General features: G+C 40.2%; 2 protein-coding genes across 8 annotated transcripts; both read left to right on the top strand.

The window, feature by feature from the left end:
- The first annotated feature begins 10147 nt into the window (after positions 1–10147).
- unm_hu7912 (un-named hu7912) lies at positions 10148–22888 on the top strand. Its single transcript, XM_086313702.1, has 2 exons — positions 10148–10354; positions 18249–22888. The coding sequence occupies exon 2, from the start codon at positions 18301–18303 to the stop codon at positions 21508–21510; it is 3210 nt and encodes a 1069-aa protein (XP_086169828.1). The 5' UTR covers positions 10148–10354; positions 18249–18300; the 3' UTR covers positions 21511–22888.
- Positions 22889–26040: 3152 nt separating this feature from the next.
- gapvd1 (GTPase activating protein and VPS9 domains 1) lies at positions 26041–56234 on the top strand. Of its 7 annotated transcripts, XM_086313695.1 has the most exons (30): positions 26041–26185; positions 36075–36293; positions 36634–36901; positions 37012–37584; positions 37677–37760; positions 37871–38005; positions 39183–39375; positions 39923–40003; positions 40308–40331; positions 42812–42969; positions 43245–43371; positions 43655–43780; positions 43896–44069; positions 46498–46635; positions 47860–47994; positions 48621–48740; positions 49363–49440; positions 50215–50561; positions 50658–50745; positions 51509–51541; positions 52168–52236; positions 52338–52466; positions 52571–52697; positions 52807–52919; positions 53538–53697; positions 53841–54028; positions 54273–54486; positions 55030–55102; positions 55215–55412; positions 55839–56234. In XM_086313695.1, the coding sequence occupies exons 2-30, from the start codon at positions 36109–36111 to the stop codon at positions 55977–55979; spliced, it is 4479 nt and encodes a 1492-aa protein (XP_086169821.1). In that variant the 5' UTR covers positions 26041–26185; positions 36075–36108; the 3' UTR covers positions 55980–56234. The 7 variants fall into 7 exon arrangements, with proteins under 7 accessions (XP_086169821.1, XP_086169825.1, XP_086169822.1 ...); XM_086313699.1 differs by lacking the exon at positions 39923–40003; XM_086313696.1 differs by lacking the exon at positions 40308–40331.
- The last annotated feature ends 3721 nt before the right edge of the window (positions 56235–59955 follow it).

Below are 59955 nucleotides of genomic sequence, written 5' to 3'. Positions count from 1 at the left end.
CTTTTCCATTGAAAGTGTTAATTTATATTAAAAAAAACATCCTTTTTAAGTAAGTAAAAGCATCCTGAGTGCTACAGAACAGAGCCCTGGGATTTTGTATGTATTACTATTCAGTCATTCAGTCATTATGATTCATCATTGTATTAGCAATTATGTTAACATTGCTGAAAAACAAAGTTTTTCTTGATGCTCAAATTTTAATCGTACGACTTTAAGTCACATAGAAAAACGGAAATCAAAGCCCGCACACTACCAAACAAAACTAAACTGGCATCCCTTCTTTGTAGAACAGAGACCCATTCATGGTGTTTGAGTAAAAACACAACTATTATGTTCCCAAATTTTGGGGCTTTCACTTGGGCTTAAAATCTGAATGCACCAGCTGCAGCTGAGAGAGGCTCGATACTATTAAGCACCCCCTCTAATGTGAAGAGGGATGTGTTTCATTGCCTTGTCTTGTACAACTCAGTGAGTGCATCTACAGCTGAAAGAACTACATTAAAATTAGATTTTCCTTTCCCTCATCTGTCTGTGCAAATGTTTTGGCAGGTAGGTTTTATGCAATGAGAGAGAGGGAGAGCGTTCAATTTTAATCACCAGATTGATTCTTTATTTTCTTCCTTGAAAGTTTTCATTGCAGACAAAAGTGTCTGGAGTGCAAAATCCAATTTGCAGGCAGGATGTTTTATAGCTGCTCGCTCATGAAAGGTCACCGTGGTTTTTAAAGCTCTATCTGCTTTGCTTGCAGTTCTTATCTGGCTGCCCGGTGGCTGTTCCTTCCTGACAAATCTAGGTCTCGTTTGCAGGTAAAATGCTCATCTGATCAGGAAAGAAAATCTAATAAATTTTAAAAAATATATACATTTTTAATGCGTCATGAAATGTGTTGTGCATGGAATGAACTAAAGAAGTAAAGGAACAAATGACAGAGTCCTTTGATAAAACCCAGAAAAAAAGATGGAGGGGTGGGGGTGTGACAAGCCCAAAATAAATGTGACATCATTTAATTTACATTTATCACAGACTAGAGACATAGAGGGGTAAAATTTATGTAGCATGACCTTAGAATAATGAAAACAGTGAATCACTTTAAACTGAATTAACCAGTGGCTGCTGTATTATTGAACAACTCTTAATATAAGACTTTGCAATCCTTCACATTTCATTCTTTTCTCAAGCCTCCATAAAAGATAAAAGCATGAAATATGAATCACAAATATGAACTTTGTACTGTTTGGTACTAGAAAAAACACTAGTACCACAGCTTCATTCACAAAATGAAAAGTATATAACAGAGTAAGTTGCGTATCCACACCTTGTATCAAAAGTGTTGTCTAGCAATGGTGTGGTAAGTAATCAAACTACAAGAGAATTTATCAAATGTATATTTAATTTGAATAAGAATCTAGTGAACTTCTGAGATCATAACTATTACTTACCAATTGTAAGACATTAAGAGAGCAACAGCGAGTGACGCATGTTTTTTTCACCGGCTGTATTTCAGGCTGGGGGGGTGGGCTGACTTACTCATGGTCTGGAGAGCCAAATTATATCAATTATTCACTAAGGTAACAAGCAAATCACTGGCATACAGCATAATACGACAACCTGATGCTCTTACATAATCTTGTCTGTGAAGGTTCTCAGTCATCCAGGTCATCGTAGTCAAAGGAGCTTGCAAAGAAAAGCGTCTGGACTTCTTTAAGTTACTTGAAGACGTTTCACCTCTCATTCTCGGAGACGTTTCACCTCTCATCCGAGAAGCTTCTCGGATGAGAGGTGAAACGTCTTCAAGTAACTTAAAGAAGTCCAGACGCTTTTCTTTGCAAGCTCCTTTGACTTACATAATCTTATTTGTTATAACAGAAGATTTAGCATAGTGATGGATCATTTCATTCCCATCCACCAAAATAAATCCAAACCTCTTTGGGAGTTTTCAGTAAAATAGGCCATTCAGTGAAATCAAATGCTTTGTGGGTATCTAGTCAAAGTACAGCATATTCAGGCTTTGAAAGAGTACATAATTTGTTGCTTAAAGCTACTTTTATCTAAAAAAACTAGGTGGAATGTAGCCGGTTGTTACTGGACAGAGTTGATCATGGCCTGGAAAATCCTTTCTCAAGAAACAACAGAAACTTTGATGGTCGTTCTCTTTTCTCATGTAGTCCAGTTGTTGTGCAGTCATCCTAATGTAGCATTCATGACTTTGCTGCTCACAAATAAAGCATTCAAGGCTATTGCCAGCAGTACTCTCGTTCCTTTACAGACAAGGGAGAAGACAAAAGGGGAGGGAGGCCACACTTCTCTGAGGGAGGATATTTCTAGAGCTGACCCATTTAAACAGCCCAGAGAAGCTGCAAAGCACAGGTGCATCTGCATTGGTTAGAACCAGAATGTGTAATTACATACATTAAAAATGCTGTTTATTCACAAACTGAAGCAAGTGTCAAAGCTGATTTTGCACACGTCATTTGATAGGCTTACTAAGCAGGATTTGAATAGAAACAGTTTGAGACACCGGGCTCAAATAACAAGTAATAGATTCAGTACAAAATGCATACAGCAAATGTCCTCAGTCATTCTTTTATGAGGGAAAAAAGAAAAGAAAATGTGGTGTCAGTTTAGGATTTGAATGCGTTATTCAGCACTCAAATGGGAAACAGTGGCTGATGATTATACGTAATCTACAGCCTCGCACAATTAGTGCAACCCAGTACTACTTTGCATTGTACTGATGTGGGGTAGAGGGTGAATGACATCCATATTTAGAAGGTCCTCATTGATTCTTCCTAACAGAGGCACAAAAGATTTGTTGTCTGTCCTGTCTTGAATAGCTGGACCTTAATGACAGTTCTGCATCATAAAACCGCCTGCTGACCTTAATCACCATTTGGAAATCTCTTGAAACTCTGAGCTAACAGTTTGCATTCGGTTTCTGCAGGTTGCATGAAAATCTCTGAGTCAGGTTATCAGGCGCTTTTGCATGGAAACACGCTGTTTCTATGCAAGGCCTGAATGTGTTTTCCCTTAAAAAAAACACACACACACATGACTTGGATGATTTCTTAGCCAAAATGGCAGATGATGAAGGATGAGTGAGGAGTGTGCTATGAAGATTTAATTAAATCTCACCATGGGATGTCTTAGTGTGACTCCAGAGGCAAGGACAGAGGAGTTTGTGTTTGCTCAGTGCAACTGTGAATAACATCTACACTATTCTTACTTTGACCTACATGTACTGAGAGGAGGATCTGAGAATATGCCCACATGAGTGCAGGTCTTTCATCACGTCTTATTTTTACCAGGAGGCTGCCAGAGGGGTCTCCTTATGGCGAACCTTGTTTTAACTTTAAGCTGTCAATCTCTGCTGGAGATAATCTGGGATGTAAGAGGCATCCGCGTCGCATCTCTCTACCAAATGTACAGTCGACATAAAGCTGCGCTGCCAAATCCCGGCTGTGGTGCATTTGCAGATTGTTGCAGGGTTACAAGCACATTTTCACCTCAGTTTATCTTAAAATTATGACATAGATTTTGATCGTCTCTGTGGACAGCACTTTTCTTCATTCCCTTTGAAATGAATTCAGTCTCTTTTGCTCCTACTCAGTGTGCGTTACCATGGATACTGCTCCCAAATGGTTTGGCTTGTACATGAATTTGTTTATAAGTGTTACTTGGAGTGGATTGTTCTTTTTCTGTGCAGCCAGGGTAAACATAGTTTCCTAATTAAGCACAGGACAAGTGCACGTAATTCCATTGTTATTACTGTATTCTCTTCTGTGGGACTAAACTAATAATTTGATGTTTGCTTCAGGGAGTGATCAGGAAATTACTTAATTTTTGCAACTTCTGTAACGTGGAGCATGAGCTACCCGCCGACACCAAGTGCCTGCGGCAGTTCTTCTTCTCTCTGCGATCTTCTGCATATGATTTAATCTGATTCACTTTGAATCAAAACTCTGTGGATTGTACAGCATCCTACTGAGCCAAAGGAGCATCCAAACACCTCACATAGCTGCTTCTAAATCCTAATGGAGCATGCTGCCTGAGAGGCGAACACCCTGTATGGATTTGCACAACTGTAAATGATGTCTGGGGTAAGAAGGCTGAAGAGAGAGGACTGAGTGGTTTAATTTCTTGAGGACATAATCTGGGTTTTGGAATTAAGGGAAGACTGGAAGCATCTCCCAGTGAAGCTTCAGATTTATCACTGCCACACTTCACTCTCTGAATATAAGTCCACTGAATTAAAATCAGCTAGGGATGCCCCTACAGAAGTAAACAATAAATGTGAGGTTTAAAAATAAAATATCAAGTAAATAATGCATATATGAAAATATTGTAAGTAACTGAGGGATTATTCTTTTTATGTTCTTTTGTACATATATGGTTACAGACGCTTGTTGCCTTCATGCACTTTTATTTGGAGTTTCATTTATTTTCTTAAAAAAAGACAACACACGATAGACAAAAATCCACATTTTTTTTGCTGGTAGGGTTATTACTGATATATATTTTGTAATTTAGATATTGGGAAAATATCTTTAACATAAACTCTTTGGACCACAGTGTGAAAATCTGATAACATGACTGCCCTAATGATGATATTTCTGAAGGAACTGAAGTACTCACCACATTCAGTCACAAACAGACCCAACAGGTCTAATTCTGGCTCTGTAAAATATTCAGCACTGCAGTGGATGGTTAATATCCCTAGCGACCCTGGTGATTTCCCTGGGGTTTCTTCTTTTAACATGGCTGCCTTACCATGTCAGTCTAATGTGTTTTTCTTGTTTTGTCAGACATATAATTACAGGCCAGAAAAGAAGCTCAGTTCCTTTCTATTAGCCTGCCACGGTCGGAGCTGGAATTTGTAAGTGATGGGGTCTGACTGTGTGTGTGCACCTCCACATCTCTTATGTAATTTCCTCCAATGGGAACATGGAGATGAGAACTAAAAGTTTGCAGAGTCACTTAATCTTCCATAGAGTTAACTAGAGAGAGCTGCAGAGCTGAAGGGTGTTTACCGTATTGAAACAACCTTCAAGTATTGAAGCTTGTTTAAGCAGTCGAAGCAGAGTGAAGCAGTGATCTGCGGTGATGTAAGCCTGACGGATCCCTGTCAGAGAAGTCTCTAATCAACAGAAAGCCACTTATTTCCTCTCTGTTAGAGTCTACAAGGTGCCTAAGACACCTGCTATCACCAAGCTGACAGACACTTATGCATGGTAACCAACAGCTGACACAAACTGATGCCAGTGTACTCTGAGAGAGAGAGAGAGAGAGAGAGAGAGAGTGACTCACACATACTCGGATAGATCCCACTCTCAGGAATGCTGGATGCCACAATGTGAGATCCACTGTATTCTGAATCATATCTCGTACACGTGGTATCTCACAGATGGAGTCCCAGTTAGATGTGTGTTTTGTAACCAGTGAGCAGGCAGGAAAAGAGATAATAATAATAAGAAAAGTGGTCATACTCCAGTGTGCTCAAGCAGAAAGCTGCTTCTCCTGTAACAAAATGAGATCTGTCAGAGGTAAGTATTATTGCATTCTTCTGCCTGATCAGCACAGTTTGTCTGTAGTGATTTCTATCTGCTGTGAGAGTGCTTCAGTAAGCAGTTCTGCTGCGCCAGTCACATGCTTTGGGCTGGGGCTCAAAGCCAGCTGTCCCCATCATCAGTTCAGACAATGCAGAAGATGTGGCGACGTGAGACTTTGGGGCAGATGCGAGTAGCAGTGGGCGGGCTAAGAAAAGCGTGACTAATCCAATTCAATTCAATTTTATTTATACAGCGCCAAATCACAATAACAGTTGGCTCAAGACACTTTATATTGTTAGGTCAAACATTGAAACAACTCACTATGAACAAGCACTTTGAGGGGTCCCGAAAAGCTCTATATAAATGCAATCCATTATTATTATTATTATTACTTTGGCAACAGTGGGAAGGAAAAACTCCCTTTTAACAGGAAGAACACATAGGGGTGAGTGAAGAAGAAACACTCAGAGCATCATGGGAAGCCACCAGCAGACTAAGATTTATTCGAGTGTAACTAAGTGAGGATTCAGGGTAGGGCTGCTCAATTAATCGAATTTTAATCACGATTACGATCTGGGCTTTCAACGATCATTAAAAATGACTGAGCCGATTATTAGCCCCTCCCTCATGCTTTACTCTCGCGCTGCTCCGTGTTCGAAATCCAGCGCACCTCTCTGCATTTCGAACACGTGTCACAACAATTAAGAGCAGCGGTCCCCAACCCCCGGGCCTTGGACCGGTACTGGTCCGTGAGTCGTTTGGTACCGGGCCGCGAGAGTTGAGGCTCAGGTGTGAAATGTATGATTTTCAGGGTTATTTTGTTATCGTTTTGATTGTTAACTCGGTTCTCCTTGGTCTTTTCATGTGTGTTATGAATAAATCTTCTTTTTTTTTCAGTACTGGTACTAGTTTTATTTTGTTGTATTTATCCGCGATACCTTAAAGGCCGGTCCGTGAAAATATTGTCGGGCATAAACCGGTCCGTGGCGCCAAAAAAGTTTGGAGACCGCTGATTAAGAGGACCCAAGGGAAGCTCGGAAAGCTAAGCAGAAGTTATTTGGAGAGGAGAGTGACTGCCATTGGTTGAAAAGAGAGGTAAAAAAAAAAAACTTCAGTGGTGCTGCACACTATTTTATATTACTTTTTAAAGTCATTATTCAATACATTGTTATTGTTAACCCTTTAAAGCCGGTCAGAGCAGCATGCTCTGTTTTGTGTAACTATTTTTAAATCCCTGTAGAACCTGAACCGCGTAAGCTAGCGCAATAATTTTTTTTGCATATGAAACCAGAGGAGTTGTACTTACATCTTATGCCATCAGCTTGTCCTCGGTCACGGTTTCCTTCCACATAAAGCTTTGCAAAAATTGCATAAAAAGCGCTTGCAGGAACAAAAACATAATATTCCAGAAACATGCTTTGCTGATCCGATCAGCTGTTCGTAACACTTCCCACAGTGAAACAGACGTCAGCACGAACTATCCGGTTGTTCAGTGATGACGCGACGAATCCTACTTCCGGGTCTAAGGTAGTCTGCGTTTAATATGGCTTTTGTGTTGTTAACATGTTTAATGTTATGTATTTTCTTCTATTTGATCTCAAAAAGCTCCTAAAAAAGTCAGTGATCACTGTTGACCTCCCATTTATTTAAGCTCAGTTTTTAAAACCTTAGGATGTAACTACAGCCCAGCCCATGCAGCAGTATATGAATGACTAACCTCGTATTGTATGGATGGATTATCTCAGTTGTTCTCCTGGCTGAAGTTTGGTCCTTTTACAGCATCCTGCCATGCGATTACATTTGTTCCTGACCACCGAGAACACTCACGGTAACTTTTATCGAGTGGAAAAAAAGTTAGCTTGTTTATATTATGCTAACATAGCTGTGTCGCTAGCGGTCACGTAGCACATCATTATATACCAGCTAGCCCAACTTCAGTAACCCTACAAACGTCACTGCTGTTTAGTTTTCTGTCTTCATTTATGCTGGAAGTGATAACAGAGCTGTACGTTTTAATTTGTTTCCAAAACCCCGCAGTCAGGACATGCTATATTGTATTTAGATAGAAGCTAGCGAGCTAACTCCCTGCTAACTTCTAACTCCGTTAAATGTCATAAATTCCGTTTTCATGGATGCCTGGATGTTAAACTCAATTGTTACACCTGGTAGAGCAGAACGCTGATCGTTTTATTAAAGATGAAAGACTTTAGACAGTTTTTCAACTCTCAGTAATGCCATAGTGATCGTTTCATATATGGACCTGCACCAGAGTTTAGACCCAGACACGGCTAGTGACGTCAGACTGAACAACCGGATCGCATGTCCGCCATTTCCTGCCAGAAACCGGAAGTGACATCATTTTCACGGAAAATGTAGTTTTTTACTTGTAGGCCTTATACCAGTGTTTTTATAAGTCATGTTTGACTTTTCTGAATAATTTCTGGGATGCTTAGAACTCGAATTGCACTGCTGGAAATAGGTTATTTTGATGCACATGCTGTTTTCTTTGCAAATTTGCATCATAGGCTTGTTTTTTCGTTTTTCCTGCAGTGTATATAAAAATTGCTGTATCTCCAAAATAAAACTATGAAGACACTCAAAATAAATTTCCTGTTGTTGTAAACTATTTTTTGAAACTTTTTTGTATTTAAAGTTTTGAGGGATAAACCTCTTAAATTTCTCCAAGTAGAAATATATGTAAAAAAAACCCCCAAAAAGGTTTTCAATTTTTTTGTAGTTTATTGCACTTTTTTGCAATTAATGTAGTTACTATGGACTCAATGCATACATATTATTAAAATATGGGCTATAACAGTTGTATAGCAACTTGAAATGCTCCCACAAATGGCACTACAACATGTAAAAAAATAATATAAGCTCTGGCGGACTTGGTTCTATAGTAGGTCTTAAAGGGTTAAATAAATATCGTCAAATAATCGAGATCTCAATTTCAGTGAAAATAATCGTGATTATCATTTTTGCCATAATCGAGCAGCCCTAATTCAGGGTCACCTGATCCATGGTGTGTTTCATGGTGTGATCAGTCCTTCTTAATGATTAACACCTTGAAAACCAAGGACATGGTTATTGATTTCAGGAAGTCATCCCCTCATCCTGCGCTTACAGTGGTAAATGGTGCAGCCATCGAAATGGTGGATAGTTACAAGTATTTGGGAGTTGTTCTTGATAAGACCCTGTCCTTTGAGTCACATCTTGCTGCTACAGTGAAAAAGGCCCAACAAAGACTATACTTTTTAAGGAGGTTGAGAGGTTTTAATGTTTCATCTGAAATGATGACTCTCTTTTATAAAAGTTTTATTGAATCTGTTTTAACTTTCTGTATCATTGCTTGGTACGGTAGTATGTCCATGGATAATAAGACCAGACTTAACAATCTGGTTAAAGTGGCGAGCAAGATTTCAGGGAGGTCTCAGGTCCAGCTTGTGGACTTTTATAACAGGCAGGTGCTGAGGAAGGCAACCTCTGTCCTGTTGTGTTCAGATCATCCTCTCTTTAACGATTTTCAACTGCTTCCATCAGGTCGTCGTTATAAAATGACTGCAGTGAAGACGAAGCGACACAAATTGTCGTTTGTACCTAGTGCTATTATCTTAATTAACAACACTAAATTGTAAGTGTTGTTGCCATTGCACATTGCACTTTTTTCGATGGAAAATCTAGGTTGTTTTATCAGGCTTATATTATATTATAGTATTTTTTTTAATGAGTGTATGTGATGTGTTGGTTGTATGTTTGTTGTTTGTTTTGACATACTGCGAATCAATTTCCCGTCAGGGACAATAAAGTTACCATTGACCATTGACCAGCCCTCATTATACGATTTATCAAAAAGGAAAGTTTTAAGTCTAATATTAAAAGCAGAGCGGATGCCTGCAACAGCAAAGATCTAAAATCAATAGGGGACATTTGACTGAATCAAGGCATTGCCAAGAAACTTCAGATAATAAAGGAGAAACTAGGCTGCAATAATTTTTAATTAGAGGATTTGTGACTTTATAGAAATGCGGTTTTTCACATCCACAGGGTTGACATTTGCAGAATAAGGCCGGTCAAATGCTATTACCTGATGCCACCCTGTACCATACATTCTAACGGACTGAATACCTGAAAGCTGTCTGAAAATGTCACCTTGGGGTTTAAAAAATTACAGGGGACGTTTTTCCACTATTTTCCCTAAACAACAAGGCGATTAAGAAAGAAATAAAAAAGTCAGTTGTCCCAATTACAGGACTATTTTTTCTCTACCTCATGACCATCAATATGAGAGGAGCAACAGAAGTTACGTCAAGAACCACGGGAAATCCAAGTTGATCTTAAACTACGTCTGAAAACTGTACAAATGTAGCTGTCATCTCTGCTTTCCCTCCACGATGAGCATCAGTGACTGCAGAGCGCAGAAACCCCCGGAAATGCCCCTGCAAAGGCCTTTAAGGGACTCAGATACGCAGCGACACCGCGGTGCTGCTCCGAGGCTCGAACTGCCACATGCCCCCAGCTCCCTCAGCACCACCCCTCCCTTCCTCACAAAAACACGCACAACCACGCCCCCAGAGGCACGCGCACAAGCGCAGGCTCAGACACACCACCTCCTCCATCACTGGCAAACGCACATACACACAGAAGCATCGCGGGGTGAAGCGCACAACATGTGAAATGGGCATGAAGGACAGGTGTCGGGCTCCGGCAGGCGCACAGCAGGTGCAGCGGGGCTAACGCCGTACCCACACGGAGAGCAAGGCTGCCGCTTCGCCATGTCCACCGCATGCCATGTACTCACTGGCGAGACGGTAAGAAGGCCCGTCGTTTACTCTCGAAACATTTACCGCAACAAACTTGTTCGAACTCCCCCTCTTTAGCCTTCTCCGTGGGCTCCGTCCTGATTTGAACCCCGTGGCTGCTTCAGTATTTATGTTTTATTTCTTTTTAATGATGTCATTCCGGACTCAAAGGCGTTAGGTCAGCCACAAAGGATGGAGGGCCGTCCGTGCCGCACCAAAATAAAAAGATTTGCCCGAGTGTATCAGAGCAAATGTTTGGTAAGGCTTCGAGGCTCAATGCGTCTTGCTTTGGGTTTGGGCGCGGGAGGTTTCAGGAAAATCTGCAGCACGATTGTGATAGAAAAGGAAAGAATGCAGTCTTTAAAGTTGCTTTTTGTTACTCTTTAATATGGCAAACAAATGGATTTGATCTCAGATTAATTCTGGACTGCATACAGAACATTTAGCTTTATATAAGAAACGTAAAGCCTAATACCATGCAGTACAGCCTTTGGCTCTATGAATAGGCTGTTATGTAAAATTACTGTTACATCCTTTAAAATCAAGTAGCACAGGTCGATCTGCTCACACGCATGTTTGCATCGATTATCAGTTGATGTTTTTTTTCTCCTCAGGCTGAGATTTTGCTCTCAGTGTGCAACTGCAGGAGCATTTAATGGATTCTTTGCTGTGTGCCGTAGCCATGGAGACAGTATGTGGCATGTGGTTTTTCTACTTGTGCTAAAGTGGAGTCTCTCTATTAAGGAGAAAGCTTAGTCCGTGAAGACAGAGGAAGGAATTTGTGGATTCACTGAGTCAAGATGTCCTGTCCCATCCTGAAATTCCAAAACACAAATCTTCCCTCTTTCCTCCTGGATCAGTGCGATTTGGAAGCAATATTCTGGTTAACAGATGTGTCAGCGAGAGACCTAAAGTTACTGTCAACCTTCAAAATTATATGCAGCACAATTTCTTTTTAAATTTTCTTTTGCATCTCCTGTGCAGTTGAATGCTCTAGCATTACTTTGGGGATCAGTTTTGTAAGGCTGTTTTACCAATATCGGGAAACGACATAATTTGATGAGCACTGTTCATCCATATCCATTAAAGGATTAAAGCTGTGTCCTTGTTTGAGTCAAATTTGGGCATTGGAATGCTCACTAAATGTTAATAATAATGATAATAACAGTGCTATAATAATAAAACTAGAGCTCAACAAGGCCTTAGTTTTTGCAAGCCCCTCCTTAAAAGTATTTATTTAGATTTTTAAGGATAGAAAGATTGGAAGCTAGGTTCAACATTTTTTCCTATTTAGTGGCACTAAATAGGAAAAAATCATTTCTAGATTTATCATTAATAGGACATTGGTAATTTATTTGTAATAAATTAAAACAAGAGCTAGTCTGACAATCGCAGTTGTGTTACACTGACATTCAGCATTCAAGACAGTGGTCCCAGTCATGCCGGAAGAGATCGCGTGGTACTATCTAACCCGCTATGTAAAGAAGAACAAAGCTTTTCTCAACATTACAAAACATGTTTTACTGTTATAGTAGTCACACTAGGTGCAGTAGTTTTTACTACAAATGGCTTCATATGGTCAAACATAATGAAATATTTAACTAAACCCCTAAATGTCTGTGATTGGTTGTTGTTGTCTGTTAACCACTGGATTTTCCTGTCTGTAAATCTGAGAAACCCTATTTTAATTAGTATATATAACTATAGCTATTCCTGCATATTAAAAGTAGAAAAATATTCATATTTGTGCTTTACAATGTGACAATGAACGCAACAAACCATGAAAATCAGTGAATAGCGGTGTATGCGTTCGCTTGTGTGTGTCGGGGTTTGTTGTGAACAGACGTGATATTTAGGTGTGTTGTGGAGACATGACAGAGATGGCTGGTCAGGCCTCTCTCGTCATGATGAACAGATGGTAACTCAGGGTTGGCTTGTGGGCGAGTGCCAACAAGAAAGCCCGTGTGTGTGTGTGACACATAAAAACCCATTGTTGGAACATTTTGTCCATAATACTCTCCAGAGGCCTTAAAAAAAACCCCAAATAAACAAAAACAACAAAATGTTTTGGTTGTTCTTTAATCAGAGATTCGTCAAAGTTGTCTGTTATTTATTGGAAAATATTCAGAGCAGCTTTCTTTACATAGTTATGCTAACGTAATACTTGCTACAGAAAGGCGACATAAGCATGTACATTGCTGTATTTCATTTATATTTCAGTAATCTTAGTAATCAGTGAGCTTTAAGTTGTGGCTGTTGGCCTGAAATTTTCTAATTGGGTTAGTCTTTTAAGCTTATGTTACATTTATATCTACTCACCCTTACACATATTGGAAGTAGTTCCTTATAGGGCTGTGCGATATGACCAAAATCTCATATCCCAATATAAGACATCTATCGTCCGATAACGATATAAATCACAAAAATTAAAAATTTTCTGTAAACTCTGTGAATCTCGGGCAGCTCGACTTGCGTGAAGTGTTGCGGGGGAAAGCCTGTTCTAACGTTTGAGTCTAAGGTTTATTTTTTAGCACCTGACGGCTCTTTTTTTTTCTTCTCATCCGTAAACACTCTGCATACTCTTTCACGTGGTTCAGTTTATTTTGAAAAGTCTCAACAGGATCTTGAGCTTTATTGTGAAAGGTTTATGTGGAAAATAAACAAGCGGACACGTGATGGTGTTACCGTCGTTGTCGTAAAACAGGCGCTTGTCCGTCCGTAGTGTGGTTATATTAAAAATAAGAGAAAGAGAGAACTTTAAGAAATTAATATAGCCACTACAGTGACCATCAAAACCGTGAAAAAATATTGCCGTAAACAGTTTATTTTGCGACACCACGAAACAAACGATAGCGTAAAATGAAACGATAGACGTTTTTATATCGTCATCCGATATATATCGTTATATCGAACAGCCCTAATTCCTTAGATTTACTTGGAAAATATATAAACATTTTATGTATTTAAAATATCTAAAATGCAGTATAGTAAGAAACTCAGTTTGCTAATTTAGCATTTTGTCCTTTACAATTAACATTTCAAAGGACATTTAATCTGGATTATCTTAATTTGCACAAATAAAACACATAAACAGACTTACCTTTTAAAATTATTGTTTACTTCAACTCGTTTGAAAATGAAAAAAAAAACATGAAGGACAAAGGGAGGGAATTCCTAGATTTATTTAAAAATGTATGTGAAGATTTCATCAAGTAAAAATAAAACAGATTTTAAAGGAATTCTTCATTCTGGGAAAGGATTGTTTATTTCTCAGCTTAACAGACTGTCAAATAGACCAGACCACCACAGGGTTTATATTATAGATGTTATAGCTTCATTCATCTGTCAAACTGTAATTCAACATTAGTGCTGATAACACTCTCTCAGCATCTGCAGTCTGATGAGGGGCTGTGAGGGCAACAGCAGCCGCCAGACTGAGCTGGAGGTAGAGTTCTTAGCCAGCAGAGGATATAAGCCATACCAAAGTCTTCTCCAGAGTTTCTGACTGAAGACGATTTGCACGCATGGAGCCACCCATATATTTAAACTAAGAAAATCCCTTTAAGGCTTAAACAAACCTCGAGGTCTGTTTGGTGTGATTAAATTGCTTGTATTATGAATGCAACCCACTCATTCAGCAGGACCTTTTCGTTTAGTACCATGCTAGGAACCGCATCTGTCAGCTGTAGCTTGCATCTAAAGTTCATCTTTTTAATATTCATACAATGCCCTAAAAGAATGATATACAGTTAGATATACAGTAGTTCTTTTACCATGACTTGGACAACAACACCAAAACATTTTCTATGTATAGGAAACAAATAATATATTCTATAAAATGAAAAATACAACTACTAAGCTATTACAAATTACTGAAAATGATGATTATAATTCCAGTAGATGAACACATTTTAGATTTCGTAGCCTTTTAAAATGTCTGTGTAGGTTCAGTCCAGGTCATGGTAATCTAAGGCAGTGTTTTCCAACTACTGTGCTGTGGCACATAGGTATGCCGTGAGAAATGATTAGGTGGAAGATGGTGGAACATTACCTGGTTCCACCTGATTAGTACTCTAAGCGATCGGCGTAACGTGCAGAACAATTACATTCTCTTCCAATAGAGGGCAGTACAACTACCCTCTCTAATAATAGTCATGCTGTGAGATGACACAGCGCGTAATATTAATAGATAAATATTTGGAAAGAAAAAGTAGTCTATCTGACCTGCGTCCTGGAGAAAATTCCAACCCAGATGAAAGCCCTAGCATGAGTAGTGCTGGGGACAAACCAAGCCAATTCCTCTATACCTGGTGCGCAGGGAAAAATGATCAATCTGCTTTTTGTGACCTTGTTGTTTGGTGTAGTGCCGCGTGATTTCTCTAATGTGAAAAATGTGCCGTGGCTCCAAAAGGTTGGGAAACACTGATCTAAGGACCTTGGACTGGACTTCTTTAAGTTTCTTAAAGATGTTTCACCTCTCCTCCAAGAAGCTTCTTCAGTTCTAAGATCAAATGGGCGTTAAGGCGGGAAGGGATCTCAAAACTGGATTGTATGTGCCAGACAGTTGCTGTCTGCCACGACTCCCACGAGGGCTTAAATACCCGGGACTCTCCACCATTTAGTCTTAGAACTGAATAAGCTTCTCGGATGAGAGGTGAAAAGTTTTCGAGAAACTTAAAGGAGTCCAGTTACCTTTCTTTCCAAGCTCCTTAGGTTACCCTTCTAAATGTATAGTCATGTAAAAAATCAGTTTACATATAAAAGTGACTTGTAAACCTCTCCTCTGGACCGTTGACTGAGTTGAGTGGTCTGTTTTTAAACTGAACTAATTCCTAATTATTTCATGGAGGCCCAGAGATTGCAGGCTCTGACAGAAATTCACATATTTACAGCAATTTGGATTTTTTTTGTTTCTTGGACCAGTTTGCCGTTTTCTTGGCGAGATTGGAGCTACTGGCAGATTTTAAATGTTATGGCATTCAGCATCACTACTCCCAAGCCTTCAGAGCTAACGTCTACACATATGCAGTTACCACAGTTACACATCGGTATCTGAAGTTTTTTTTTATTTAAAACTTGAGATATTCAGCTGATTGCACTATTCATAAACTTGATGTTTTTTCCTCGTTTTTCTAAAAATACAAGCTCAATGAGGTTGGGACAAATAATAACAATTCTGAATTTTGGCTTTTTATAGTGATGGGGAGGAGGATGATTAGGGGTTATGGTTCACTCAAAAAATGATTCTTTACATTCATAAACATGAAGGAATTTGAGTAAGATGCAACTGAAAGATATCAAAGAAGATGAAATAGTTTATGAAAGAATTCCATTTATGGAAAAATATTACCAAAGTTGAAATTGTGGCTTTTCCATTTTTAGAAAAGATATAACATCTGTAAGTTACAACAAGATTTCTATATAAAATATAAAATACTACACCAAGTAAAGGTTTATATAGCTAATATTAGAGACCTGAAATGTAACTATTAAAGGGTTAATTCTTATATGCATCGCCAACAACCAAACTATGATTACAGTGTTTGTGAAGTTTATATATATATATGTATAATTAAAATTACAAAAAAGAATAATCTCATCTTTCACATTGATCTGTGATATTTGGATAAATCAAGGTTTTGAAAAGCAAACTATATGCATTATAAACATATATATAATATAATATATATATATAAGTTGAAACCCTTTGTGAGGTGTACTTGGGTTTATTCTGTGCCCAGTGTCATTTCTCACATCATCTGTAAAATCTGCCCTGAACTCATGCTCCTCAGCAGTTCTAATTTTGGCAGCATTATTAACATCAAGAGTCACGAGTTCATATCTACCCTTGATATGAGTAACGCAGAATTTTAGGAAGGTCAGCCCATTTCCAGTTAGTGGGCAGGATAACAAGGGGAAAGTGAGAATGCGCAATGTCTATTTTGGAAATAACAAAATGAGTGGGATGAAGGCAAATTAAAGTCTGAGGCAGATCTGAGTAGGTAGAAAAGTGACATCTTTGTAGTGCTCTCTAAACTGTTTGTTGTATTGACTATGCTTTAGTGTGTAAGAGGAACGACATAGATGGTTATATTTTAGTAAATTTATCCGTGGTCATCAGTGGATGTGGAAGCTGGATCGTAGTCTGGGAACCTAAAAATCGCGTGATGCTAATTATTCATGCTCTGGACTCCTCGTTTATATTTTTTCTTTAATCAAATGTCCCACTTTGGCTCTAAGACTAACAATATCATTGTTGCAGGTGGTCAGAGCCTGCTCTGCTTCTGTTATATATTGCCCCTGGGACTGGTGAAATGTATTTGCATAGTGCATATTCTGAGGGATAATTCTGCTCTCAGAGACACTTGTTCAGTCTTAAAAAATAGGGCTTGTCCCTCAAAACTGCCTTCTTAATTAGCTGCAGCAGAAGGCAGCATGCTGCAAGCCTTTAATGGTAAAGTGGAGCCACTGTGGGGCAAGAAGGCATCACGTGCAGTAGGCCACAAGTGGGAGTGTAAGGCAGTTCACCTTCATTAGCCCTCAGTGAGATATTGGCATTTGATAACTACATTAACAGTATTAAATAAGAGCTTTGTAAACTACACTGCTGTTAGCTATGGGGTTGCTCCTCACTCCTGAAGCTCAGCATGTTGACCTTTACTTTTCCAACATGGTTTACACAGAAAGAGAGTGAAAATGTGCAAGTTGAGAATAAACAAACTTTCCGTTGTTAGAAGCTAGTGCATTACTTCCCAACTTCTCAGCTAGTTGAAGACCTACTATATCAAGCTAGCAGTTTGATGGTATGCCCTAGAATTATGATTATTCATTATTTTTGCATAGGTGGGAGCCTTTATTTACTTTTAGTCATATAGGCTCATTCTTTAGTAAAACACGTAGAGTACATAACATTTTAATGTCACCATAAAAGAAATAATAACAATTTAAAAAATACAACTCCACAATTAAAGCATTAAATAACCTAAATAATCTCCTCTTGTGACAAAGTTTGGAAGAATGGATCCAGATTTTGTGGACTGATTCTTCCTAACTTTGTGGCACCAATACAATATACTATACACTATTTCTAGAACAGTACTGTAATATGTTGAAGACACTTAAAAAGTCTCAATTCATGAGTGGTCTGTTCACCACTCTTTAGAAAAATTCTCATCATTCTTGGCGTTGACACTGTCGGCACATTTGGTATAGCAGCAATGCTAACCGAAGTCAACCTTTGTTTTTCTAAATAGAGCCTAACTGAGGGATTTTTAAGACCAATTCTGATATTTGAGGATTTAAAAATCTGAAAGGAAATGTTTTTGTCCTTTCAGACCCACAAAACATCAACAGATTTCACTAGCATTTTTATGTGTAGTTATTTATAAGGTCTTACTAAGATAATATGACATTGCAGTTTAAAAATGACCTCGTTTTAATGTCACAGCAAGGCATGGATTAGTTGTTTACACTCTGCCCGACTCTGCTTGGATCAGCTGATTGTTGTTTTTGTGGTGTTCCAAACATGTTGCCATCAGGTAAGTTGCAGAGTGTCCTCTTGGAAGCAAATTATGCAATATTAAAAGTCACAACATCTCTTCTTTAGTTTTTACATTTTCATTTATTTCCCATTATATGAGATCAGATGAGAAAAGGAAGCGGGTAGTGGGCAACTTTTGAGGTGGGCTGTAGGCTGTCCATCCAATCAGAAGTTAGAAACAGTTGTATTTTGTCATTGGCTAAAAAAGTTTGTTTTTTCTTTTTATAATAAACTTTTGATTGGTTTGGCAAAGCACACTTTTGGATGGGTTGAGACCAGCAACCGCCAACATGGGTGCGTAAGCCTTCCTATGGCAGAGAAAACAATAACGCTGATTATGCTCCATCTCTTTTCTTTCCCCAGGCTGTGTTGATCTTGAATCACACTGAATGGAGATCATTGAAGTTTCTTTAAGATGACTCGGACACATCCCCCTGATATACTGGCATCAACTCTGTATCAGGACATAAATCTAAATCCCATCACTGACCCCTCCATTTCTCTACACTCCAACCAGCAATGTGACTTGAAAATGATTGATAAATCAGAAATCATCAACAAAAGACACTGCCGTAGTTTTGACTTCATTGAGTCACTGGATGACCCACAGACCCTCTCTTCCTCGATGGAGTATCCTTACAAAAGGCCCGAGCATCAGACATTAAATAAAGATCTTGCGTGGAATGGATTGGATCAACCGGGACATCTTCGCTTTTCATCTCCAGATCTGTTTAACACCAGGCAGTTTCAGCAGCACAGCACCCAAGACAAAACCAGCAATCTTACGTGGTCAGATTCAAAAAAGAGATCCAGGTCTAAAAGTGCTCCCAGGATTAAGGCTACTCTCACTCCTGTACCCATTTCAGTGTCTCCCCCAGGGACCAGGAAGGGGAGGGATGCACCTCAGGCTGCATCAGATACCTTGAGGACTTCTGAAACAGTGCGAGATTCCTACTCATCAAACAGGCCTTTTTTGAATGAGGTGCATCCTATCAAACTGCAGCCTCATGCCCCCCTCTATGTATCAGACTGTTTTGAGGAGGACAAGTCAGATAAACCTGCTGTAACCCCTCATGTTAGGTGCCGTGTGGACATCAAGCCAGATGCTGCTGTACTGCAGCACACATCAAGGCAGGTTCCCAGTGTGCGTCCTGACCACCTTTGGCAGAGATACTCTCAGGCCAGTAGCAGCAGAGGTTTGTATGTGCCTCAACAGATGGTCTCCTCACCAACGCCTACTCCAAGTGAGTGCTATAGTGGAGATTTTAGACAGGGGTACCATTACACTACCAGTATGTCTCCTATCTCTTACCAGCATCTAGACATGCACAGAATGCCATCACCAACAGCACCATATCTGACTCAAGAACAAAGAGCTTACTCAAATCCTAACATACCAACCAAGTTTTTCTATACCGAGGATGCAGTCCGTTATCCAGTGCATCCCTACTCTAGAGCTTACTTTCAGGATGATCGGTCCAGTCTAACCAGTCATGGTAGTACAGTGACCAGTCAGTACGATCCAAGGACTCGATGGGTTCACACCCTTCCTGTCAGGTCGTATTACGCAGACAACTTTCCTAGAGAGCCTGCACATTCTGTATACGGCAGGCCTTACTCCACAAGTGAGGCAAGTTCATACTTTTCTCAAACTCCACTGTCTAGATCTTACTATGGTGAGGACAACCGCTTCAATCCGTATCATATGAATAACTCAAGGTTTGTTTACTCCAAACCATTTAGCTCTCCTATGGAGCAGTACTTTTCATCAAGGCCATACCATACAGAGGGTCGTCGACGCCCTCGAATGTCTCAGGCCTTTTCAGATGACTGGTATCGCTCAAGCATATCTGGTTACTCTAATCAGTCCTCTCAGCACACGCCACCAAGAGTAAGACAAGACTCCAGCATACCCCCGTGGTTTCCCAATAGCTGTACAGAGACAAGTCGCCTTGGAGCAGAAATCAAAAACCATTCAAAGTCTTGGGACAATATTCTCTATCCACGTCATGACAGAGACCAGTCAGTGCCACGTGGACGAAGTTATGAAAATTTGTTTTACCAAGCAAGGAACGGCACATCCTCTGATGTTACATCTCAACCTGTCATTCTTAACCTATCAAGTTCACCGAGACGCTACGCTGCCCTGTCACTGTCTGAAAACTCTCTAGAGAGGGGTTCAAGCAATCCGTGGAAGAATAGCAAGAGTGGACATTGGTTTGTAACTCCAGAGATCACCATAACTGACAATGACCTATGTGCAGGCAACAGCCGGCGACGTGATGTCCACTCTGTTAGCTGGGATACACTGGATGATGAAAAAACACCATCTCCCAGAGAAGCTCATCCGAAGCAGCCATCTAATGCAACAGACATTACCAAAGATAGGAAACATAACAACTTCTCCCTGCAGCAGAGCCTAGAGCAGCTGGATGAACTCTTAGCTGATTTGGTCGTTGACTACAAACCACCAACTAGCAGAAAGTCCAGTGAAAACCTTTTAGACCAGCTAAAACAGCTAATCACTGAAGATGATGAGAAAGACAGGGGTTTGTCTGGGCACGAGAACTTAGGATGTCTGAACACCCAGCTCCCCTCCTCCAAATCCAGCCCCGACACCATCAAAGACCCCGATAGTGGGTGTGATGCTTTACAAAGAAGTGCAGAAGAGTGCTCTCCAGACCACAGCACTGATGAAGATGACACTATGGTGTGTGCTAATAAGAAATGCAGCCGGATTGAGAATATGTTCAACGCCTGCCTGTATTTCAAGTCTTGTCACAGTTGCTACACCTTCTACTGCTCACGAAATTGTCGCCGGGACGACTGGGAGATCCACAAAGAGACGTGCCTGTATGGTCGTGTCAGTAGTGTGTGTCGACACACTCTTAAGTTTTGCAGAGAGAATACAGAGATCCACAAAGCCTTCTCACGAGTTGCTAAAGCTGGCTATCTCTCCAGAGGCAGAGGCGTCCTCTTTCTGGGTTTTGCTAATCCAGAGACAGCTGACAACTTCCTGCAAGTTGGGCTTGAGAGCCTCCTCATGTCTCCCACATACTTATCTCTCAGAGAGCTGGATGGCTTCAAGGACAACCTAGGAGAGTACTGCAAGGAACTGCAGCAAGCAGGTCATGAGTATGACCCCAATGAATGTTTCCTTTTGAATGTATCCATCGCTGTTGGTGAACTAGTGCCTAACAGACCTTCGCCAAGGGTCCAAACACCAACAGTTCGAAAATATGCAAAGGTGTCCTTAGCCTCCTCAAGCCCTGACAAAAAGGTACTCAAGAAGGATAGCGAAATGGAAACGCTCATCCTCACTCCCCCTCCGGGCACACCAGACATTGACAAGGAGGGGGAGGAGGGAAGAAAAGCTCGAGAGGTCTGCTTTGTCAATATCCAGCGTGAGCTCAGGACCAGAGGAGTTTTCCTTCGCCATGAGTACCCCAAAATCTATAATCAGCTGTGTGAGTTTGTGGAAAGCAACAAAAGGTTTACTCCTACTACTATATACCCAATAGATAAGAGAACAGGGAAACAGTTTATGTGCATGATCATGGCAGCATCCGAGCCAAGAACATTAGACTGGGTGGGCACCCCCCATCTCTTGGATGATATCATATAGCATAGCACTAATTAGTAACGATAATGATGTCAGCTAAATGTATATACTGGAAATAAATTGTGTGATTTAGCAAACTAAATATTGATTTGGAAATAGATGTATATACAGTATGTGACCAGCCGCTCTCTCTCTCTCGCTCTCTCTCTCTATCATCTATCTATCTCTCACTTCTGTCTGTTGCCACAGATACACAAAACTCACACGCATAAACACACACACTTGTGACATGTTGTTTTTGGCTTGTTTTGATCCCGTTGCCCACAGAACAGTTAAACAGTTAATAGCCTGCATGTAGACTAGGCAAGCTCTCCAGTTATCCAGGTGTTTAAGATGTGAACATGTATGATTGTGCAGTCTCTGCAGACAATTTATGAAGCACACAGTATTTATTAAGTGCACATTTCATTGCCTACACATAATAGTGTGCAAAGCCAGGTTTCATATTGTAACAGTCATCCACTATTAATTTCTCCAACAAATGCTAAATCATATATTTATATCTTGTTACAGTGGTTGTAAGATTACAACTGTTGTTTATTAGTATTTAAGTATTATTTCCTTGATATGCTGTAGATGTGTGGTTTTTTTAAAAAAATTATATTAGTCATTGTTTCATAGATAAAGGAGTACAATCAGACCGCCGGTTGTTTTCCCACTCCATTCACGATTTAGTTGGAACTTATTTCATCTTGTGAAAAGACTTGATGTCATTCTTGTATAAATTGCTTTGTTTGAAAGTGGCCTTCAGTCGAAAACAAAAAAAATGCATTTGACACAAAGCAATGTATAGGGTTAGCTATTTCTAAAGGGTTTAGAGCTGTAGAATTAGGTTGTTTAAACTACCAGTGTAAATGAATAATTATTTTTGCTCAAAGCATGTTATTTATATTTAAGGTATTTTAATATTGATATTGCTTATGATTAAATTTATTATGTTAACAAGATACCATTTGATGCATAGAAATGTAAGAGGTATATATATTGAATATTAGATCATTTGAACATCATGAACTTGAGACCTTATTGTAACTAATACCACAGTATGTTCCTAATTAAATCATATGCAATAAAAGAGCAACCTTAACATCTATATTGTAAAATCCTATTTTATTATAAACACTTAATAATTCCTTTGAGCCAAGAGCTGCAAAGACTATTTGCACTTACACAAATTACGAGATAAGAATGTTCCTAACAGCGCTGCAGCACTGACCCCAGATGATAAGCCTGCTTCCAATGCCATTGTTGACTAATCTAAGGTTGCCCTTTTACTTGATTATATCTTTGTGCAAGACCTTCCTCAAGTTTCTATTTTGTGATGTTTATAACACACGTATATATAAATATATATATGAATCTATAATAAATGGAAGTAAATGAGTGACCTCATGGCTTTGAATTTTTCTTCATGGGCTACTTTATATAAAGGCACAAGATTAAATAAATACAGTTCTCGTCATGTTGTCTCCTTTTTATATTATTAGAGCTCCACCTTGTGGAGCAATGCATGTATTGGTCGAAATACAAAGTTGGTATTGGCAACTTATAAAAAGTAAAATATATCACATTTGACCTCTGACCTCTTTCAAGGTCAAGTAAGGTCAAACTTTCATAAAATGACTTTAAATTTAAAAGGTGATGCTCTCACCTTTGTCACGTGACATCTAAGTCAGCTTTGGTGCTGATAAACTAATACTTAATACACATACATGACATACAGTACAAAAGGCAGTGTAGGAAACTCATCACTCTTTTGTCCAGTGGTGGCTCACACATGGAATATGAGCAAGTATGAAATTGAATACCATTTAAAGGCCTCGGGTATCATTAATTACAATGGTTATGCACATGTCAACCAGATAAACTTTAAGTATGGGTAAAAATTCTATATGCATACATTCATTCACATCATTAGGTACAATAGTGACCTATTAATTACTAGGTTGTACCCCCTTTTGCCTTAATAAGTCATGGCATAGACTGAACGAGGTGCTAGAAACATTCCCCAGAGATTTTGTTTTGTTTTATTAAAATAAAATTTCACTTATTTTTTGGGAAAGTGTACATTCTGATCTAAACATCTCGACAGTGACATCTGCAGGTCTTGGGGGAAATGGCAATGTGAAGGAGTGTCGATGGTAGAGAGCAAGACATCAGGAGTTCATCCTCCAGGTGGGATCTCTCATATTAATTGAATGCATTTCAGTTTATTTCATGCTAACGCTTGTGGTAGCAGCCCTGAAGTTCTGTTAAACTAGGAGATAATGGATTTGAGAGGGCAGATTCAGGGGAGCACTACTGGGGAAGGGACTGACAGTTCAGCTGCAGGCTCCACTGACTTAGCATTATAAAATAATAATAAAAAAACAGCAACAAGTAAACCACTACTGATACATCATTCATAAAAGGACATTCGGTGTGTGTATAAAAAAACAAAAATATTAGGATTCAATGGTACTGATGCTGTGGGGAGTAAAACATACTTCACGAGGTTCTGAACAACTGATGGTACATGTCCAGTTAAGTTGGAGGTATAAATCCTTAACATTACTATTTTAAATAGCCTCTGTGACATATGAGTTACAGCTCTTTGGGTAGCTTTTGGTTACCTGTAGTTGTTTGATTCACAACTTGTTTTGGAAAATGCACGTTCAGAACTATGAACTTGTGTTTTGAGAAATTATGGAGAAACGACTATGTTTCAGCTCTGATTAGATGACAACATCATATTTTTCTAGTGTTCATATCATGTCCCATACACAGCTTTACGGCAGTGTTAATGGTACATCAAGTTTTGCTTTCACAAATAAAATAAAGCAAAACATCAGTTGCGTGTTAAATACACATTTGAAAAAGGATCCGAACAGATTTAATCCAAAGTATTTTCCGTATTCTGCATAAAAAAAACCTTATTACAGAGATGAACATATTATGTAAATATGATAATAACCATGCTTCCATATAACTATATATAAACAATTTAAATGTCACTTGGTTATCCATAAAGAGACACATAATATGTGCATAAAAAATAAATATTTGGGATATAATGTGTGCCTATTTAAATACAAATCCTTCTGTGTTATAGTCAGGACCAGCCCATTTTTAGGTTATAAAATGCATAAAAGTACCTTTTAAATTTGTTTATTGTATCAAGGCTTTTTGACTTTGTCAGAATTTCTATTTAAACAAAGTAAAACAATAAAACTAAATTATATAATGAAATGCGCTGGTGAAAATTATGACTTTTTTATTGTTGGGGTTGGTTTAGACCCAGTTATGATATAACATTATAAAACAGTAGTGCTAAAGCTAAAGTCATAAACACACTGTGAGCTCACTAACTCAGTTAGAAGCTACTCTCTTTAACGCTTTGTCTCCTTCCCTAAATAAACAACCCCTTTTATTCTTACTGCTTCACTGAAAAGGTCATCCAAACTGAGATCTACATGTAAGACCGACTCATTTTGGTGACTTCAAGTTTGCATCATGCAGAAAGAATTCTACAATAAGCCAAGCTCTTTATGAGAAGAAGAAGGATATAATTATCAACCAGAGGACACGGATACAACTGATGAATCTGGTGAGGAGGTCACAGTTGCTGAAGCTGCTCCTGCTGAAACAAACAAATCCAAAAGTGGTGATATCTCTTGGATGGGCGAGGCTCATTTCACTGAAATTCAACCCAGGCCCAGACATAACAGTATGAATGTTTTGCCCCTTTCCATGGGAAATGCTCCTTCTGGCAATACATGCCCAGCAATTCAGGCAAATACGACATAATGGGATGTGATGCAAAAACCAGCTATGCATCGAATTGAAGATGACAGGAAGATTTAAAGAAGCAAACCTGCGAGTGGCATCCCTGAGAAAAAACAAGGAAAACATCAAGTCCTCGATATGTTTTCTGGACTGCAACCTCGCAGCTGCTGTGAGGAAGGACCTGTGATACCGCTTATAATATTATAATATTTTTTTATAATATTAAAACTAATATATATATATATATATATATATATATATATATATATATATATATATATATATATATATATATATATATATATATATATATATATATATATATATGTGTGTGTGTGTGTGTTTGTGTGTGTGTGTGTTCCATTACCTGTCAACGATAGTAAGGTAACATAACACCCTTTTATTTTAAAAAAATTTTTAGAATGGAAACGAGATATGCTGTAAAAAGAAAGGGCCTGGGAGCTACAAGAAAAATATTAAAACCAGTCTTTTCATGGATAAGGAAGCCTAACAAGGTAACTAACAATCAAACTGCATGGTAAACCATTGTTTTGAGGATATTCTTTGGTTGATTTAGGACACGGGTCAAAACCGATCAGTTAACATAAGAGATAGTAACGGAAAGGTACCACAAGAGGAAGGTTTAAACCTCCTTAATTTCCAGGAAACCTGATGTTTAAACATGTTTTCTATTTTAGCGTGAAATGTCCCTTTAACGACCCAAATGCTTCCTTTTGCGCATGCGCGTTGCGCAGGTCTCCTCGTGATGACAGTAAATGACAGCAGCGTTCGCTAATGAAGAAGGCAGTGTGAGACCGCTAACCGCCAACAAACACTTGACTGACTCGAGAAATCTTATGATCAGCTGTGTTTAGAGGAGGTGGGAACAATTAGTACGGACTAATTACGTTTGGTAAGTGACTGATTTTATGGTAACGCGTATTGTTGTTCACATTTGGTCCACTCAGGAGCTTGCAGCCTAAAGCTAAGCTAACGTAGCTATCGGGCTAGCTCATCATTAGCTTGACCTGCTCGCAAACGTTAGCCCAGTTTAACTTGGTTAACATTAGCAGGCTACTACAAAATTAGCCAGTTCACAGGGCTACTTTCTTTCCGCGTCCCACAAATCAGTGCATTCGCAAGTTCGTCTTTACTGGAAGCAGTGTGACACCTGGGTGCCCCTTGTTCCACTTTCCTTCATAGCTTTTAGCTGGCAAATACCGGTCATATGGTTTAATTGATATGATTCCCGGGTCGTCTTGTGGTGATCTACTACAAGTTAATGGAGCAGGCGTTTACGGGCATTAACATTACCCATCTCGATCTGCTGGCTGCTTGGCCAAATCTCAGGAGTGGAAACAGCATCAAATCAAGGACACTATAAACACACAAATGCACGGCAGTTAGAAAATGTACATGTTTTATTCAGATTTTGTGTTAGATATGCTTTCACCCACTCACTGAGAAAAGTGGGTGCGGTGTCTAAAGTAACGTAAAAACATAGGTACAAACATGATGTTTGTAACGTTAAGGCTTGTTAGGCCTTAGGATATCAGAAGCATGTTGTCATTGAACACGACTATTCAAATAAGCGGTACATGTTTCTGGCAATAAGTAATTATCGCTCGGTTTTGTCCGTTATCATTATAGTAATTACTGGTAGATTACAAAAAATGAAGCCGGTTAACTCAAATTTAATTCAGCCTGTTCGTTGCCAATTGCAAAATGTGAAACGTTGCTCCTTGTCGTGTGTTATGTCTTTAAAAAAAAGTTGTAATTTTTTCCCCCCCAAGGTTAAGCTTAATGACAAAAATCACAACACAAACATACACGTATTTGTTGTACAGTACAGTGCAGTAAAGTCTTAGCACCTGTAAAATAACTAGAGCTACAGTTTCCACGTCCTTAGTTATCTAAGCCCATAACTCCCATATTGCTCATCACGTCATGCTTTTTTGTTTATAGCCTCAGTAGTCACTTTCAGTTTAAGTCTTTACTAAAAATTGAATGTGATTCAGATCTGACTGAGGCTCAGCAAACAGGACTTTATTCCTCTGTATTTGTGACTACAAAGTGCCTGACCAAGGTTCAAGTTTTTCAGTCTGAAACCTCAGCTACAGTCCATTCAAATTTGTTGCTCAAAATGCTCAATAGTAAAGCAAGCAGGCAGCAGTGGGGAGTCATTGTTAGTTAATCCAGATAATAATAATAATAATAATGATAATAATCATTATTATTATTATAAATTTGTTGTAATACAATGATCTGCAGCCACCCCTCAGGTGATGTTTACTTTTATTCTTGCTCCGTTTCATTTCGTGTTTCATCAGTTCTTGTCCTGATGCATTAATAAAGTGTGTGCTGGTTAAATTGGCCAAACCTGCAGCGAACGGTTAGTTTTTACTCCTTCAGAAAGGATTGAGGTTCAGGAAAAATGCTGAGAAAGGTCACCCGTAAGCCTCACATATTTTCTGTACACTATCTGCCTGCTGAGCAGTGTAAGAAATTCTGAGAAAGGGAAGTGTGAAGAGGATGTTTGCTCGGGACCGCAGATACCTTTTGTGGAAAGTGAAATCCTTTAAATCTATAAATAAAAAAAACACTCAGTTCTGTTGGTTTGTGTGTGCGCTCATGTAGTGGGTGGAGTGGGCTGTGATCCAAACACCTTTACTCCGATGCTGAGATATTTACTAGAAGTAGGAAGCGCAGAATAAGTCCCAGAACATTGTCCACGCTAACGGTGGTGTCTTGATACAGCCCCTTTTAAGACAATAATTTATCAATAATATCTGTGTAACCGAATGAGAAAAATAAATCTGGAGAAAAAAGCAAGAACAATGAGAGATTTATTTATTTATTGTATTGTGGTGTGGCATTGTATTATTATTGTTATCAAGATGGAGTTTTGCTAATGAGTCATTTCAGTTAGCTCCTTGGTTTGCTTTTTGCTCCCTGTCTTCTATTTTCCCCTCTGAGTATTTTCTTCACCACAACCTACTTAACTTCTGCTCACATTATCCTCCTTCATTTAATAAGCACCATCAGAAGTTTTTTTTTCCCCTAGACTTGCCCTGGCATTGATAATAAATTAAGGCGTTTAGAGATGTTATGAGTGAACACTCGGTCCTCTCGTGACTCATGTTAACAGATTTCAGTGGCTGTCCTGCCACGACTTTTATTCTCACATGCAGCTTACAGAGTTGAAGATTAAGCCTTCCCTCAGTGTCTGTTGTTTGGTTTCTCTTCTGCTTTAGAGTTCCTCTGTGCTCTCCATGACTGACTCACCAGGTAGCTCTACTCTGTGGATTGTATTGACGCTCGCATGCACATGAGGCTGTGGCAAATGGCAGTAAACCTCTCTGCTAGACACTTAAAAGCCTAGTTGCTTTTTCACTTCTGTCCAAATATGTGAGGAATGTGCTTATTCAAGAAGATGAGCGGCTCAGTGGAAGTGCGCCATAAGTGTGCTTGTAAGCCAATCCCATATGGAAAAGAAATAATAAAAACATATATGATTTACTCATGAAAGTGGCCACTTTCATGAGTAAATCATATATGTTTTTAGTACGTATACAAAACATACAAGTTTCATTATATAATTTTTCAAGGGATCTTATATGTGTTTTCCCTCTTGTATGCTTTTCATACAAGTTTCATACAAGACAGATAAAAACTTTATAAGATTTATATATATCTTTTCCATATGGGAATTACCTGTCAGTGACTTACGTTCAGATCTGAAATGACTTTTGAACTGAGAGAAAATGACTTTTTTGTCTTTATTATTCTGATCTGTTAATTTACAAAGGTCCAAAATCTAGAGCAGTTTACAGTACAATAAAGACCCAACCAGGGATTTGTTGTTCCAATGTATTAGTATCATCAGTAGTGGAACGGGAAAATTCAACATCACAAAATGGATAAGCCTTTCTGTAACCACTGGACTATGGTAAAGTTTGGAAATGATTGGCACCTTTTTTACTAATCATTGGTTAATCATTTTGGTCATTTCCAAAGCTTAACGGCTGACTGATGTGGGTTTTTCTGTTGTTGTTGTTTTTTTTAGCCTTTATGTTGATAAGCACAACATCTGAAGCCTTAGTTCACACTGATCATTAATATTTGACATTTTATAAATAACACAATTTGTTAATAAATAGAGAGATGATTGAAAGTAGAGATTGGTACTGACAGTGACTACTCCTTGGTCTTCTTCTTCCTGCTTAATGTGCAGACTCAGGCTGGCAGACTTGGGGTGAAAACCCTCCATGCATTGTAAGGAGCTTGTGTTGATGTCAGTAGCTTCAAGGGCTGGGCGATATGGCCTATATCCATATCACGGTATAATTAGAAGCATGTGTGGTAACGATATATATCGCGATATATTCTTTTCTTCTGTATAACGTATTTTACACACTATAAGGCACACTTAAAATCCTTTAATTTTTCTCAAAAATCAACAGTGTGCCTTATGTATGAATTCTGGTTGTGCTTACTGACCTGAAACCGATTTTATGTGATACACGGCACGCAGAAATCTGTCAAAAATGTTTTAGTACGACTTTGGTAAGCTATGAAGGCGCACCGCTTGATGGATTGCCGGAACATTACGGCTGCTTGCGAAGTAATCTGGGTCCAAAACTCCGTCTTCTTCAGGTCCCAAAGTCAAACGAACACTGTGGCATTAGGGCTGTTCGATATTAGAGCAGGGTGATATGACCAAAAATATTTATCACAATATACATTTGAAAATTTGCGATAACGATATAACTGACGATATAATTGACACTAGACAAAATGCTTTACAACTCCACAACTTTATTAGTGCAAAAAACCCTATCAATGTATTTTCACTTAAACAAGCAGCTGTTTTTTATGTACATTAAAGTTATATAAAAATGTAATAGTGCAAATTCCTTGCTGACAATTTAACCAAAAGGCATTTCCAGTGGAAATTGGCCGACATATCCTCAGCATAACCATGTATAATATCCACAAAACTTAAAAAGAGGTTATACACACACAATATGGTAATATTATGTTGAAGCACAGTACGTATCACTCCGTGTGGCGCCTGCCTACGATAGCCGTAATGCTCCGACAATCCATCAAGCTGTGCAGCTTCGTAGCTTAGCAAAGTCGTACTAAAACGTGACAGATTTTTTTAGTGCCGTGTACGACATAAAATCGTTTCGAGGTCAAAAGGCACACGGGATTATAAGGGGCACTGTCGATTTTCAGAAAAATCAAAGGATTGATTTTAAGTATGCCGTATTTTCCAAACAACACGATAATAACGACGGCCCGCTAGCATGCGCTATCAAAAATAGTGCTTTGTTGTATATCTGACGGACAAAAGCTAAACCAGTTCCACACCACTGGAGTTGCAGCATTTTTACAAACCAATTCTGGTTCATCCGTTTCATTTAACGATCCACTTTCGCTCTTCTCATTCTGCGTCGCCGCCATGTGCGTATGTAAACAAAGGCACTGCGCATGCGCATTTTACCCATATTCTATCGCGATATTTCATTTTCCTATCGTTGCCCAAAATTACACCGGTATTACCGTGAACGGTATGATATAGCCCAGCCCTATTCGATATAACGATATATATCGGATGACGATATAAAAACGTCTATCGTTTCATTTAAAATAAACTGTTTATGGCAATATTTTTTTCATCGTTTTGATGGACACTGTAGTGGCTATATTAATTTCTTAAAGTTCTCTATTTCTCTTATATTTAATATAACCACACTACGGACGGACAAGCGCCTGTTTTTATGCGTTATGGTTAGCAACAACGATGGTAACACCATCGCGTGTCCGCTTGTTTATGTTCCACATAAACCTTTCACAATAAAGCTCAAGATCCTGTTGAGACTTTTCAAAATAAACTGAATCACGTGAAAGAGCAGATTATTTATGGATGAGAAGTAAAAAAGAGCCGCCAGGTGCTAAAAAATAGACCTTAGACTCAAACGTTAGAACAGGCTTTTCCCCGCAGCACCCTGTGTAATAAATACTCATAAAGAAAACTGAGGCTGTTACAACTTATGTCTAAAAATGTATCGTTTCATGCATCGGTTAAAACACTCGACTCCAGCTACATGACGCGCAGCTGGAAACACTTCATGCAAGTCGAGCTGCCCGAGATTCACAGAATTTACAGAACTTGTTACATTTTTGTGATTTATATCACTATCAGGACGATAGAATTCTTTTTTCGGGAAATGAGATTTTGGTCAAATCGCACAGCCCTATGTGGCATCACTGAGAGTTAAAAGCTGTCTAAATTCTTTCATCTTTAATAAAATGATGAGCGTTGCTGCTCTACCAGGTGTAAAAATTAAGTTTAACATCCAGGCATCCATGAAAACAGAATTTATTAAATTCAACGGAGTTAGAAGTTAGCAGGAAGTTAGCTCGCTAGTTTCCACTTAATGTTTTGACTTGCTATATCAAAAATTAAAACGTACAGCTCTGCTATCACTTCCAACATAAATGAAGACAGAAAACTAAACAGCAGTGACTTTTGTAGGGTTACTGAAGTTGGGCTAGCTGGTATATAATGATGTCCTACGTGATCGCTAGCAAAACAGTTACGTTAGCATAACATTAGCACAGTGAAGCTGAAGGATGAACGCTAACTTTTTTCCACTCGATAAAAGTTAACGTGAAGGTTTCTGGTGGTTAGGGACAAATGCAATTGCATGGCAGGATGCTATAAAGGGACCAAACTTCAGTCAGGAGAACAACTGAGATAATCCATCCACAATACGAGGTTGGTCATTAATATACTGCAACAACATGGGAATAGAGCAGCTGCGAGAGAATTCAGCATTAATGAATCAATGGTACGGAAGTGGAGGAAACGCAGTTTTTGGTTTTCCCCATATTCCAAAAGTGCTTCGTCTCTTTGCTATTACTGTCGCCCGGCATAATTTGCAGATGATGTTGTTTGCAGCCGCTGTAATGCTTTCGACCAAAACAGGTGCAGCTTGATGACACCATCAACATGCTCTATCGCGGTAGAGCGGTATAGTCAAAATCTCTACCGTTGGCCAAATTTATATCGTTTCTACCGTATACCGTTTATACCGCCCACCCCTAGTAGCTTCTATCTCCTCCTTTGGCCAGCTTATCATCACAGTGGGGTATCTGATCACAGGCATGTTGATTGCCCAGATCTTGTTCTTCACATTCAGCTGACTCCTCAGGAATTGCCGAGCTAAGATCCTGTAGGACTTTTATATACAGACAAACTGGTGATGGCTAACTAACAAGACATAGGAGTGGTGGACAAACAGAGGAAAACACCCCTAGTGACAGATGTATCTATACCGAGTGATAGCGACATCAGGAGGAAGGAACACGAGAAGCTGGAGAAGTACCAAGGGCTGAGAGAAGAGCTTGGGAAGCTGTGGAGGGGGAAGGCAACAGTAGTCGCTATGGTAATTGGAGCACTCAGGGCAGTGACCTCCACACTGGGGGAGTGTCATCCCTGGAACAACATCTGAGATCTCTGTCCAAAGAGCACAGTCCTAGGCATCTGTTAGAGGGCCCGAGCTTGAAGGGATAGAGATCGCCTGCAGGGCGAGTGGGGAATTTATTTTATTTTATTTTTTTAGATGTGTAAAGCTGGTTTCAAAACAAACAACAACATCACATCTAGGTTATGCAGACACGCGTTGTTGACATTATGTCTACGTTACATGTATATTGTTTGTAACTACATTATGCTAAACAATTTTTAGTACAGTGACGCGCTGGGGTGACTGGAATCTAATGGCATGCATGTCTGTAAATAAGATTTCATCAAGCAGTTATAATAATAATAATAGAGCTTACAATTGATTACTTCTTATACACAAAATATGTTGCTTGCAAAGAATAATAATAATAAATGTCTTTATTCTAGTGCTGTCAGTGTTAATCTCATTAAAATGACGTCATAACCGCATTAACGCAGCAAATCTCCGTTAGCGAGTTAACGTGGATCGCCCTGTGCGTGGGGCTGCACGTTAGCGCGGGTAGCTTGTTAATGCATTAGAGCGGGTAGCTCGTTAATGCGTTATTGCCGTGCAGCCCCACGCACGTGGCGATCTACGTTAACGCGCTAACGGAGATTTGCCGCGTTAATGCGGTTATGACGTTAACGTCATTTTAACGACGCTGACACCACTACTTTATTCATTTCTTTGGTGTTTCTGATCAGCCATTTTTACCATTTGACTATATATAGTCACATAATGTTATAATGCTGCTTTTAATGAAAAATGTAAACATAAAAATGATGAATAGTGAAGTAAAAGAATCGCTGTTTGTTCTTTGCCATGGGAATTCAATGTAAAGCCAATCATTATGTCTGCATAACCAATTTGATTTGCTTGGTGTATCAGCTCTAATGTTGTAGTTGTCTGTTATCTTCCGAGCAGTGACGCTGCCCTGCAGTCGTTCCTGCTTTTAAGGCAGTTTTCTCCATTAGTCTTATTCTTCTTCTCCTCCCAGTGCCTAAACTCCTTATTTTAATCGTTTTTTTAAATGTTTGCAACCACACACAAAGAGGCTTTTGTGGATAGAATTAAGGAAGAAATCATTCAAATTTCACGCATTCTGCTTGGATTATGTGTTTTGGCTGTGTATGAGTGGCAAAGGAAGAATGATTTGCATTTTCTGCTCTGTAGCGCGTCCCAGAGCTTGTGACAAAGCCTGCTTTTGCAGTTGTCACTGGGCCAGTCTGCAAAACACACTGAATGCAAATGATCATTTTCCTTGTATGATGTAACCATCATGAACAATGTAGTATGTGGTGTGATCTTAATTTTCTGGGAATCTGCCCATGAGGGGAAAAAAGAAACAGAGTTAAAATTTTCTCCTTCAAGGTCAACCCCTTGTGCATCTTTGGACCACTTTTAGGACTGTTGAAAGTTCTGTTAGGGCTACCTGTACTGTGTACTCTGCAATTATTTAACCAAGGATCTGAAAACACACAGAGGTCAAACATAAACTTATTTCAAAATAACCCAAATTTGAGTGGAGGTTCATCACTGGTGTTGTGAACTGGGTCTCTGGTCATAGCCATTGTGTACTGGCACACCGTGCATTGAAATTTGGACCTCAATACTCTTTTTTTTTTTTTTTTTTTTTTTTTCGCCTGTCCCATTTGATTCTTTAGCCATCAGAATTGTTGTCTGAAGACCAACAAGGATACCCAATGGATTTACTTTGCCAAATGGATCATCGTGGCATTGCCGTATTGGTCCATTTGGTCGATCTTTGTTTTTATTATTTATTATATTTTATTTTCAGATGTTACAGACGGGACAGACATGAGTGAGGGATAGGAAAGGGAGAAAGAAAGAGGAAGGAAAGGAAAAACAGAAGGGGAGAGGGACAGTGAGAAAGGGGGGGAGAAAAAAAAATCTCCTGGATCACCTGTTGAGAGAAGAATAGAAAACAAGCAAAAAAAGACAAAAAAAAAAACAAAGCAACATACTAAACACAACACCATCGCATTAATCTAGCTAAGTGTAAACAGCAGTAAATACTAAATATTCAATGTTGTTGTGCAGCACGCAGGACAGATGTGCTTCGAAGTAGCAGCCAAGAAAGGTGTAATTTGGGTCTACGAGCAGTGAACACCCGTGTGCATACCTGTGTGGATCAGCGCGCTTGTATTCCAAAGGTTTCTCCATGTAACGATCTGCTAGGGAGTGTGGGGGGGCCACAGCCCCGTCCTCCAGGGTGTGAAGCAGGTATGGAGGAGATCAAAACTCCAGACATCCAGAGGCCCCCAGAACACAAGAGACCATGGAAGACCAACAGAGGGGCAGCCGCGCCACTGTTCCAGTAAGAGCTGAGGAGAGTCCCAGATGAGGGTTCACTCAGCAGCCGCGGAGCAGAAGCCAGGGGGAGTTGCAGTGACGCGCCCATGAGCTCCGCCGGCAGCCAGCTGTGCCTGAGTGACCGAGCCCCAGGCCGAGAGGCCGGGGGCACCCCACCCCCGAAGGGGCCCGAGCGAGCCCCAGGCTCCAGGCCCCGATAAGCGGCCGCCAAGGAGGATTGAAATTTGGACCTCAATACTCAATACAAGAAGAGGATCCTAAAGTGGAGGGCAGCCAAATTTAAAGTGTTGTTTTTCTTCTTTTCGGGGGCCGATTCCCAGAACTTTTTGATCATACCCCATATTAAGCCAATTCTTTAGAGAGAAAATGATCTGCTATAGAACAATTGCAAACCATTAGAATACTACTCTCTACATATACTTCATTTCATACATATACTTGACCCTTCAACAGCACGGTTGCCTGTGGTAGAACGTTACAATAACTGCCCAAAAAGTGACTAAAAGACAGTTTCTCCATTTTGTTTGTTTAAAAAAACAAAACAAACATTTAAAAAAAAGGAAAAGGTAAATCCTTTCAGTTTCAGCACTTTATAGTTTTTCCAGGAATTTAATCCTTCACTTTCACAAAGTTGAGACTTACAGGAAACTGAATAAAATGTAACATGTGTGGCAAACAGTATTTAATAAAACCAATAGCATCATTTTATTGTCCCTGCCTGGTGAGTTCTCACTTCCTCCTACCAATGTGCCCTTGTGACACAACTGTGACTGAAATATCAGAAACTTCTGTGTGTGAAATCGGTGCAGTTCCCCTGATAGAAACCTTTCTCTTGTTGATGTCACGGTTGATAAAAGTTTTTTTTTTTTTTAAATGTCTATTTAGTTTTAGTTCTACATACTATACCGATTTACGTTGTTTCCATTGGATCTTGTCTCTTTCATGCTCCAGTCATTTGCCTCTCTGCCTGAGTGAGCCGTTGAAGATGGTGAAGCCAGATATCCACACTCTGGCCCACCACCTGAAGCAGGAGCGGCTGTATGTGGCGTCAGAGAAGCAGCTGATCCAGAGGCTCAACAGTGATGTGCTGAAGACAGCTGAGAGGCTGTACCGCGCTGCATGGATCGCAAAGCAGCAGCGCATCAACCTCGATCGTCTCATTCTCACTAGGTTAGATCTACTGTCACGATTCACTGTATTGTTGGCGAATAAGAGAAAAGTCCCGAATATTTTGTATTTTTAACCTATACGCAGAGAGCAATGTAAAAATTACAATTTATTTGGGGGAGAGTTAAGGAAAGTTGGGCATTTCCAAGATTTGACTTGGTTTGCAGAAAGACATTTTAGCCAGATTGGTAAGTAAAACGGAGCTAGATGCAAACATTTTAGTGCAATTCTAAACTTTTAGTTGAGTTTGGTCTTTTTAGGGAGGAAAAAATGGAAAGATTAAAACTGCTGTTGGTGGAAGGAATTCTATAAAATGTGGTAATGACACAACTCTGTTCCACAGTGCTGAGGCCTCTCCGGCTGAATGCTGCCAACATGCCAAAATGTTGGAAGATACACAGTTTATTGATGGCTACAAGACTCTGGGCTTTCATGAAACAATCTATGGAGAGTTCTTGGCCAGGTTGAGGGATAATCCCCGGCTGGTTGCGTCCTGCTTGGTGGCAGGAGAGAGGCTGATCCAGGAGCACACTCAAGGTGCCATATATACAGTCTTCACCTCACTTTATGGCAACTGTATCATGCAGGAGGATGAGAGCTACTTACTACAGGTCAGTGATCCCACCTGCTTCTGCTGTTACACATTAGTAACAGTTTCATAGGTTTTCAGTGAGATAAGAGGTTTTCGTCTGGTTCATCCATCTTTCTTTCCAACTACCAGGTGTTGCGGTACTTGATAGAGTTTGAGCTGAAGGAGAGTGACAACCCTCGTCGTTTACTCCGACGGGGAACCTGTGCCTTCAGCATACTGTTCAAGCTCTTCTCCGAGGGCCTTTATTCCGCCAAGCTCTTCCTCACTGCCACCCTACACGAACCTATTATGCAGCTTCTGGTTGAAGATGAGGACCACCTGGAAACCGACCCAGCCAAAGTGACGGAGCGCCTCACTCCGGCCCAGCAAGAGCGCTACGGAGAGAAAGGCTCTGAGGGCTACAAGCAGAGGGTGCAGGCAGCTGTCGAAGCGAACGAAGCCAAGCTGGTCGCTCTGGTCAACAAGTTTATCGGTTACTTGAAGCAGAACACCTACTGCTTTCCTCACAGCCTGCGCTGGATCGTGTCCCAGATGTACAAGACTTTGTCATGCGTAGAGCGTCTTGAGGTGGGAGAGGTGCGCACCATGTGTACAGATCTGCTGCTGACCTGCTTCATTTGTCCAGCTATAGTTAACCCAGAGCAGTATGGCATTATCTCAGACGCACCGATCAATGAAGTGGCTCGCTTCAATTTAATGCAGGCAAGTGGCGCAGCACGTTTTCTCTTTGTAATGTCATATACACGGCCATTCTGTTGTGGATGGGTTTACAATGTTTTTGTTTTGCCATACAGGTGGGGCAACTTTTGCAGCAGTTGGCAATGGCCGACGATGATGCAGACCCAAGGCGGAAAAGCAGTTTGTCCAAGTTTGATAAGGTAGGTCTGTTTCTGTAAACAGAGTAATGTGTTTTTTGTTTGGGTTTTTGGGGTTAAAAAATGAGGGGCCTTATGTACTAAGATGTGTTTTCTGGGTCTCTGTTTGGCAGAGTTGTGTTGCTGCTTTTCTGGATGTGGTGATTGGCGGAAGAGCAGTTGAAACCCCACCCATGTCCTCAATGAATCTTCTAGAAGGCCTCAGTAGGACTGCAGTCTATGTTACTCATAATCAGCTGCTTTCTCTGGTAGGCTGTTTTACAGTTACAGTATATGTCCCTGTTATGTGTTTTGACAAAAACAAAGTACTTGCAGGTTAATCGTTGGTATGTTATCAAATTTCGAAAATTTAGCTACTCTATTGAGCCACTCGAAGGTACTTGAAAGCCAATAGCAGGATGAGATGGCTCTAATTAATGTATTAGAGAAATTGTTCTAAGTATCCTACATATAGCTCTGTCTGACTTGATGGGATATGCATTAATACATGGATTTTTATTCAAGATCATAAAACAGATCAAATTCCTTTTAGTATGAAAGCTAGGTGCGGTCATTTACTCCAATCACTGCAAAAATAACTTTGTAGATGAACTGAAGCCGTGTGTAACTCCACACTGGGAACCAGTTTAGGTTTCCAAAGAACTTTGACAAATCCAAATTCGCCTTTAAGATCAATCGGATGACCTTGGAAAATGCTACATTCTACTTCCTGCTTACACTTCAGGTTCTAAGGACTGTGAGGACTTCATTTTTGATAGATATAATGTGCTCTGATCTTGATCGGAGGCTTATAAATAAATACAATCTATCTAAACTATTCATACACAAACATTGGTTCTTTGAGCAAAGCTGAGCAATTACTCAAAGCTGGAAACGGAGTAGCTTATATTAGTAACTTTTAAATTCTAAAGTAAATTTCCCTGCAGAAATCTAAATCAAGCTTTAGTGGTATCAAGAAGCTTAGTGCCAGTTTTTAAGTTTCTCTGTTTATTAGATAATTTGTCTTTCTGTGAGTTAATGAAGCTCTTAACATGCTTTTGTGGGCTTTTCCAACTTTGTGCATCATTGCTTCCTTGAATGTCTTATGAAAAACCTTATCTGGAGAAGTGCATTCTTAGTCCAAAATCAGATTTTATATGCCTGTACTTAAATATATACTGAGGGGCACCTCTCTGCACTTCTAATTTTGTCTGTTTAATTGGGACAGCTGGCTCAAAGTAGCTTCTGAAGAAGTCATTAGTGCAGAATTTAAGTAACGTATTCCAGTCTGCACTTCCAGTTATTACTCAGTACGTTCCACGAACACATGAAAACGGTGTAGTCCTTTTCCATTGCCTGTAATTGTGGCTAAGGATCAAACCATGTCTTACATATTACCTATAAAGAAGTCCTGGTAACTCGAGACTGTTTTCCTTGCAACTCTAGGTGGAGTTTGTTCGAGGCTTGATGGCAGGGGACCACCTTAGAGAGGAGGAGCACATGGCATTGGAGACCCTGCTGGCCAATGTGCCTCAGTCTCGGACTGTTAAGAGCAACAGCCTGGAGCTCACTCCATCCAACACCCCTCAGCTCTCTCCAGCTACTACTCCTGCCAACAAGAAGAACAGACTTCCTATAGGTAGCTTTCTCCACAGCACCTGTCCTTCTGTGACTCTGGTTATTAAGACTGTATGCACTGGTGTACATGATCTTAAAAAACCTTTGGCTTGATAAAACATCACAATTTGATACAAGGACTAGAAGATATAAGTCTAGAGTTTGTCTAATGAGGGGCAAAGTAAACAATTAGAGTTGAACGGTGATAGCTAGTGAAAGCCTGTATTTTATGAGAAGCTAATGAGCTACTTCTTAGCTTGTTATAAAGATAATTAGTATGGCCTGGATTGAGGCTCTATTAGAGAAATGACAACCAAATAAATTACCAAATATAAATGAACTAATTTTAATTGGAATGGATGGAAAAGATGCATAGATTACCTTCATTACCATTTTCAAGACAAATGATTCTGTAGCAACTCGCCTTAATTAGAAATGAATCACTTGTGCATTTATTTACTCAATCTTGACTACTTGGACTACTTTGAATTCTCAGATACTTTGTATTCTGTCTCCAACTCCCTACCTTGTCCTTTTCCTTTCCTCCTGTGCTGCCAATGAATGACCAGGACAACACTTAGCTGCTATAACATCCTGGGACCCCACAACCACCACCCTGTCTGCACACATTCCATTAGTAACCCCTTTTGGTGGGTAGCCTGTCAGTCGTGTTAGTGGACGAGAACCTAACCCTCATATCTGTGGCTTCTCTCAGCTTTATGTTAGATGACACTCATAAGACGTTGGTTCACGCTCCAAGCTGCACAGAAACCACGCTGCCGCACAACTTGTTACCTAGCACTGCTGTTGTCGTTGTGCTCTCAACATGCCTGCTTTGCCCTTCACAGTGCTTTGGCTGATTATTAGAGCTAAGATGTTATTCCACTCATTTTGTTTTATACGTTTTTTATTTTTGTTTTCTTCCCCCCCCTGTTTCTTTGCTTCCTTAATCAGCGGAATATGGCTATTCATTACCAGGTAGAGTGGGGAAAATCTATCTTTCACCTTTTTCCCTTCTGGTTTATACCTCAGCTGGACTAAGCTAAAGAAGAAACTATTACAGTTAAGGATGGTCATGGTGACGAATTTCATAGTCGGCTAAATAACAAATAAAATTAGGCTAACCAACCAGTATAACTTAGAAACACTCAGATATCAAGTTAAATTTGAAGACCGTTTAATGGACAGTGCCAAAAAGTGTCTAAGAAAGACATTTGAGTTTAATCACATTCTTCAACAATGACTCAAGTGTGGTACCTCACATCACGTATTATCATGCATTATTCTATAATTTGTGAAAAAAGGTTAAAATCTAAAATACCAAGAATAAATCATCTATTTATTTTCTTCCTCTTATCCGGGTGGTGAGAACCTCTATGACGATGTCAGGATTGCAGCTCCCCCTGGTGGAAGATGGCTGCATAACATTTAGGCCACAATGTATTGAGCATCAGTTGAACTGTTAACAATTAAACGACTAGTATGTCTGGTACTGACTCATGATAATAGTAATGATTAGCTATCTAGTCACGCACACCCTTAATTACAATGTCTTCTTATAATCTCATACTTTGATGCCATAGTTGGTTTCTCACACAGGTGAAATTAATTGTATTAATTAGGGCTTAGCTTGATTATATTGGCTCCTTGAAACTTTTGCCAGCATTTGTTTCTCCTGTTTCAATTTGATTTTGCTTTTATGGGAGAATTATTGATAAAAACACTTGTTTTGCAAAGACAAATGCAATCCAGGGTGAATGCCATATGGCCTAATATCTTTCATTTGTGTGTAATGTTGTTTGGAAAATTCCATTGAGATGGAATATCAGGTGTCAATAGTTACTGTAGAATCTTAAATCTATTTTAAGGCCTGTGCTCGTTTCCAGTGCATGAACTAAAGAATATATGCATGACGTTATAGTTACTAAAAACTAAAAAGCAGGTAAAATATGTTAGACCCTTCGTTTTCTTTTTACGTATGTATATCAAGTGCTACTCTGTGCTACAGTGCATTCGGCCTGCTATTTTTAAACCGTGAAAAGCAGGTAATTTGGTATTTGAATATACATAGTGCACTGTGTTTCAGTGTTGGTAATTTTAAATTAAAACAGTGAGTTTGTTAGTTTTGGAGATTGTTGTATGTTAATAAGCTGATGGTTGGACGATTTTTTTCCAACTGGACAATATGAGTCTAACAACTTGGGTGGATGTGTGTGAGCAGAGTAGCTCTAATTTAATAAACAAAAAGGCGGCGGCGAACCTATTATACCAGCTTGTGAAACGTGGCCTTTGGGGCAGGTTGTAGACTCTGCTATACTTGTAGAGACCATAAAAACCAGATCTTCATGACTCTCAAAGTCATGCTGATGAGAATGAATGTCGGTATCTGCATATAAAAGATTTACATAACCATCATGACTTCAACCATCAGTTTGCAAAGACCTGTCTTGGAGGCTGAAGCTTTTAAGAACGATGAACGATAACACCGAGAAACACTGCATGCTTATGTGATCTCGACATGCCAGTTTCAAGTTAGCCACATCACAAAGCATGGCTTTCTTCATCCTTCTTACCAAAATTTTGAACTATAGTAAGACATAAAAATAGCCACAGAGTCTATGAACTAAAGTCATGGATCAACAACGGGACGTGAACGATGCCACATTAATTACAAAATACTGCCGCCACTCTGTTATGAACCTGTGGCAGAATGAGAAATGATACAAATATAAAATAGCTTTCAACTCTAAAGTAATGTGAAACAGCAAATTATGGGCTCAATGGTGCAATTCTTTAACTTGCACTATCGGCAGATACGACCTCCTTAATTTATTTACACCCTTGCACATAATCGGACACACCATTTATTAACATGTGAGCCATCAGCAAAAGATACACTCTCAGGAAGTTCTTGAAATGTTTTTCTTCGACATGTCTGAATAAGATTGTTGTGTAACAAGTTTGTGCCACACTCTCTTAGCAGTAGAGCTGTCGACATAATTAAACAGTACCACAGTATTTTTTATTTTTATTTTTTGGAGTGGCATGATGAGCTAAGCCTTCATATAAAACTCACATCTGTCCGTATCTTAACATCTTAATCAGTAAACTGCTGAATATATTAAAGTAATATTTCTGATTTGTAAAGGATAACTTCATACATAATCAGCACTAACCTTGTTTTTTGTAGCAAATTACTGTCACACGTGAGATAAACTAATCTTATATGTCACATGGGTGTGTAGCTACCTGCAGATGACTATGACGCTGAGCTCAGCTTACATAGAACTCTGAGTCTGCTTTCTAGCTCCTGCCTGCTGCTGTTCATTTTCACACATGCTCTTTGGTTGATGTTGTTTTTGTTTAAAAACAGATTCCTTATTTGTGACTATAAAAGGGGAAAAAAAAGGTAAAAATAACACAGTTCCCTTTCCTGTTTCCTTCAACCCACCAACCAGCATCTGCTCGAAGCCGGAGCCGTTCCAACATAGCCCAGGAGGGGGAGGCAGAGGCCAGCTCCCAAGAGTCCCTACAGGAGCTGGTACCAGAGGAGGTGCTGGTAATTTCATTGGGAACTGGTCCTCAGACTGTCCCTGGGATGATGTCAGAGAATGAGGTAATGTGACTTGATGCAATAAATTCAGTTGAATATATTTTTTTTCCTGTCAGTAAAGGGAAGTGTGGTTACCTAGAGAATGTTTCTTCCAGTTTCCTGTTACTTTTGTGTTCTTGCAGTGTTACGCAAGATACCACAGATCTCACAGAAAACAAACTCCCTTATCTAAATATGACCTTCTGCTTTTACTCAGAATACCTCTAGGAAAAAAGAGCAGTATTAGCCCAAGTTTACAGCTGATCTTAAGTAATATTGTTGCATATGCTACCCTCTAGGTTTTGAATCAGATGGCTGATGGGGCCCAGGTGGATGGCCATGCTGATGACACTAAGCTGCATGGAAAACCAGACAAAACATTGCGCTTCTCTCTGTGCAGTGACAACTTGGAAGGAATCTCAGAGGGTCAGTCTGGAATGCCATGACGTGACATATGTTGTAGCTATGTTTTCCTTCTAAATTTTAAAATATGAAGGATTTCTGAAAGAGATTTTCATGAGAGTTTCATGTTTAGATTTGGAGAAAAGCACTTTTCCCCAGGTTAAAAAAATGTATACTGTAGCAAAACAACATAAGTGGTCTGGGCTAAAATATGCTGTACTTTAGTTTACTGAACTGCTGACTGAGTGACCTGTTGACCTTGCATGTCTTCACTTTCTAAAATGTATGTATTTATTCTTAACTTTAGGCCCTTCAAATCGTTCTAATTCTGTGTCATCTCTGGACCTGGAGGGAGAGTCTGTTTCTGAGCTGGGAGCTGGCCCGTCAGGGAGCAACGGGGTAGAGGCCCTGCAGCTTTTGGAGCATGAACAGGGTATGCATGTGTGTTTCTGAATGTATAGTTTAGTTGTAGAGGTTTAGAGGATTTTAGATACAGCAGTCCTCTATAAACAGACAAAGCGTCTGACAGCACCTTATCTTTATTTCAGCCACGACACAGGACAACCTCGATGACAAACTACGCAAATTTGAAATCAGAGACATGATGGGTCTGACAGATGACCGGGACATCTCCGAGACGGTCAGCGAAACCTGGAGCACCGACGTGCTCGGCAGTGACTTTGACCCCAATATGGACGAAGATCGGCTACAAGAAATAGCAGGTGGGTCGACGATTTGGGTCGCGTATTTGTAGACATTCATTGATCAGTAGGCAAATGAACGGGCGTACAGATCCCATGCGATCACTGCATATTTTATCAGAACCAGTCATGAATTGCTTACCACAGGGACTTTGTTTACGAAGTTGATTCAGGGACATGTCATTACTTTGTGGGTTTGGGTGAAATAGCATCAAATAGAAAAAATCTTTTAGTCAGTTCAGTTTCTGCAAAGATATTGCTCATTTTAGTCTGTAAGAGCCATAAATAATTATTTTGTTAGTCAAATATACTGAAGGGTGGAAATATAGGTCCCCAGTGAGAACTGTTTTTAAACTAAAGGAAAGGAATTTGATCTTTTTGTGTTTCAGATTTACAGATTTATGGAAACGGCTAAATAATAGTTGGTGTTGATAATCCTTTATCCTGAATCTATATTAAAATATAGGATATTGATATAGAGCATGATATTCTTTCACTGTACTGCAACCAACTCATGGATTTTATTGATTGTGCTGTTATCCTTTAATTCTTTGCCTGGCAGGGAGAAGGAAGTAAAAAATAAATGAAGATGAAGTTAATACAAAAACAGTGGTTGATAAGTACATGTGTTATTATAGTATGCTAATACGTAGGATGATTCAGTTTCTGCACTTTGTTGAGCCAAAAGTGTGACAGAGAAAGATGGGTTGGGGAAAAAAAATCAGGTTAATGTAATTTTAAACCAGCTGTGGAGATAATATTTGAGTCTTCTTCCTATTCAGCCCCTCATCTTCCTGTCTTCTTTCTCTCGGTCTTTTCTGTTCACATCCTTCCCCTGCCCATTTCTCTCGCTCTCTTTCTCTCTGTCTCTGACATTCACTCAGTCCCTGCAGTCTTATTGACCTTGGTTCCTTCTCATTTGCATCCACCATTTTTCATTCTTCGGAATATGGCGTTGGGGGACTTTTCCATCATTAAGTGAATTTACAGCGATTTCCTTATGTGTTTTCTCCGAGGGATTGGGTTATGAGATGCACATTAAATATCCATTAATACCTCATTATCCCACTGATAAGATTACCATGATAATGAGGCAGAAATTCTAATTGTTTCACTTCTTGTTGTGCCACTCATTTAATCATCCACCTGAAAGACAAGTACTCTGCGCCCCTACCTTGAAGACTGTAAACACGGACAGCGGGGTAGAGCTCTCCCACTGCCAATGAAAGCCCTGCCCCCGCCAACAGCAGCACACACTGTTGCCTGGGTGCTGGCACGCATGTAAGCTCATGCCACGCGTGTGCCACGAAGTGGAAGCATTTCGTACCAGGGGCACAGCTACCACAGGTTGACTTTCTGGTCATGAGCCTTGGACGCCCACTCCCACTCACACCTGCTAGCTCTTTTCCCTCGCCTCTGCATTCTTCCGCCTTGTTAAGCCACGGCTTCTCAAGCGGAGATGGAGGGGGAAGCTGTGCTGAGGAGTTTGCAGGAGTGTAGACAAAGCAGTAATTTGGTTGTGAATAATGCTAGGCTTAATCAACTGCTCAAAGTCATGGCCCCAGAGGCCAGGGCTGGGTGAGATATTACTATTAACCCCTGACCTTTGGCAGAGTGGTGCAGGTGCCTGTGGGTCCCAGCATGGAATGCATGTGACCTCTCTGTGTGCAAAGCTCACTGCTTCTGAACCCCCTTCTGCGAGTGAGTGGTTTATCTAGTATTTTTGCTTATCTCTGGCCTTTTTGCTGTTGTTTGAAAGTCAGACCTGAAGATTTGTTTATTTATTTTCATTGAATGTTTACACATCAAATCAGTACATTAACGACGGAGAGAAATTTGCCTCAAAAGTGCTGCAGATGCATACGATATGATCCACAAAGATAAAGCGATCTGAATACATACTGATCATTTCCACACAATTTATTAAGTTCCGTTCACGAATCTGATAATTTTACCTTTATAAGCATTTTTGTGCGTACACATGTCTAAAACTACACACAACTTCTCTCTCGCTCGCTCACATAACCTTTAATACATGTGGACGAATTGCCTCGTACGCACAGATCACGTCACATCGCATGCCGACGTGGGGTTTTGAGACAAATTTAACGCGACCATTTTCGCACAATTCCACAAATGTAAGCTGCGTTCAGTTCCAGTGTAAAACTGGGACATCTGGGCTTTAAGTTACACACAAATCACTGCACACATTTGCAAATCTCAGTATATGCTTGTGGATCATATTGTATCATATCGATCATATCCTCTGCAACCCTTTTGAGGCAAATTTCTCTCCATAACGAACTGTCATGGAGTGAATATAGATACAATTATTTCATGAACTCGTCGACTTAATAGCACTGACAAGTAAGTCATTCATCATGCCAAATACACTTTCCCACTCCCGAAGGGGTTAACTCTTTGTCTTTTTCTCTTTCTCTGTTCTCAGGGGCAGCTGCGGAAAATATGCTCGGCAGCTTGCTGTGTCTTCCTGGCACGGGTTCAGTTCTGCTGGACCCCTATGGTTCCACCATCTCAGAGACCACAAGCGAGGCCTGGAGTGTAGAGGTCCTGCCTAGTGACTCAGGTGGGGGAAGCCAGGGTTTATTCTGCTGTTCCAGTGTCCTTTTGTTTTCACACTCATCCTCATTGGGTATTGTCTTATAGGTCTCAGGTGTGCGTTTGCATTCACATGTGTGCTTATTTATGCATGCAGTATATTTATGTTTCTTCCATATAGTAAGGAAGGGTGGGGGGAAGGGACACCAGGTGTGGTTGCACTGCATTCATACCAAAAAATGTGCACGTGCATCTGTCATCATATTTGTATGCACTTGCTTGTCTTTCAGGGCAGATCTGCCAGTGCCAGTAAAAGGCAGCTTAGGGTTTCCTTAGAGGGACCACCAGGTGTGTTTGCACCTGTGGTTGAGCAGTGGGGAGGGAAGCGCAAGGACAGCAGCTGTCCTCAGTCAGCTTACATGGTGTCAGTTCTTTATCTGGCTCCGACTTGCACGATACTGCTCTGAAACTGGTTTGTGCATTTTTGTTGTGTGTTTGTGTGTCACTAATCAGTCAAAGCATCATTAACATTGTTACAGTGTCTTTGCAAGGCAAATGCATTATTACGAGTTGCAGATTATATTTAGTCCGTTCTTGCAAATTGAACATTTAGACCAAACCTTTTGTTAATGGGAGATTACGTGCTTGAGTCCCTCTATTGAAAACCAGCGTTTTGTGAAAATCAGTCGAGAGCTTTATTAACAGTGTTTCTTCAAAAAGCTTGGGCCTTATGTTAATTGAAGTAGTACACCATTTCAATATGTGCTGTGCAGAAATGACATGCATGAGTGCCTTGATTGCTTTTTTTTTTTTTTTTTTTTTTTTTTTTTTGGTTACGTTTGCCGCCCCTGTTGTTCTCTGTAATGGCGTGATCGGAGGCGTGCTTCAAGTAGAGCGCTTGTTTCATGGCTAGGCAGCAGAAAACTACACTCCGAAGAGCACTTCAACAACACATTATTACTAACGAGCATGCAAATGAGTACCGCTAGTAGTGTGGAGCCTCAGGGTTCGACCCAACTGCTCCGTTGGGTAGCCACAGAATTGGCTATACTAGCTTTATTGTTTGGATTGGCAGTTATAAGACATGATCATGTATGCTTTATTTGTTTTTTTTGTTGTTGTTTTCTTTTTCCATGTGTACAAAAGAAGGTAGTGCAAAATACTATCATCACAGCAATCTTCCTTGAGTAAGTTCAGATTCTTGTGGCCATTTTCATAAGAGAGATTTTTTTCCCTGTTTTTTCATGTGCAGAAGCCGCAGACCTGAAGCAGGAGGAGCGTCTGCAGGAGCTGGAGAGCTGCTCTGGGGTCGGCAGCACCTCAGATGACACAGAGGTCAGAGAAGTCAGCTCGAGACCCAGCACACCGGGCCTCAGTGTCGTCTCAGGTATAAACACCTTGTCTTAAATCTACTTTATTGGCTTCTGTTTACTATGAAAGATCTCATTCTGTTTTTGCCTCATTTTGTTATGTTTCTCTACTGGAATGTCGTTGCTAAATTCAGGTTAGATAAAACCATTCACACTCTCCTTGCTGGTGTGGAAAGAGTGGTCATGTTGTTAGGAGGGTCCTTACCAGCATAGTGGGGTCCAAGTGAATTTTTCTGTATGACGCAGAGGTTAATGTTCATTGCCTTGTCCATGGGCTCAGGTGCACGTGTTATGTTGACGTGCATGAAGTAGTATCCTAGATTAAGAAGCCAGCGGTGACGTTCCTGGTTCAGCTCACAGGAAAACGTCCCACGGGATCCAGCCGATGGATAGTATGCGTCTGATGATCACTCTTATCTGTGTCTTTCCCATAACCCACGGGGAGCTTACGCTACCAATTTAGAGGTCCCAGTGGGTTCCCGGCTGAGAGAGACCATACAGCATAGTCTAAAGAGAAAAATATCCTCTTTTGTTTTAGAACCATTGCACTTGCAGTTTTGCCCAAAACCTTGTTTCATAGGTGATATTGAGTTGTTTTTGTCCTAAATGTCAAAACACCTGTTTTGTGTGGGGGGTGCCACAGGTATCAGTGCGACGTCAGAAGATATCCCCAACAAGATTGAGGATCTGAGGTCAGAGTGCAGCTCGGACTTTGGAGGGAAGGACTCTGTGACCAGTCCAGATGGGGAGGAGTCAGGCCACGGTAGGAGTGTGTCACATCCCCACTAGGATTGCCAAACCATCAGTCTAGAGTCTGTCTGGTCACCATCTATCCCTGTCACTTTTACAGCTGTCACCAAAGTAAATCACAGTTTTGCTCCCTAAAACCATAAATATGACTTGAGGTTATATCGAAGGGTTGCATGCTCTTTGCTGGGGGGCCGACTTTGGAGACCACGGTACAGAATAAACCAGCACTTCATAATATACTGGCCCAACCAATACAACCCGCTCTGTAGCTTTGCAACATGTGAAAGTGCAGAGAGGAGCGCCCTAATATTTTCACCTTATCACATCAGGAACATTTTGTTGCAGGTCATTTAGGATATGTTGAGTGGAGATAAAACTAACAATTCCATCCGAGCCAGAGGCTGGGTCACGGCCTGTAGCCTGCCATACCACACTGAAGTAAGATGGCAGTAGACTGCTGACATATTGCTCCAATTTCACTTACTTTTTTGAAATATGGAGGCATTGGACGTACTGGGCTGGCCCACTTGAGATTAAATTGGCCTATTTAAAAAATGAATATTGGTGTGCATTGTAATTTCAGCGGCTCTGTAATGAATAGTCTTCTATATCTTTGTTGTTTTTTTTCTTTTCAGGAGCACACCATCTGACATCTCCACCATCACAGGTTGATTCCTTGCTGGCCATGTTTGATCCCCTTTCCACCGCCGAAGGTAATTTGCACTCCCAGAATGCTCTACAGCCAATGAGAGCTAAAAATGAGTATCATTAAATCCCTGCCATAATGTCATGGAATCGCAGAACAGCTTGAGCTGTGCAAAATTTACTCCAACCCCCAATTACTGGACATATTACTGTAAGTGCAAGTGAAATATCTCTTCATTGGCATCATTTAGAATCTCAAATTATTCTCAGCAGTCTTTGTTCTGGCTTCTGTGCATTTTGTTTGTAGTGCAGGTGGAAATGTTTGAGAGAAGTGTGTGTGTGTGTGTGTGTGCGTGTGTGTGTCTGTGGGGCAAGGTGAAGGGATGACAGGTTGAGAGACCTCACCCCAGGCTCTTTGGCACTGTCCCCTTGTCCCACTGTGCTCATGGCACGAGGCTGCCATTGGAAGCTTTTCAGGAGAGCGTCTACCCTTGGAACAGGTGGCCTACACCTAGGGCTCATCTCCCACCTACATCTCTCTTTAGCAGTCCCCCCACATTTTTGTTTCTCGTGAATGTTATGTTTAGGGACTGCTCTTTAGAAGCAGGTGAGCTTTTATGGTACAGAGCAGCAATTTTTGCCCTCATAAATTGATTTGAGTTTTATTAGTATATTTAGGGCTATAAATAAAGATCCACAAATGCACTTGGAGGGAAAGAAAAGAGTGCAGTAAGCTGTTAAGTGGGTAACTTAAAGCTCAAAGAAAATATAATCAAAACTAGGGCTTCTTGAATATTTTCTCAGTGCTTTTTTTTTTTTTCTCCCTTGCCTTATTACCTCAGGCTCCTCCACGGGAACAATAGTGAGGCCAAAAGTGCACTATGCCAGGCCCCCTCACCCCCCTCCCGATCCTCCCATCCCTGAAGCCAGTGCCCTGGGGCAGGAGACTCGCCACTCTCTTTTCACACCCCACTGCTTGGCCCAGTCCGAGCTGGAACACACCAAGCAGCGCCACTCGTTCCCTGACAGGCTGGTCCGCAGCCGCAGCTCTGACATCGTGTGCCCAGGTCGCCGGCCCACGAGTGACCCCGGCCTTAACCGGCGGGTAGCAGTCGAAGAGCGCGACCCTGCCGGGGCTTTCGCCTTGGGTCCATCCTCATCCCCCAGCAAGGACTCCCTGAAAGGAGAGGTAACGAGCTGTTGTGTAGTTGGGCTGCTTTCATAGTCGGCTTTCAATAAACCACCTGCTAATGTTTGATTATAATGTGCTAATTTACATTTAAAGGTTGAGGACAGAAAAGACAGCGACGATGAGAAATCTGATCGCAACAGGCCGTGGTGGAAGAAACGTTTTGTGCCAGCCATTCCCAAAGGTAAGGAAACGGGTTACTTGCAAGTCTTTCCCTGTGCCGAGAAATGAACTTGTGATCAGTGTGATTGCAGTGTGCCTTTTATATGTTTTGTGGTTGGGGGGGGGGGGAAGAAAACATTCTCTTAATCACAACGGACAGGAAATATCACACTTTAAAGAGCAGAGCAAAAAGCAATTTATAAAGTGAGAAAGAGACTGATGATCCATGTTGTCCACTCCATTGCTGATGTTCCAGTTGGAAAATGATGTTTCTTGTTGTTTGAAGTTGCTCTAGAGACGTGTCCAGTCCTTTTTCTCTCAGGTCTCACTAGCTGCAGATTTATATAGACTTTTCAAAGCTAATCAGTCATCAGAGGAGCTTTAGCTGTGTAGATTGTATGGCTGTAGCCCTCCCAGCAGTGCTGTCAGCCAGCGGCTAATGGTCATTAGATAGACCTCTCTGTCATCAGCGCTGATAGATGACACATCTCTTGTTGGAGTTCTACTCAACAACCATCTCTCATACATCTGTCTGGGAAATAATGAGCTGTGCCTTCACAGAATTAGTGCTTATTACTCTTTAAGATAATGGTACTTCTAAAGTAAACATTGGATTGATATTCATAAAATGCAGGACTGGAAAAAGTCAAGGGCTTTGACGTCTAAACCGCCACCTCTGTAAACGCCATTGTGTTTGTCCTGCTGCTCTGCATGGTGATTCAGTCATCCCGCAGAGCAGCAGCCTGTGCTTGAAAGGCCAACCCTGTCTGTTGTGTTCCTCACAGTGCTGTATTGGACGGCTGAGAGTGAAGTCCCAGGTAACGCTTCCATGCTGTCATCATCGAGCTAGCTTTACTGCTGGAGCCAGCGGCTGCGTGCCTTGCTGCTTTGTGCTGCCTTAGAACTGTAGAGCTGTGATGTGACACGGTGTAGCCTGAGTTCCCACAGTCGCGTTTCTCATCGACACCCGATTTTCTGTGTTTCGCTATGTTTTTTTTTTTTATTCATTCATTCACTCATTTTTTACTCCCTGGCGAAAACAGAATATGAATGTAGATATTTCACCCAAGTTCTCCTGTGTGTGTGTCATCAAATTTTAGCATCTGTAACTCTGCTGTGTTGGTGCCTTTATGTCAATAGAATAAGCGTCAGTAGGGTTATGCACATCCATATACACTACCTCTTTTATAATTAGTTACAGTATGTCTTTGGGATATTCTGCTTTAAGCCAAAGGTCGAATTACCATCAAAATGTTTGCTTTTTCTTTTTAAAAGCATTCACTGGTCTAATACTTTGTAGATGCCATGCATTACACACTAAGATTTTTCATCTCCCATACAAAAACACCAAAGACTTAACAAAAGTGGCTGTCAACAGGCGATTTGTGACCAGGTGAATGGATTGCCACTCTGTTTTAGTTAATCACACGTTTCTGCCCCACAGCTCCAATTGCAGCATTTAGGAAAAGGGACAAACAAGAGAAAGATGAAGTTGTCCACAATATCCCGCAAGGTCAGTCATGGTTTGTTTTCAGTCTTGATTGCTAAGCAGAGATCCACCACTGTGAGTTTAATTTGAATTCAAGCTTCTTTTTTCCTCTTTCACCCTCACAGATGACCCGTTGCTCAGATCGAGCACTCAAGCCCAGGCAGCTGAGGACATCCTGGACAAATACAGGAACATTAAAAGGACCAGCCCGAGTGATGGAGCCACAGCCGGAGCCTCCTATGATGGTGCAGGAGGTCAGAGCAGAGAAAAAAAATCAAAACACCATGCATGCACGAGAGGTAGACCTGCAGGAGACATAATACATTAATATATATTTATGCTTTCTTTACTTTAACAGATCTTTGTGTTGAGGACAATGTGCATGACGCTCAGAGAGAAGACACTTTGCAGAACATTTCTGCAGATGATCTCCCAGACTCAGCCAGCCAGACGGCACAACAGCACGAAACAAAGTTCTCTTTCAGGTCATAATCCAGCACATAGCCAAGCTCTTTTTACACTGACACTTAAATTTTCTTGATGCAGATGATTCATAGATAGGGCTCAATTGATATTTTTTTTTTCCCCCCACAGTGATGCAAAGAAGAAGTTGAGGTTGGCTTTGTGTTCTGCAGACTCAGTGGCTCTGCCTATCATGGCTCCTGCAACTACTCGAAATGGGCTGCCTGATCACATGGATCCTGAAGGTAAAGGTGCTTGAACACCCAATAGTTAATCTATCTGGTTTCATTTCATTTGATTTTTATTTTACTAAACTGAACATGCTGCCATGCTGGATTTGTATGAATATTTCTACTGAGTACTTAAAAAAACAAACAAACGGATTATGAGGTGGAATTCATTTAAAACTTGTTTAACAAGAAATTAGAGTGTACTAATTTAGAGCAGCACCAAAAGTTTCTACAGTGTAGGTATCTTTGTCACACACTTCCATTGGGAGCGAGGCACATGCCCTTAATGTTGGCAACCATCCATCCTGCTCAGATTGTCCTTAAGCAAGACACCAAATCTGTGCCAACTTCACCTTCTGAAGGTTTGGGGCAAGGTTGAAATATGGGGGGTGTTGAAAAGTTCAGTGAAATATGGTCATACGCGTGTGGCCATATAAAATAATCTCAGTTTAATTGAAAATAGGCAAGTGTTCTAACACGTCACTAAGTAAATGCAAGGAAAGGATGTTCTACTAAAACCTGATATCAAATGTTTAATACATTTATAAACTTTAATGTTACTCGTTCTTTGGGGCTTTCATTGACATTATATCTCACTGTTGTCCAATGCACACTGCTGTCTCTTGTTTTCAGAAAACGAGATTGTCTGCTTCTTGAAGATCCAGTTAGCAGAAGCCATCAACCTTCAGGATAAGAACCTGATGGCCCAGATCCAGGAGACCACTCGGTGCGTCAGCCGCTTTGACGCGCGCACCTGCAGGAAGCTGCTCGCTGCCATTGCAGAAGATTACAGGTAAATCTGGAGGGTTTGGAAAGTCACCCTTATTTGTGTGTTTTAATTAGTTTTTTTTTTTTTTTTTTTTTTTTTTAATGTAATGAAACGCAGAGCTACAGTGAAAATGATAAAATGCCTGTGTTTCTCTTTGTTTCCTATAGAAAGCGGGCACCGTACATAGCCTATCTAACCAGGTGTCGTCAGGGCCTGCAGACCTCTCAGGCCCATTTGGAGAGGCTCCTCCAGAGGGTGCTAAGAGACAAGGAGGTGGCAAACCGCTACTTCACCACAGTCTGTGTTCGACTTCTCCTCGAGCATATGGAGTCTAAGATGCTTGATTTCATTAAAGGTATTTCAATGTTTTCACATTTAGTTGAACTGAATTCTTTCTTTGCTTAGTCCTCCACATTAGAGATTCCTGCTAGTGTGACATTACTAAATACTTTACCATTGTTGTTAGTAGAATATTTTAATTTTTTTCCAAGTATTTGAAGTGCCTGCAGTCTGTCCACAAACTCGAGCGCAGCACGACGGTTACAGATACTAATGTCATTTATTGAAGATGCGAGGCTTAAATCACTTTCTCTCTCCAGCGTTCCAGGGGTGCACAGCAGCCGACGACAAGACAGCAGCAGTGGAGGATTTTCTGCGCTACTTGTACGGCGCCATGGCCCGTGATGCCATTTGGCAGTATGCAAGCGAGGACCAGCTGCAGGATGCCCAGATGGCTATCGAACGCAGTGTTATGAACCGCATCTTTAAACTGGCCTTCTACCCCAATCAGGATGGAGATATTCTCAGAGACCAGTGAGTAGCACACTGCCAAGCAAAGTGCTTCACTAGGCAGTATTGGATTTCTTTTCTTTTTTTTTTTTCTTTTTTTTTTTAACTGTTAGGAGGATTTAAAACTGAAACTCTAGAGATAGCAGAACTTTTATATCTTGGCCTTTATACAAGTTCACTAAAGGGCTTTTGGCTCGGTGTAAAAATGCCCTGTAAGGATCCTGTGACTAATTTCAAAATTTAAGTAAATATCCCCCATTTACTTGTATGAACATTGCATGTATAAACAGATTGCATTCATATATGTTGGTGGAATCCATGAAAGCAAGTTTTGTAGGTCAACTCCGTTGTATTACGTGACTACATTTAATTCAAGTCTGGCTTTCTGTTTCGATTTACCTTATTAGTATCCTGCTTTTGCTCATCTGTCAAAGCACTTTGTAAACAGTTGTTGCTGTGAAAGTAAGTTGATGTGTGTTATTGTTGGACAGATTGCGTTCTCTCACTGTTGTCTTAAACCCAGGTGTCTTTCTCTCTCTCCCCCCCCCCCCCTCCACACACACACAGGCTTTTCCATGAACATATCCAGCGACTCTCAAAAGTTGTGACAGCAAATCATAAAGCTCTTCAGATCCCAGAGGTATAAATATATATCTATTTTTTAACATATTCTCAGTTACCAAAGAAGGGAGATACTTTAGAGGTACTGGTACTTTAAAAGCTGATGATTTTGAAAAACTTCCTGGTTGTAGGTTTACCTGAAGGAAGCTCCCTGGCCTTCTGCACAGTCCGAGATTAAGAGCATCAATGCATACAAGACGCCACGAGATAAAGTCCAGTGTATACTGCGGATGTGTTCCACCATCATGAATCTCCTCAGTCTGGCCAACGAGGATTCTGTCCCTGGAGCAGACGACTTTGTTCCCGTGCTCGTCTTCGTCCTTATTAGGGTGAGTCTGTTCTTTATTCTTCCCTTTTTATTACCACAATGTAATTTCTTCAACTTTAATTGTAAGAATTTAGATGACTTGTTGACTTTTAAAATTAAAAAATCACCATCATAAAAACTTCTCATAAAAATGAATGCTGTGGCAAAACACCATAACGCCGCTGCTAAGCTGTGTATATTTTTATATGTAAATATGTAAAAAAAAAAAAAAAAAAAAAAAAAAAAAAAAAAATATATATATATATATATATATATATATATATATATATATATATATATATATATATATATATATATATATATATATATATATATATATATATATATATATATATAAAAAATAAATAAATAAATAAATAAATATGATGCTGCATGAGCTTCGTTGAGTGGCTAATGCGAGCCCATCCCCACGTCTCCTCCCCTCCAGGCAAACCCGCCCTGCCTGCTGTCCACCGTTCAGTACATCAATAATTTCTACGCCAGCCGGCTGAGTGGGGAGGAGTGCTATTGGTGGATGCAGTTCACCGCGGCGGTGGAATTCATTAAGACCATCGACGATCGCAAGTGAAGCAGAACAGCCACCTGTATGGGCAGACTGCGGGGGAAGGAGCCGGGAGACTGGGAGACTTCCCAACCAACTGCTCCCTCTGCACAGCTTATAAAACCTGGCCCTCAGCCTGCTCTGTATTTGTATAGCTTGTACATAGCCAGAGACGTTGAGAGATTACAAAATATATATTACTGTACGTATGTGAACAAATCCAGGGTTTGAGCCGTAGTGGGGAAAAAAACAAACAAACAAAAAAAAGGCCTATGGGAAAAATTGGTAACATATTAACTTTGAACCTGATTTGAATTTTTCCTTTTATCTTCTTGTCTTTTCAGTCAGGTTTCCTTTTGGGGTCTGTATTAGGCATTTTATATATACATAATTACAATATGACATTAAATCAACATTATCCTGTATAAAGGGACCAGACTTCCTTGATGTGATCAATTTTTTTTTCCCCCTCCCCGGGGTGAAAGGGAAAGGCTTCCAATTAAATTACAGTATAATGTTCACTAAACCCATTGTGACACAGGAATTTACAGTGAATGATAGTTACCGGTGGGATTTAGTGACTCATAAACACTGAGATCAGTTCACAATTAACCGTACTACTCCCAAGGTTACAGTATCAAAAAAACTAATAGGGCAGCTTATATCATGAACTGTTTACCCCAATGTGCATCGATTTGGACGTAAGGGCCCACATATTTATATGAGATAAAATGTATTTATTTCTGTCATTCTGTTTAATGCTTTGTTAATCTAGTTTTTAACAATGAAAATGCATATCATGCCAATTCAAGATGTCAGAGGCAAGCGATGTTACTGTAGACTTGCTAAAAAATAATGCTTGAGTTCGGAAAGGCACCTTAGCAGTGAGTAGCCCTTAGGTGAGGATGCTGGGTGATTAACAAAGACAGGGTGAGCTCATGCACAGAGCTTTGGTGGCATTTTTTTTTTAAAAAAAAAAAGGAAAATAGTGCCTTTGATGTGGGGCACGCTGTACAGGTAGTTACTTTTTTTTCTCTAATATATAACCCAACATAAGAACAATCCCCACCCTTAAGTGCATACGTGCACACAAAAACCAAGACACACACACACTACTCCAACGGGCCAACCATGTCTCATTGAGACATTTTTGTCCAGCCCTCACTGCTGGCATCATAACATTACCGACTGTTGCGTCTCGGTCCCTTTAACGATATCCCCATTTCGGAATTCTAGATCCTACCTCAAAGTTGAAACCAATGAGCCTGATATCTGTCTGTACACAGTAACTGTCCTGCATTGGTTGACACCAGAGTACTGGATCTTTTTTTTTTTTTTTTTTTGTGTGTGTGCAGTAGTTGGAAATGGTTGCAAACAGGGAAAGGAATGAAGGAAAAGTTGGATATTGACCTGCTGTGATGCTTGTTGTGGTCGCGTCACCCTTAATTAAGACAAGCCTTTGTTAGTGAACAAAGACATTTTAGTTTCTAATCTTATACCTGAGATGCCACATGTGTCCACATGGGCAGACTAGTGAACAATTGGATATTGGCTCTCTACCTCCTCATTAGTTCAACAAAGGGACTCCTGTTTATGTGCACTTATCCCCCCCTCTTTTTCTTTTTCTTTTCCCAATTTGGTGTGCTGTGATATCCCAGTGTCATTGTATCTTTCCAATTATAGAACAAGCATGTCTTTAATTCTCAAGAAATGACTAAAACTCCTTTTCTCTTGAAATCCTCTGCTTCATTTTTGTATACAGGCGTGCTACATGTATTATAGTTTTAAATAACCTGTTAGTTTTCACGGGAAATGACCTGACAGCACAATACACAGTAGTATAGAAGAGTAAATAATCAACACTATTGTTACTGACTTGCAGTTTATACTGAAGTGGTTGGTGTAGTACGTGAGTGTTTCCTTTTCTTTTCCTCTCTTTTCTTTATTTGTCTAGTGAGCGTGTGAGACGCCTGTGCGATTGGTTGACCCTCTGCCTCCTCTTGCATGAAGTCATTGAATGGTCTGTACACTGTCAATCATTGTAAACTGTTAGAATAGGATCAGTATTTGCCACAGGCCAGTAATTGAACCTGCAAGAGGATGCAAAGTTTCTGTGCCCGTGATACTTGCATATCTGAACTCAGTGGTTTATTTTGCACAAAACGGATGTATTTTCCTGGAAAATTTGAGAGGGAACGGTGCATTTTTTTGGGGGGGGAGGGGGCTTGTAGTCATCTAAAGTAACCATATTTAGATTTTAAAAAATGAGTAGCAAAGATGAGCACCATGCTGTTACTTTCAAACTGGTTAGCAGTTTATGGGTAACATCACAAATGCTTAAAAAAAACATATGTATATATACATATATCCCTGTGTGTGTGTGTGTGTGTGTGTATATATATTCGTCTACAGTAGCATATGCAAAGGATTTGTATGTGTATCTACACTTCCTTGCAGAGTCTGTGTAATCAATTTGATGAGAAAACCATGCACTGGAAAATCAAGTTGCAGGTTGCATCTATACTAATGAGGTTTATGTGATGTCACTGTAATTGGAAATACATACTGCACACAGCTGATGAAATTATTTGGACCTGGCTAATGTTTAAGATAGCCAGTCGTAGCAGCTACGAATTCCCCCACCACTCACTCCCAACTGAAGTGCTGATCTAAACACAAAAAACGCGTATGATTGTGTTGGACAAATTTGTAATTTTAGCCTTGATTGTATGCAAGCCACTCTGGGCAGTGGTGTGAAGTGAGAAGGCTAAAGGAGTTCATCCATTCTTCAAAGCTTTACTGTTCTGTTCCCTGTACGATTGAGCTGAAAGGCTGAGCAGAGGAGAGAAAAAATAAGAAAGGTTTTACATCTTGCATCTAATTTTAAATTTTATTGTAAGCTTGCACAATTATGACATGCGGAGAAAGCCGGTTTGTCTTTACTGTGATTAATGCATTATGTAATTCTTTAAAACCAATAAAAGAAGCGGAAGTTTTCTTTCTTCCCCCTCCCCCCTTGTTTTTAACATTTTAAAATTTAAAATTTTGTGCTTCCCTGTTCTTCTCTGGCTCCATGAGAACGGGAGTGTCTCACACACACGCTGTACATGCACAATAGTGTATCGTTATTTTCTGGTTCCTTGGACAGTTGTAGGTATATCTGGCTGACGGTTCACACAATAGAAATGAAGGTAAGTAAATTTATGCATGGAATATAATTGTTAGTGGGGGCAGTGGAGCAGCATCATCCAATCTAACAGCCACAAATAGCAACCTCTCAGCAAACATTTCATTACTGCTGACAAGTGTTTCGGTGGATTGTAATTGGAGATATCCCCTCATCTAAAAGCCCTCCTTACTTCACCGATTGCCTCCTCTAGTACACTTTTTTTTTTTCTCCCTCTTTCCCATCATAAACTTCTTCGTGGGGTGCTTTGTGTCCCCTGATGATATCTTGCAAATGTTAATTTAAATTCAAATTTTAGTGTGTGAAGTTAATTAGTTGCATAAGCCAGTGGCTAGATAGGCCAGATTTAGCGATGGGATCTTACGACTATGTGGCACTTGGCTGATTTGAGATACAAGGAGGCTTTGTTTTGTATTAAAATTCTGTGTTTTTATTGGCTCATGCTTCTGGGGGTTAACGACACCAAGATATGCGGGTCCAACAAACATGAGGTGTGATATCCCTTCCAGTTTAAGCACAGTATCAGATCAGTGGTGATCATTTCTACAGGTGATTGCAGATATATGTTGAACAAGAGGGTTTTCTTTATTTTTTACGTTTAGACATATCATTTTGTTTCTTGAAGGCATAGATTGGGTTGAAATTCCATGCAGGAGGATGGGGGGATGCTTTCACTCACTGATACTTCCCTGATGTAGGGGGACAGTGATGAAGGGCCTTCCACCATCAAACAGTGGTCTCAGGAAATCGCACAAATTCCAGTGCAGGTTAAACATGCACATGTGTGTGAAAAGTTGAAAACCAAGATGAAGCATG

Source organism: Aulonocara sp. 'chitande type north' Nkhata Bay, linkage group LG12 (assembly GCF_057382095.1).
Source record: "Aulonocara sp. 'chitande type north' Nkhata Bay isolate Kocher_YH1m ecotype deep benthic linkage group LG12, A_spYH_male_GT1.1, whole genome shotgun sequence".
Classification (NCBI taxonomy): Eukaryota; Metazoa; Chordata; class Actinopteri; order Cichliformes; family Cichlidae; genus Aulonocara; species Aulonocara sp. 'chitande type north' Nkhata Bay.
The sequence above is the reverse complement of the archived record's forward strand: the minus strand, read 5'-3'. Positions and strand labels throughout refer to the sequence as shown.

What these genes read in the sequence shown, in the direction of transcription:
- gapvd1 (XM_086313695.1), top strand. Translation starts at nt 36,109, where the DNA reads ATGGTGAAGCCAGATATCCACACTCTGGCCCACCACCTGAAGCAGGAG. An exon ending in GGCTGAGAGTGAAGTCCCAG is followed by an intron (nt 51,542 to 52,167) that starts GTAACGCTTCCA and finishes TCTGCCCCACAG; the next exon opens with CTCCAATTGCAGCATTTAGG. An exon ending in AAGCTCTTCAGATCCCAGAG is followed by an intron (nt 55,103 to 55,214) that starts GTATAAATATAT and finishes TCCTGGTTGTAG; the next exon opens with GTTTACCTGAAGGAAGCTCC.
- unm_hu7912 (XM_086313702.1), top strand. Translation starts at nt 18,301, where the DNA reads ATGACTCGGACACATCCCCCTGATATACTGGCATCAACTCTGTATCAG.